We start from the raw sequence: 72,089 nt of genomic DNA, 5'->3' as shown, positions 1-72,089 counted from the left end.
GTAATCGGCCTTCAAATGCGGCCTCCGGAGGATGCAGCCGACGTTTTGGGACACAGCTATTGAGCTGTTAGCCGTTAGCATGCGTCCGTACTACCTGCCCCGGGAATTCTCGCATGTTATCGCGATAACAGCGTATGTCCCCCCCTCGGCCAACGTGGATGCAGCCTGTGACACTCTCCACTCAGTGGTCAGCAGACTGCAAACACAATCTCCGAGAGCCCTTCTCATAATATCAGGGGACTTCAATCATGCCTCACTGGACTCCACACTGCCCACCTTCACCCAGTATGTGACCTGCCCAACCAGAGACAATAAAACACTGGACTTACTGTATGCCAATGCTGAAGAGGCATACAGTTCATCACCTCTCCCTCCCTGGGCAGATCTGATCACAACCTGGTGCACCTTGTCCCTGTGTATGAGCCCTTAGTGCGCAGGGAGCCACCAGCCACCCGCACAGTGCAGAGATGGTGGGAGGAGGCGAGGAGGCTCTTAAGGATTGTTTGAGTCCACTGTGTGGGAGGTGATCTGTGACGACCACGGAGAGGACATCGACAGCCTTACTACATGCATTACTGACTATATTAATTTCTGTGTGGATAACACCGTACCTACCAGGACTGTGCGGTGTTTCTCCAACAACAAACCTTGGATTACCCCAGAAATTAAAGCTGTCCTCAAGCAGAAGAGGAGGGCCTTCAAATCCAAAGACAAGGAGGAGTTGAAAAGGGTGCAGAGAGAGCTGAGGGGACTGATAAGGAATGGGAAGGACAGCTACAGGCAGAAGATGGAGAACCAGCTTCAGCAAAACAACGTTGGTGAAGTCTGGAGAGGCCTCAGAACCATCTCAGGCCACAATCATCAGAACTCTCTGCCTGGGAGGGATGTGAGGTGGGCAAATGAACTGAATCTTTTCTTCAACAGATTTGATTCAGCCATGAGGCAGTCTCCAACATCGGCTGCAAACTCACCCACCCCCACTGCTGCTGTTCCACCTCTGACACCTCAGACACTTCACACCTCCTCTATTCACCCTGCTCTCTCCCCCACCCCAACAACAGCATCCAATACACATTCAACACAAGGCTCCAGCCTGTCTCTCTCAACCACCCAGGTTAGGAGGGAACTGAGGAGGATTAAAGCCAAGAAGGCAGCGGGCCCAGATGGCATCAGCTCGAGGGTCGTCAGGTCCTGCGCGGACCAACTGTGTGGTGTGATGGAGCACCTCTTCAACCTGAGCCTGAGGCTGGGAAGAGTCCCACAGCTCTGGAAAACCTCCTGTGTTGTACCAGTGCCAAAGACTTCACACCCCAAGGACCTCAACAGCTACAGGCCGGTGGCTCTGACATCCCACCTGATGAAGACCCTGGGCGGTTGGTCCTGGCTCAGCTTCGGCGCCTTGTGAGCTCATCACTGGACCCACTTCAGTTTGCCTACCAGCCTGGCATTGGAGCGGATGATGCCGTCATTCACCTCCTACATCGCTCCCTCGCTCACCTGGAGACCGCTGGGAGCACTGTGAGAATCATGTTCTTTGATTTCTCCAGTGCCTTCAACACTATTCTTCCCTCGGTTCTGAAGGACAAGCTGGAGAACTCTGGGTGGACCATCACCTCACAGCATGGATACTGGATTACCTCACCGACCGACCACAGTATGTGAGGACTCAGGGCTGTGTGTCGGACAGGGTCGTCTGCAGCATGGGGGGCCCTACAGGGAACGCTTCTGGCTCCGTTCCTCTTCACCATCTACACTGCAGACTTCTCCCACGACTCCACCCAGTGCTTCCTGCAGAAGTTCTCTGATGACTCTGCTATAGTCGGCCTCATCACTGATGGGGACGACAAGGAATACAGAGGACTGACTCAGGACTTTGTGGACTGGTGCCAGCTGAACTACCTCCAGATCAATGCCAGTAAAACCAGGGAGCTGGTGGTAGACTTCGCAGGCACAAGCATCCTCCACTGCAACCACTGAACATCCAAGGTATGGACATTGAGGCTGTGGACAGCTACAGGTACCTTGGTGTTCATCTGAACAGCAAACTGGACTGGACTCATAATTCAGACGCCCTCTACAGGAAAGGGCAGAGCAGACTGTACCTGCTGCGGAGACTCAGGTCGTTTGGAGTGGAGGCCCACTCCTGAAGACCTTCTATGACTCTGTGGTGGCCTCAGCCATCTTTTATGGTGTGGTCTGCTGGGGCGGCAACATCTCTGCTGGGGACAGGAAGAGACTGAACAGGCTGATCCGAAGGGCCAGCTCTCTTCTAGGATGCCCTCTGGACCCAGTGGAGGTGGTGAGTGACAGGAGAATGGTGGCTAAGCTGTCATCCCTGTTGGACAACATCTCCCACCCCATGCAAGAGACTGTGACAGCACTGAGCAGCTCCTTCAGTGGGAGACTGCGGCACCCACGGTGTGGGATGGAGAGATTTCGCAGGTCTTTCCTCCCCACTGCTGTCAGACTCCACAACAAAGACTTTAACTGATCAAACACACACATCCACACATGTTCAATAATACTAATGTGCAATAATCTTTCTGGCATCGTTGTATTTTTACTCAGTTGTATATAGCATTTGTATTCTATTTTTATCTTATTGTATATTTTATTCTATTTTATTCTACTGTATATAGTATTTTATTTTATTCCATTCTGTACAGTTGTATACTGTATTTATTCTTATTTTATCTTATTCTAATTTTTCCTTCATAACTTTTGCACTGTCCACTTCCTGCTGTGACAAAACAAATTTCCCACGTGTGGGACTAATAAAGGTTATCTTATCTTCTCCAATCTAATCCTTCTCTGCCTTCTCTAATCCTTCTCTTCTCTGAGGAATGTGTGAGGGGGATGGTCTAACTCTGCTAGAGAAAAACAGGGCTATAAATTCTGGTGTTAGTGAATGCTCTCTTTCCCCCAACTCTACTTCTGCAGACCAGTCACCAACCTAGAGATGGCTGCCATGGTGAAGTGGTGAAGACAGAGAGATGTCCAGAAGGTGCTGAAGTTCCCATAAATCTGTGGCACTTGTAGGCTGCTTTTGTCACGGCTGGTGCAGCAGTTGTGAGGTGTTGAGAACCCAAAATGCAGGCACTTGCTGTGATCCACGGGAGCTTTATTGCAGAAGGCGAAAATAACAAAAGCAAGGGCAGAACTAAACATAAACCTAAACTGGAGAAACTAATAACAAATAAAACCCGAAACCATAACTCACAGAATCACATGCAGGTGAAAACATATGGAGGTTACACAGGGGATGAAGAGCAGGGAATGATGAGCAGGGAATGATGAGCAGGGAATGATGAGCAGAATGAAGAGCAGAGAGACGCGAAAACTACCAAATAACACAGACAGAGCGATGATGAGCAGAGGCAAACACACACTATAAATATACACCAGGTAATGAGGAAATGACACGCAGGGGTGGACACAGCTGAAACTAATGGGCATAATGAGACACAGACCTTCAAAGTAAAACAGGAACTTCACAGACTGTTACAAACACAAACTCAGAGACATGAACAGAATGCTGGGAGAGGACACAGGTAAGGATAACAGAACACTAAACACAAGAACCAAAACCCGAGGAACTAAGAAAACAAGAATTAACCCAAAACACAAGACAATACTAATACGAAACACAAAACACTGGGTCTAACGACCCAGGACCATGACAGCTTTGCTTTCCAGTTCATCCCAAACCAGCTCAATGGGGTTTAAATCTGGAGACTGTGTTGGCCACTCCATGTTTTCAACCTTACCATCTTGTTCTTCCTTTCTGAGGAAGTTCTAGCATAGCTTGGACATGTGCTTTGGGTCATTATCTTGCTGCTTGCAACTCATCCTCTAAAATATGCAGCTTAAAGTCTTCTTTTCACATTTGAAACTGTGACTTGTGTTTGTTAGGTATTATATAGAATAACAGCTTAAGAATTTAGATGTGTAGACAGTGTTTAGTTAGAAATTGCAACAGTGTAGAAGCTTAAAGGTGAAGGGACATTAAATCTTATGATATGGTGAGTACAGGGAAAAAATACTTGTACATACATGTGTAGTAGAGTAGGAGCCTTCCCTTCTACAAGCTGTTTCCCATTAGTTCTAACCATCAGATAGATGCATATTCTCACATAAAAGTTTGTATACTTTTAAGTTGAGGTACTCTATTGGGAAGATTGATTGCAGTTAACTATTTTAAAAGCCTGTGGTTTTATGAACAGAAGAGATCCATGTACATGATACTTTTTAACGATTCAATTCTTTAATAAATAATAATCACAATAAAGTATTTCAACTAGTGATTTCTCAAGGTGGATAAACAAACACATTATCATGTTCCAACACTACTTTTATACAGACAGGGGGAAGTAATCCAGAAAAGGTGGAACACCTATAGGAATTAGTAGCACCAGGTTTCATGGATTGATCAACCTCCACTGCTGCAGAACAGCTTTAAATTAACCCATAACTACAGCTTCAGTCCCATCCTTAAAACCTTCTGTCATAAAACGGCTGTGTGCTGGCATGAGAGGACCCACACGCAAACTCTCTGAAAACGGGACTTAACTGAAAATACAGCTTTATTGCTGAAAGGGGAAAGAAGGCGATACAAGACAATGCAAAACTAAATTGGCAAATTCTAATACTGAGTTACTCAGGGAAACATGGGGAGAGACACGCAGCCGAGAGGGAGGATGCAACACGGGATTGAGGGAGACGCTGACATAGGGAACACAGCTGATACGAATTAACAAGACGCCACAGGGGAACTACACTGAACACAGAAACACAAAGCCTTCACAATAAAACAGGAACTGGCATATTACACAGGAGTTGGGGAAAGGCAGCCAAGAAGGAGCAAGGGAACACGAGGGAGAGGGCAGACATGACGGGCTGGGGAAACATGATGGAATAAAACAAGGAGGGGAAAATCAGGCACAAGAACTCACAACTAAACACAGATACACAGAGGGAGACACAGGAGCAGAGACAATGGGAAATCTAACAACCAAAAGCTAAACACAACAACCTTGAGACTAAGGACTAAACTTTCAACCAACAAGGTGGACTCAAACCATAATACAAAATGACAATACACAAGAAACTGAAACCGCTGGGTCATAAGACCAAGGATCGTGACACCTTCTCCCTCACAGAGAGCGAATTATGACCTTGTTTTCTGCTTAGCTGTCCCCCATAGATTTATACCCCTGATAAGCAGGAGTTTCACTTTCTGTTTGACGTCTCCAACGAACTTACAATGAACCCACTGTGTCAGTGTGTAGGTGTGATAGAGAATAAGACACATTTGTGAAGCTAACCTAAGATACAAAGTGATTCTACCATTACTAAAGTGATATGGTTAAAATATGTGATTAATACCTCAGAAATCTGCCACCACACAAGCTATTCATTGGACTTGAACAGCTTGAATTGCAATAAATAATTAGAAAAATTGGGGTGTGCTAAAACTTTTGACCGGTAGTATATAACATATGAATATGCTATATATTTCATATATAGCATATTTTTATATGCATGAATAAGATATTATGTAAGATTTAAGCGTGTCTTTGCTGCAATGTAGACAATGTTTTACAATTTAAAAAATCCCATTAATGTGGCCTGTTTTTGTTTGCTAATGTCATGTGCATCACATTAACCTCTGAAAAAAAACTGCTATAAATTCTACATTTGCCTTTTTAGCCATTTTTAGATTTTTGTAAAACAGTGAACTCATTGCAAAGTTGTGTGTGGTTTATAAATTAAACCATTACAACTGTAAGCATCTATTTTAGATATTTAAAAAAATAAATGCCAGAAGAGACACTCCCAAGATAAGAGACTTTTGCATGCATCAGTAAAATTAACTGAAATGACTGCAGTAAACACTTGTATTTATTTTTAGGTTACTGTGAAAAAAGAACTTTAAACTTTGTAATAAAGATATGAAAACTACAACTTATTCTTTTTAACTCATTTTGGTAACTCCGAACTTTAATCTATATGTAGATTGTCAATATACATGTTCTTATGCTGTTTTAACTACTGATGTATTTTGAATCGATTTCACCAAATTTGAAAGTGAAAACAGATGTTCGAAGACCAAGACAACCTCCAAAACACTGTTTTTGCTGACGTTTCCACAGACATATTTTCTAGACAGTTCCTACAGCCTATCCGGTCCTTAAGTGAACCCTGCTTTCGGATTCCATTTGAATAATCTGAATAAGCCCCTAAGTCAGTGATCACTGTTGGCCTCTCTTTTTAGTGGTTTTTATTACCACTATTAATTTTAAAGCTCAGTTTTTAAAACTTTATGATATAACTACAGCCCAGCCCATGTAGTAGTATATTAATGATTAACTTCATATTGTGGAAGGTAAGGGTTGGGTGACTGGACGAATATATCGACGATAGGCTGAGCCTTTCACTGATTGTTTTTACAAGAGCCATGTTATTTATTTGCCCATGAGTAAGTTTGCTAATAATGCTGATTGAAGCTAAGAGAAGCAGTCAACAGGAAAAAAAAAATAGCGCCGTTTTAACGACACCCTCTTCCAGCTGCTAACGCATGCACGCTCCTCAGAGTGTGCCCAAATGCAGCAATTCATTTACTCAAAGTCATAACAGAAATAAAGAAAGACCTATGTTCAGAAAAAAACCAAAACACTTTATTTAAATGAAAAGAAAACCAAACACAATGGTGGGTAGGGAAACAATGACAAACTGGCTTCCTTTTTTCCATTATAACCGTGTTTACAGGCCATTCCAGTGTTTATCTATCTTATGCACTTGACCAACAAAAAGTAGGTTAAACAATCTCTGACGTAATGTTACGTCTTTTGTGCGATTTGGCAAATCCCAAATATGTAAGTAAATAAATCCAAATAATCCAAAAAGTAGCTATATTAAGACTGAAACAAACAAGAAAAGAAGATAAAATTTTCCCTCAAAACAAAATGTATAAATTCTAAATGTGCAAATCAGTCCATGCATGATTAAACTGCTCCGCCCATCAAAAAGTCACCTGCACGAACATGTATAAGGGCCTGATTATCTAAGACTTTGTATGTGAGGAGCAGGATTTTGAATTCTGGATTTAACAGGGAGCCAGTGAAGGGAAGCCAATACAGGAGAAATCTGCTCTCTCTTTCTAGTCCCTGTCAGGACTCTTGCTGCAGCATTTTGGATTAGCTGAAGGCTTTTCAAGGAGTTTTTAGGACATCCTGATAATAATGAATTACAGTAGTCCAGCCTGGAAGTAATAAATGCATGAACTAGTTTTTCAGCGTCACTCTGAGACAGGATTTTTCTAATTTTAGAAATGTTGCGCAAATGGAAGAAAGCAGTCTTACATATTGTTTAATATGTGCGTTGAAGGACATGTCTTGATCAAAAATGACTCCAAGGTTTCTCACAGCATTACTGGAGGCCAAGGTAATGCCATCCAGAGTAAGAATCTGGTTAGATACCATGTTTCTAAGATTTTCAGGGCTGAGTAAAATAACCTCAGTTTTATCTGAATTAAGAAGCAGAAAGTTAGCGGCCATCCAGGTCTTTATGTCTTTAAGACATTCCTGCAGTTTAACTAATTGGTGTGTGTTACCTGGCTTCATGGACAGATAGAGCTGGGTGTCATCTGCATAGCAGTGAAAATGTATACTGTCTTCTAATGATACTGCCTAGGGGAAGCATGTATAATGTAAACAGAATTGGTCCTAGCACTGAACCCTGTGGAACACCATAATTGACCTTAGTGTGTGAAGAGGACTCTCCATTTACATGCACAAATTGGAGTCTATTATGCTGGGCTTACACTGTGCGATTCTTGGCCTATTTTGAGCCGATTTTTCAGTCGTGCGACCGTTTTGGTGATCGACCCGAGTTTCGCCTTCATCGTGTGTCGTGCATCGTGTAGTATACGTGGGGTAACAAGAAGCGATTAACACCTCATGACCAGCTCCCGATCATCAATCGCTTGGTTGAAATCCTCACGACCGTCGTGAGGGTGTCACCGCAGCTTCTCACACTGCACACGCGCAAACCATAAATGTCGGTGAAAAAGACGGAATACCACGGTAGCATGAAGCACCTTGAGGCGACTTTTGTTGTGATTTGGCGCTATATAAATAAAATTGAATTGAATTTAATTAGTGCAGCGTGTGATCTGGACACAAGAGATGGAGGCACAACTTGTAGAACTTTGGCAAGCTCATCCGAGCCTTTTCAATTCAATTCAATTCATTTCAATTCAGTTCAATTCAATTCAATTCAGTTCAATTCAATTTTATTTATATAGCGCCAAATCACAACAAAAGTCGCCTCAAGGCGCTTTATATTGTACAGTAGATACAGAGAACAACTCAACAATCATATGACCCCCTATGAGCAAGCACTTTGGCGACAGTGGGAAGGAAAAACTCCCTTTTAACAGGAAGAAACCTCTGGCAGAACCAGGTTCAGGGAGGGGCGGGGCCATCTGCTATGACCGGTTGGGGTGAGAGAAAGAGATGTGGCCTGACAAAATTATCACGACCACAACAACCGTGAAAATAGTTGGATTTACATTGCTGCTCAATCACAGCTGCCCGATCAATGTTTTTCATTAGCAATTTAGCAAATTTGATGGTTGTGGTGTGCGTGTCTGTGTGAGTGAAAGACAGAGAGGGAGAGCGAGCGACAGAATTTCTGTTATAACCTTCATTTTATGGATGCACAGTGTGAGCACTCAGGTCGCATCAGAGCATCGGGCCGTATAGTGTGAGACCCTGCATCGTGACCTACGAACTTATAACCCCTGCGAGTCAATCATGCAGTTTGAGCAGAAGCTGAATAACACGACTGAAAGAATCGCACAGTGTATGCCCAGCTTTAGATAGATATGATACAAACCACTGCAGCGCAGTACCTGGTGTCCTGATGTCTCTGGTGTCCTGGATTGTTGATTACCTGACAGGAAGACCACAATATGTATGTCTCCCACAGTGTGTGTCTGACAAGGTAATCAGCAACACAGGGGCACCACAAGGGACTGTCCTCTCTCCCTTCCTCTTCACCCTCTACACCAGCGGTCCCCATCCCCCGGGCCTCGGACCGGTACCGGTCCGTGAGTCGTTTGGTACTGGGCCGCGAGAGTTGAGGCTCAGGTGTGAAATGTATGGCTTTCAGGGTTTTTATCGGTTTTTAGCATTATTTTGTTATCGTTTTTATCGTTAACTCGGTTTTCCTGGGTCTTTTCACGTGTGTTATGAATAAATCTTCTTTTTTTCGGTACTGGTACTAGTTTAATTTTGTTGTATTTATCCGCGACACCTTAAAGGCCGGTCCGTGAAAATATTGTCGGGCATAAACCGGTCCGTGGCGCAAAAAAGGTTGGGGACCGCTGCTCTACACAACAGACTTCAGCCACTGCACAGAGACCTGCCATCTTCAGAAGTTTTCTGATGACTCTGCAGTGGTTGGATGCATCAGCAGGGATGATGAGACAGAGTACCGGGCCGTGGTCGACTACTTTGTCACGTGGTGTGAGCAGAATCATCTGCAGCTCAACGTGGCAAAGACCAAGGAATTGATAGTGGACTTCAGGAAGACCAGGAAACACTTGACCCCTGTTTCAATCCATGGGGTCAGTGTTGACATTGTAGAGGACTATAAATACCTTGGAGTACACATTGACAATAAACTGGACTGGGCTAAAAACACCACAGCACTTTACAGGAAGGGCCAGAGTCGTCTCTATTTTTTGAGGCGACTGAGGTCCTTCAACATCTGCCAGAAAATGCTCAGGATTTTCTACGAGTCTGTTGTGGCCAGTGCGATCCTCTATGCTGTTGCATGCTGGGGGAGCAGGCTGAGGGTCGCAGATGCCAACAGACTTGATAAACTGATTCGTAAGGCCAGTAATGTTGTGGGGATGGAGCTGGACTCCCTCAAGGTGGTGTCGGAGAGGCGGATGTTGTCCAAGATAAAGACAATGTTGGATAACACCTCTCACCCACTCCATGACATGCTGGTCAGTCACAGGAGCACGTTCAGTGAAAGACTGAGATTACTGAAAAGCACCACTGAACGACACAGGAAATCATTCCTGCCTGTGGCCATCTCCCTGTACAACTCATCCACTTAACACACTGTTTACTGCAACAGCTACACCCTTCTTGCACATGTTCTTCCTTTTTCAGCTATTTATTAATAAGTGACTTTTATGTATATATATGCCTGTATATATTGTGCTATTCTTAGTAAGTGTATTGTCTGGCTTTGTTAATGGTTGTTTATAATGGCGCACTGTAACGAAAAAGAATTTCCCCTAGGGATCAATAAAGTATTCTGATTCTGATACCTGTAATACCTACAGCATGTTCTAATCGCTCTAATAGGATATTATGGTCAACAATATCGAACGCTGCACTGAGGTCTAGCAGGACAAGCACAGAGATGAATCCACTGTCAGAGGCCATAAGAAGATCATTTGTAACCTTCACTAAAGCTGTTTCTGTGCTGTGCTGAGCTCTGAAACCTGACTGAAACTCTTCAAATAAGCCATTCCTCTGCAGATGATCTGTTAGCTATTTGACAACTACTCTTTCAAGGATTTTTGATATGAAAGGAAGGTTGGAGATTGGCCTATAATTAGCTAAGACAGCTGGGTCTAGAGATGGCTTTTTAAGTAAAGGTTTAACTACAGCCAGACTGAAGGCCTGTGGTACATAGCCGATTATTAGAGATAGGTTGATCATATTTAAGATTGAAGCATTAATTAATGGCAGGACTTCTTTGAGCAGTTTTGTAAGAATGTTGATGGTTTGGAGGAAGTAATTATTGAAGTTAACACAGAAAGATCAATTGGAGAAAAAGAGTCTAAATGAATATCAATGGTACTCCTTGAATGGTTGGCTCAACAGAGCTCTGTCTTTTTGTCAGCCTGGCTACACTGCTGAAGAGAAACCTAGAATTGTTCTTATTTTCTCCAATCATTGTTGTCATTGTCTAACTTTGCGGAGGGCTTTCTTATAAAGCAACAAACTATTTCTCCAGGCTAAATGATGGTCTTCTAAATTTGAGACATGCAATTTCGTCTCCACTTTGAAGTTATCTGTGTTTGAGAATTATACCACAGAGTCAAGTACTTCTGATTTAAGGCCTTATTTTTTACCGGAGCTACAGTATCTAGAGTCGTACGTAGTGAGGAGATAAAAATAATGATCGACCTCTGTTGGAGTAGTGTTCAGGTAGCTGCTCTGCTCTGTGTTGGTACAGGGCATTGAAGATGATAACAGTGGGTGGATTATATTCTTAAACTTAGTTACAGCGATTCCAGAAAGACATCTACTGTGATGAAGTCTGTTCAGTTTCTATGCCATATGTTAAAACAAGATCAAGAGTGTGATTAAAGTGGTGGGTGGGTTCTTTTGAGATTTTGAGAGAAGCCAATTGAGGCTAATAACTGATTAAATGCTGTGTTGAGGCTGTCATTTTTAGCATCTATGTGGATGTTAAAATCACACACAATAATTATTTTATCTGAGCTGAACACTAAATCAGATAGAAAGTCTGAGAAATCAGACAGAAAATCTGTGTAAGGCCCAGGTGGACGATAGATGATAACAAGTTTTACAGCTGGGGTGGACAAGGCTAAGCATCAGGCTTTCAAATGAATTAAAAGTCTGTCTTGGTCTTTGGTTGACTGATAGGCTGGTGTGAAAAATTTCATTGTTTTTTAGACACCACTCAGACAGCCAGCAATTTAAGGAGAACATGCGGCTAAACATCCTGGTCTGATTGGGGAGGGGATCAGAGAAAACTACAGAGTCCGACATTCTTTTGGCAAAGTTAAACACCAATTCAATATTGATTTTAGTGACCTTCGATTGGCGTAACCGGGTGTCATTACTGCCGACATGAATTATGATCTTACTGTATTTACATTTACCCTTAGCCAGCAGTTTTAAATTTCCCTCAATGTCGCCTGCTCTGGCCCCTGGAAGACAATTGACTATGGTTGCCGGTGTCTCTAGCTTAGCTTCACATGTCTGAGAACAGAATCACCAATTACCAGAGTTTGACCCCCAGCGGGTGTGTCGCGGAGTGGGGAAAAATGGTTAGACACATGAACAGGTTGGTGGTGTACCTGGGGCTTCTGTTTAAGACTATGCTTCCTCCTCACTGTCACCCAGCCGCCCTCTTTCCCCAGCTGCTCGCCGTCTGCCGGGGAACAGCTAGCGGGGCCTGCGCTATCTTCGGCTGCACAGCTACAGGGGCCTGGCTAGCTACGGGTGTCTCAAGGGTGCGAAGCCGAGTCTCCAATTCAGTAATCCTGGCCCCAGAGCTGCAAATATGCTACATTTATTACAAGTATCATTACGGCTAAAGGAGGGTGAGGAGTAATTAAACATCTGACACAATGAGCAGGAAAGCGCAGGAGGGACAGGTGAAGACAAACGGTTTTTATTGTTAATACAGCCCTGATCAAAAGTTTAAGACCACTTAGAAAATGGCAAAAAAATCATATTTTGCATGGCTGAATCTTAACAAGAATCCAAGTAGAGCTTCAACATGCAACAAGAAGAAATGGGAGTGAGACAAAACATTTTTTTAACATGCAATTTATTGAAAACAACTCAGCACCATTACAAGAGCACCATTACACCTCCTCCCCTATGCTTCATGGTGGGAACCTTGCACGTAGAGACCATCTGTTCACTTTTTCTGCGGTGCACAAAGACACTGCAGGTGGAACCAAAGATCTGAAATTTGCACTCATCAGACCAAAGCATAGATTTCCTTGTGTTTCTTGGCCCAAACAAATCTCTTCTGCTTGTTGCTTTTCCTTAGTCGTGGTTTCTTAGCATCTATTTCACCATAAAGATCTGATTTGCAAAGGCTCCTCTGAAAAGTTGAGCAGTAGAAATGTGTCTGCTACTGGAACTCTGTGCAGCATTTGTCTGGGCTCTAATCTGATGTGCTGTTAACTTGCGATTTCTGAGGCTGGTGACTGAGATGAATTTATCCTCAGCAGCAAAGGTGAATCTTGTCAAATAGGGATGTCAGCTATGCACCAACCTGACTTCTGATAACAGCTGACACAGCTGATGGTCCCAACCACATTAGGAAGGCAGGAAATTCCACAAATGAACCCTGACAAGAAAATAAGTGTCAGAGAGAAGGTGGCCAATGATAAAGATATATAATCTTCTGTGATACACTACTACAATTCAGACTGGTATATCCTGCCTGTCATTCTGTGACAGCTGGGATGGACTCCAGCTCATCAGTCACACTAGATAAGTGAAGGAAAACAGATGGATGGATGAAATATATCTTATATGTAATAAAATATATTTTGTATTTATGTTGTTAAAAATTACAAGTAATGGAATTTAGCTCAGTTGACTCAAATGCTTCAGTATACCTCTACTACACTATCTTACAGACAAATACTGATGTACTGCAACCACTACATTTTTCTAAAATCTTTATTTACTTAAATGTAAATACAAAATCCCATCCTGTTACAAAAGAAAAAACAAACAAACAATCGAACTAAAATTATCATTTTGTATGATTCTGATAAAATGAAGGATACACTGTAGAATTAAACATCCCTTTATGGGATGAGAAAGTCTTCCCATTAAATAAGGATCTTAAGTTAGATGTATAAGGACTCAGAATAGGAAACAGACAGATTTTTTTAGAAATGGTTCTGACAGGAAACAGATGGCACAAACAATTAAGACCCTTATAAAATATAGAATGCTACAGATTAAGCTACTGAAAAATGTAAAAATCACATAATCATTTGCAGAAGTAAAATCCAACAACACATAAAAGTAAACACCATATATCTCACATAGGTGAAAAACAAAACAAAACAGTGACACTGGTTATTTAGCGAGACATTTGAATTATAAAAAGTACAACTTTTTAGTGCCCTTGATACTTTTATTTTACAGTTTGTACAGTTACAGTGCAGGGAGATTCTCAAGGAGTGACTCAGCCAAGCACGGAGATTTGATAGGAGGAGTCTGTGTTTACCAATGTCCAGGAGCACCACGGATTCCTCAGTTAGATAAATAAACCTTTATTTTTTTTTAATTTAAAAAACGCTCTTTCCATTTCTGTATTTTCTAAATAATCCTCAATGTAATTCCCAGTTTCACTGGTATATGTTGTGTTGTAAATACACAAAACAAAACAAATATTTGCAGGAATATTATCAGTTCTTGAATTAACTTAAACTTGGCAAAGGAATTCAACCACAACAGTTAAAAAAAAACACAAACTTTGAAAGGTATCAAAAGTTTGTTAACTTGTAGGATGAAAAGACTTGTGAACACACATACAGACTTTGTATTTTTTTAATCAAACAGAAAAAATAAGAAAAGAAAAAGCAGGGCGGACAGATGCAGATCCTGCAAAAAAAGTAAGTAAAAGTTAATCAAAGTCCACAACACAACCCTCCTAAGCAGGATACAAATCATAGTCTTCTAGTTGATAAGCATCTAACCCTTTCCACCTCCACCTGCACAACCTCAAAATGTGGACTTTTATCTCTCAGTCTGCAAAATTCTCTTGGCTATTGGATGAAGGATGATACAACTAAGGAACCTTTGGCTCTTATTTGACATCGGTGTGGCACTGGTGGCTAGTACAACTTCATTTTTTTCACTCTTGTGAAATATGAGAAAGCCACATCAAGACATCTGTGTGCATAAGATTTTTGAATAATCGAATACAATCGTGACATAATTTTAATGAATATATCCCGGCAAGGAACTGGGGCCCTGCGGGGAAAAAAAAAATTAATTTGGGCACCACCACCTTTATACTGCAAACACTGCCAGCCCTAAAAATATACTGATAATAAGTACTGGCACATATACTTCTTTGAATGTCAATTTTTAAACAAGGTATAGCCAACAAAAATATGTCACTGTAATAAGACTGAGTGGAATTCAGGTTTCAATATGATTTAGTTTACTGAAGTGTGCAAACGATTGTCCAAAAATGCTCTGCTCATGTGGGTTATAATTATAATGTATTATTATGTATTAAAAAATAAATAGTCTGTAGAATAAAAATAAAGTTTCCAAGGGGCTTTCTGCCAATTAGACACATTGTTTGACATAAAAGAACTCACCTTTGCTTGTTCACATAGGTGTGGCATTGGTGTCAGGAGTGTTGGTATGGACAGGTTTGAGTGGGACAGCTGAGCCTGAGCCAAAGGGTTGATCTGTTTGGCCTGGCAGCAGGCCAACAGATGCAGGAAAAAGTATTTAAGTAGACATATGTACAGAAGTTCTGTCTGCACTGACTACATGTTGGCTAAAATAGGACAAAACATTACTTTCTGTTAGAAATGAAGTAAGCTAACAAACACTAGTTTATCTTTCATGGGGACTTTCTTAGTTTTAATTCCATGTCTCATTTTTCCTCTTTGAAAACCAGACCATACTTTTAACGGAGCCATTCTACTGTATCTTTCTCCTGCAGAGGTACAGTTCTAGAGCTCAGCATCAGGGAGGAGTGCTTACACCTGGGGGGAGGGGCAGGGTCGGAGGCTGACTAGATTTTATTCTTTGTTGACAGAAAGCAAAACTAATGCAAGGAAACAAATATGTTCATAAGTACCTTGAGAAGCAAACATTACTTTACGGTGATAATGAATAAATTTTCATATTAATAATAATAATAATGACAATGACTGAAGTTTAGTCATGGCCCAGAATCATCATTACCTTTCTTCCCTTCACCTCTGCCAGCACAGTTGCGCATAACAAGGCATAAAGCACAATCACTTAATTCTCATTATCACTTGTAGTAATATACACTCAGAATACAGGCAACAAGGTCAGGTTAACATGCATTGTAATTACATGTTTCTTTTCATGCTAGATTTATACAACTAATACTGTGTCTTAATATTCCAATAATACTTTTGTGTAAAAAATATTTGACATGTGAAGAGTTAATGGAAAGACAAAAACAAGTTGTAGATTGTAATTTATTAATCATTGTTATAATTTGTACTCCATGCAGGTTAAAGTGAACAGATACCTGGGGGAACTTGGAGACTCTCACTTTGTGCAGGAGGACTGGATTGCCCTTTCAGGATGTATTTTATGATCAGTAAGATCAAGACCACGATAAAGGCAATTCCAGCCCACTAAAACGAAGAACAGAGAAAGGAAATGGAAAACAAAACATTAAAATCAAACATAGCATAAATGCTGTTCATAAACCACATTTCATAGGAAGCAAATGACCTCATCTCACCTATAATTTCTCACTATAACATTTTAAAAAACAGAATTTTACATACCTGAGAGTAAACGTACCAGTCCTGAGATTTCTTCAATCTCTCCTGGTATGAGGTACCGTTTTCTGGTTCACACCATTTCAGTGGGGCAACTTTGTCAACAGCTACATACGTGCCTGACCAATCAGTCATTGCACAAGTAATGTAGCTGCCATTAAAGAGCAGCAGGATTGCCCACAAAAATGCAGGGATAGATCGGCGCAAGATTGTCCCTTTATTTTCAATGTCACATGAGAACTTCATTCCTTGCAATGAAGCCATCAGCACATAGGCCAAAATTCCAGGAATGATGAAGAATGTAGCAACAAAACCACCATTCAAGTATATCCCTTCACAGGGGCACTCAAATTCCAGCTCCACTAACTTTTCGATGGCCATCATAATTAATGCAAACAAAACATTTGCTGCAATTGGGCCATTTTGAAATACTGTTTTCAATATTTCCAGGGACTGTGGGTTTCCATCTGTACTCGCTTCTGAAGTCATAGACAAAACCAAAGATTAAAGTCAGAGAGATAATACGTTTATAATTCCAAAGATACTTTTTGTGATATATTAATACTAATCATAAACAATAACCCCTGCTTATTTGACTGTAATGCTCATTAGACATGGATTACAAATTGCTTTCAATGTCAACCTGATAATGGAAAAAAATGTGCACACCACATAAACTACAAAAAACACTACAGGAAACGTGTGAAATCCATTTAAATTATTATTTTTTAAACCTAGTCAGAGTTTACTGTGGAAGAAAATTCAGGGTGCTTGTGAATAGAAATGATAAACACCGAGGAGGATGTTAAATAAATGACACTGTACTTAGATATTTCTCTAGATATTTCACCACTAATGCTTATGAAAATGCTTTTCATAAATAGACATGAACAAAGAGTACAAAGACCAGATATTTAGAGTTTCACTGGCAGTGACCATGGTGGACAAGATTAGACATGAAACAAACTAAAATAGTGAAATGTTTGGTTCAAACAGCCTCTGTTGCCACTAATCACTTCAGTTCTCGTGTAATTTATCACAATATGCACTTTATCAATTTCAGAGTAAATTATGGAGCCTTTTCCATCTATTTCCTTTTCCTAAGAATGGCTTCTTTGTGGCCAACCTTCTCCGGAGACCATTTCTGATTAGGCTTCAGCAAACATGGATTAAGTGAGGCCTACCACTTTTTTGGGGGGTCATCCATGTGCCTGTATGTCTGTGAAGGTTCTCATTCATCCAGGTCATGGTAGTCTAAAGAGCTTGGAAAGAAAAGCGTCTGGACTTCTTTAAGTTTCTTGAAGACGTTTCATAGATGGCTTCTTTCACTCCTCTTTCAAACCATCTCTCTTCTCTGTCCAAAATGTGAACACTGGCATCCTCAAAAAAGCTTCCTTCTTTCTTTCCAAGCTCTTCAATCCACATGTTTAGTTTTCACAAATTTACTCAGAAATCCTGGAGAATTGCTCAAGACCACTTTGAAATAATTAGAGGAAAGTCTGGCTCCTTGGAATCAAAATATACTGAAAAAACATATTTCGCAGCTCTTTAAATGATTTGTACTCTACCTGTAACGTAGAAATTACATTTCAGCTTTATTTGTAGCAAACCTCCCACAATCACACATAGAAATGCTGCTCACCAGAGGTGGCAAAAGTGCAGACATTCTGTGCTTAGGTATAAGTTACAGTTACTAGAGTTGAAAAATTCTCAAGTAAAAGTTGAAGTACTGATTCAACTTCGTTACTCAAGTAAAGTGAAAGGTTCAAAGTAAGGAAGTAAAAAAGTAAAAGTAACACTTTGGAAGATGTTTCTACCAGCTATTTTTGTGCAAAGCTAACTGAACCTTGTGCTATATTTATCTTTTAATAAAATAATATTAGTAGATGGGAATAAAAACTTTACTTCATACTAAATTTTATTTCTAATAAAGGTACTCAGCTGTACAGAGAAAAAGAAGGGAAAAACACCATTGCTTCCTTGCCCTTTTTCTTATCATTCCTTGTGTTACCACATTTAGTCTGTCTTAGTTTGTTTTGCAGCCTTTTTCATAATGTGAAAAAACAATATCACATGCACAGACCCAATATCCACTTCAAAAACCTGAGGACTTGCATATAAGCTTTATATTTCCAATCTCCTTCCTCACCTGTCCTGTCTTTCTTATCTTTCTCCATCTCTGAGTAAAGTTGGCTCTCATTTTTTTTCTCTCCCTTTGAAATACCACAGCTGGACCTAGCAACACCCTGTGATTCTGCCTCAATTTTGACCAACTAGACACAGAGGAATAAATACACAAAAGCCTTCAGCCATTTTTGCACGTGAACTTACCTCAGACTGAGAGAGAGAAGCTTTTTTGATGGTCACCCATATATATATATACATATGTGTGTGTGTGTGTGTGTGTGTGTGTGTGTGTGTGTGTGTGTGTGTGTGTGTGTGTGTGTGTGTGTGTGTGTGTGTGTGTTATTGTCTGTTTCCACCTCCCATTGTATACTCATTCTACTGCATTAACTCAAACATTTTCTGTGTTGACAATACTAATTAAAGATGCCCTTCTTATAGTTGAGAGCAAGGGGTCAACAGTAAGGAGTACAGAGTAGATTTGTAAAGTAGGGAGGGAGGAAAAGGAAAAAGCTGTCAGAAAAATAAATAATCAAGTGAAGTTCTGAAAATTCTGCTTAAGTACAGTAACAAAGTATTTGTACTTTGTTACTTCCTACTTTTGTACTTTCAGTCCATCAGCAGCAAACAGACATAGGGCTTTGTAAAAAATCTCAGATGAGATAAATATATTACAAATGCTTCTTTTTCACCAATTTTGAATACTACTAATTCTGATTTAAATATTAATTTCTGAATAAAATTATATGCCTTACAGTTTTCTGATGCTTTTTTAATTCTTGACGTTACAACCAGCATTATTTATAAATTCTTAAATATTTATAAAGATTAAGTTGCACCAACCTTTTAACGTTTGATCCATCTCAGATATATTCTACTACTTGTTAGATGCTCTATCCAGTGAACACTGACACAGTATAAAAAACTGAAACTGAGTTTCAGTTTTTCATCTCAATCATAATAAGACACGCCTCTCTTCTTCTGTTTGTAGTTTCTTTTTCTTTTTAGTTTACTGTTATGTAACACAGTAAGGGGAAGTGTTGAAAAGATTATATCAATGGGCCAATAGGTTCGACTATAGGAGCACAGGGGTGTGTTTAAATGAGACACAGAGACAGGAATGTAACTCAAAAGAACCAGCCGGCTTTAGTGAAATAACCCATAGGTTTGAAAAGCAGAGGTTAAAGGTACTTTACAATTGTGGAAAAGAAAATTTACGAAAGATGAAAGAAAAGTAAGACACATAAAACTACTACTTTTGCGGCCTCACTGTTTTTTTTGGTGCAATTTTGAGTGCTTTTTTTTTTTTTTTTTTTTTTACAGCGCATTGTGTTCTGCATCATGATTGGCTGTAGAGCATTGTCAATCAATCTCGTGCTGTGTTTCCTGTCCAGTACAGAATGTATTCAGCTTGTCACATTTACATAAATCTTTGATTGCTAGCAGTGTGACTCTGAAATGCTGTACTGTATTTTTGTTTCTCCCCAACAAACACAACAATTTTGATGAAACATTTTGCACCGTCAAAGGCAACCGCTGCAGTGGTTTGTATCATATCTATCTAACAGACTTCAATTTGTTCATGTAAATGGAGAGTCCTCTTCACACACTATGGTGTTCCACAGGGTTCAGTGCTAGGACCAATTCTGTTTACATTATACATGCTTCCCTTACGCAGTATCATTAGAAGACATAGCATAGACATTTTCACTGCTATGCAGATGACACCCAGCTCTATCTATCCATGAAGCCAGATAACACACACCGATTAGTTAAACTGCAGGAATGTCTTAATGACATAAAGACCTGGATGGCCGCTAACTTTCTGCTTCTTAATTCAGATAAAACTGAAGTTATTGTACTCAGCCCTGAAAATCTTAGAAATATGGTATCTAACCAGATTCTTACTCTGGATGGCATTACCTTGGCCTCCAGTAACACTGTGAGGTACCTTGGAGTCATTTTTGACCGAAACGCCGTGCATTTATCGAGACTTTCAACCCCAGGTAGGCCAATTATGGATCTTCGGATCCACATTATGTCAGCAGCTGTTCTCCACCGTGAACTATGTTAAAAACAAACACCGCTCACGCCTCACAGATGACAGCTTACAGTCCTGCGTAAAGATGAAAGTGACTTCGTACAGCCCCGATTTGCAGACGCTGTGCGCAGAGGTTCAGGAGCAGAAGTCCCATTGTAAACACATCACGGCAATCCCGACGATGTTTCCATGAACATGCTTTTCAGCATCTCTTTATTGACCACTTTTCACACACGGTTGCTGTACGCATACAGCCGGCTGTAGCTTTTCAGCTCACAGCCCGACACACACCAACACAACAGCATAGATAGCACAGACTTTAAGGCGGCGAGGCGTGATTGCGGGTGCCGCTCAGGTGCGTCCGACTACCATGCAGCGGCACTGCAGACCACGCCCCGCCACACACATTAACCAGGTAAAAAACACATATTTAGGCAGAATTTTGCAAATATCTATTTTTCTTTTTTTTAGCAGCGTAGAGCTTTTTTTCCAATTATTTTTTAAAAGTCAGGTCAAGGCTCCAAAAGCCCAAAGGCGATATAAGGGTGGCGGCTCACAACAGTTTTTGTTTGCTACATGGATCATTTTAGTTCAGCTGGGTGTCTTTCCTTTTGTTATATTTCTTTAAGAGTTCAAAATGTGTTCATTACATAAATAAAATGTAATTTTCTCTGTAGCACTTCATGGATTTCATAAGCAACACACCTTAGTGGTTCACACAAAGCATAAAAGTAAAAAAAAACAATATATACAGTGTTATCTTCATTTTAGATGTCAACAAGTATTCGCGGCACCCAGTGTTTTCTTTTGCGTGGAAACTGGGTCCAAGTGACTCTTTGGGTGTAAAAGGTTGCAGACCCCTGACCTACACCTTAGTTCACAGATTCACTTTGTCTAAGGTGTATTTCTGGGATTTCGCACAACCCAGGATTCAAATCATGAATACATAATGGGCTTGGATTGACAACATTATGAATGGAATGTGCTCTATTTGGAAGCAGCCGGCCCCCTCCCCTTTCGACAGGTTGTGTGTGACACTTTAAATCATCAAACTATAAATTATAAATTGTTATTGATCCCTTTACCCCTAATCCTAAAGTGTATATTTATTTTCTTACTCTTCTTATATATATTGTTTACTTGCACTGCTGTAACTGGAGCCTCGTCGTCTCATCTCTCTATATACTGGACTGTATGTCAATCAATCAATCAAAATTTATTTATATAGCTGTTAAGGGAAAATCCCAAACAGAAGTCTGCCAAGGCAAACAGAAACACAGTGAGACAAAATACTTAATCACATGTACATGGGTGAACGTCTCAAGTGAGAGTCACACAGTGTACCTCTTTATTCGTGCATTTATAGTCACTGGTGCCCACACAACAGGGGGCGGCGATTTTCGCTCTTCTCAGAAAAATGACTATACAACAGTATGTGGCTATCTTACTGGAACATTCCGTTCCGGAATGTTAGTGCATAGGGAGTGAAGATAAGAGTGGTTCAGGTGTATGTGTGTGTGTGTTGTGGGATACAGAAAGACGCGGCCTCTCTTCTTGTTAGGGAGCGTCAGATAAAAGTGTCCAGCTCTCCTCTTCCTGCTTGTTCAGCTATTATCGCTGTGAGAAAGAATTTATAAAACAGTCTTGTAGTGGACAACAGTCTAAGTCATCAAAAGGTCAACATACAGTATTCTATCATATGCAAACTTATATCATTAAAAGCTTATACTGACTACTAAGTACAATTTTCCATTGACATTCCCTCCTGTTGTCAGTATAACTTTCAAGTGAGATATCAGTATGTAACATCTTGTTGTACAGTTTCTATCACACCATCATTTATCACACAAAGTCTTCATGTTCCAACAGGTCGGGGTCATCATCATCATTTGTCACGGCTATGTATGCAGCAACAGTGGAAACAATTATACAGTTAATCATGAGTTTTAGACATGGCAGGATACATGTTACAAAAACACAAAATAAAAGTGAAAATACAAAAGGGATAAATAGAATAAATAAGAATAAGAATACAAAGGAATTGCAAGTATTTCAAGTATTTCAAATATTGAAGTCTATTGCACCGTTGGTTTTTAACAAAAAGTATTGCACAGTGAAAAGGGAGTAGTAGTCTTTTTAGCAGTCACTTGTATTATTTACATAATCCTGATTTTGGGCCTGCTGGATCTGTCTCAAGGCGTTCAGGGCATCAGTCATGTTTGATGAGTGTACATTGTCTGATGTGTGTCATTTCTCACTCAATCAACAAGTGCACGTCTGTTCAGGTGTGTGTTTCTCTTCATTTTGAGTCAGTGTGTGTAGATGTGTATGTTTGTGTATGTTGGCGTGTTTATCACTTTCCTGTTCTGGTGTTTTGGGTAAACCATGGCCTGAAGCGTGCCCTGGGGTCCTGCCCTCCTCCTTTTCAGTCCGGTTGCGACCATTGCTGCTGCTGCTCAAAGTTCAGTCTGTCCTGGTCCTGGCCCCAATTGGGGCAGTCCTTTCTCCAGTGTCCATGCTCACCGCAGGTAAAACCTGCATCTTTTTCTGTGTTTTGTCCATTCTGAGGTGCCTTTTGACCTCAGTTGCTCCTCCTGTCTCTGGCACGCCCTTTCTTCTGCTGCCCGATCATCCGTGTTGGTCCATCACTGTCCTGCACAGTATTAATGCAGAGTTATCAAGGTCAGCATTCTTTTGCTCGGCCTTACTTTTCATTCAGGCTTAATGGGCGTCTCGTCACAGCTCTGTCAGCTGAAGCTGTCTGGAAATCTCCCCCGTGTAGTGAAACGGGCCTTGGATTTAACGCTCTCCGTCTCTGCTGCATGAGATCGCTTTCCTGTAGCACTGTTGACATTTTTAGGTTGTTGTTATGGGTCCAGCTGCTGCAGCATTTGGTCAGGATCAAGGTCAGAGATGGGAGAGGGGAGAGCAGGAGTCCAGGTCAGCTTCGGCTTTCAGGACCGGCAAAGCAGCCTGTAATTAAACATAAAGAGAAAAAACAAAAACAGACGAACAGGAAAATGATGTTGTTTTGGCTGTGTTATTCAGAGAGGGGAGAAACACCAGGCCAGGCCCTGTGTCAGCCTTCTCTCCCCCTTTTTTTTTGTTTTTCCTCACAATATAATCAACTCATAACCCACCAAGTTGACAGGACAACACAGGTAGATATTAAAATTCGTAAGATCATGTTTAAAAGCACAAAAAGGAATTTTCCTTCCTTCAGTAATCACTTGTATGATTCAATCAGCAGAAAACATCTCACAATTTGACTCTTAACCACTAAATTTGTTGTTTCATCACTGGTTGGTCATACCAGTCTCGTTCTTTTTGAAGTTGTTGTCCTGCAACCCAGAGAGTTTATTTGTTAGTAGTGGATAAACTTCAGCATTTGATAACAAAACTATTAAGTTTTCCCTGTTTTAACACTAATGAGAGATGTAGGCGCATGTATAGTGTGTGCTATAGTGTAAGCTGTTCTTCATTGCATGTATGTGTGTTAGTAGCTTGCATGCAGGGCCTCTGGGCCTCTCTCACCCAAAAGGGCATTTTCTTAACAGTTGCCTTTCACTCGCGTGTATTAAGAAAGGCAAATGTGCTTGTAGCAGTTGTGAGATTATATTACATTATACCTGTAATCAAAATGAGTGAATCATGATACTGCAATATTGTATTCAGAGAGTAGGGGCCTCTCTCTCTCTTTTTCTTTTTGTAATAGTAAAGAGAACAGAGCACATGCCACGGGAGCGCCACCCCCACCCTTGGTGGAAGCAGAAAAACAGGGAGCCAAGGTCATAACTCAGGCTCACAAAGAGTCAAAAAGAATGTAAATACTTAGTTTTTTGGCTGTGGCGCATTTTGTATGGCTTCTTTTCTTTGTTTAGTAGCTTTCTGCCTTCACCTGAGGGTGTGCCCTAAGCATGTGACTTCAGGTCTCCATAATTGGAGTTTATTTAAAGATAAATAAGATGATTTCATATATTGCTCGCAGATCATGCACTAGACGGTATGTTGCAGTATTAGCCTGCTTCAACACTTAAACAAAACATCACTCTTTGTTTTATTATTATTATTATTATCATTATTATTATTATTATTATTATTATTATCCTGTCTCAAAACAGAAAATGAAATTGTAGTTGTTCTTGGCTGAGAAACACAAAACCTCTCTCTTTTTTTTTTTCAAAACAAGAAACTAAGTTTTAATTTTTCAGCCTTGTCACATAAAACAAAACAGACAACCCAGCTCTCAGCTGGCTCTGAACTTATCATCATCAAGGACACATGGTGAGAGCTACTTCAGAAGTTACAGTGCTCATCACTCAAGCAACATTTCAAAAAACAAAAGAAACAAAAAACAAAACTCAGCATACTGCACAGAGAACAACAACAAGACATAACTGAAGATGTTGTTCTTGTTTGTTCTCCTTGAATTTTAGAATAAAGTTATTACATCTGCATTAGTAAATCATATGCCTAATCATTATGTGCCACTGTGATCCACAAGTATGATCACAAATTTATTTTCCAAACTTACTAAGCAAACAAACAAAATAATAAAAGAAATTGCCTATGGCATCATCAAGGCTTTATGCTCATATTAATTGAGTGTAAGCTGCTTTCTTCATTGCAAGTATTTATTACAATACGGTTTAATTCATGCATCTTATCACAGAGTTCTAAATTCAACCTATCTCCTCACACACACACGGTTTCCTGTCACCGACAGGCACACATTCCTGTTTCTGCAGACTCTGTCTTTCATTGTATTTATAGTCTAAAACCCTCTTTAATTCTACTAAAAACAATCTAAATCCCTTGATCTAAAAACGATACACCTTTATTTCACACACACTTTCAAATTGAGCTCTTTCAGACATCAGGAATCATCACACACACTGCCTTTTCTCTCAAACTTCCACTTGTTCACTCACTCTACTATGAACCTTTGTAGTGTTATTATTACTTATGTTTTATTATTTTTGTACAAATCACACCCAATCACTCAAAACCTACTACTCACAGCATTCACACAGTTAAAATCACTCAAAATATGCTTTCATACGAGTATTTCAGACATGCTTTTCAAGATATATAGAGGTCACTCACTGTACATCCACAGTAATGAATTCAAACTCTATTTATACAATTGTAGTGAGCAAAACTAGCATCTCCATGCGCGTCACCGCTCCTCATTAGCTTGGTAGTGTCCACATATTTATTTAATTCAGCTTCTCAATCTTGTAGCTTTAGCTGTTGTATACAGGGTTTGGCTCATTAGTTGTTAGTATAGGTTTGCTCTTCATCTTAACAAAGTCTCATCTAAGATGACAGGTTTACAAGCAGGTCAAGTGTCTCTATGCACCTGATTAGTGTAGTTATTTCCTTATTTTCTTCATCTCCTATATCATTGTACTGAGTTTGAGCAAACCTTAAGCTTGATTTAGACTACTTTTAACAATCTTCCACCTCACATCATAACTGACTGAGGTGCCTCTTCCTATTAATAGTATGTCATTATTAATGTTATCATTGTATTGTTTTTCCTTTTTTATAACAGCAACAGTATATTACAATACACTACTTTACTACTAATATACAATAGTATATTAGTTTGTATTTTATTATGTATCCATCACGGGTCTGTGTGAACCTGCAGCTTCACACCTTCCCAAGCTGGAGACATTTTCCTTGGCTGAACAATGACACAGCCTTAATATGCCTTATGCATCTCTCTTTTTTATTTGATATATTTTGTGTGAATTATCTGGTTCCACGCATTCTATTCATTCAGCTTGGTTGTCTTCCCAATTTTTGTTTCATTGCTTTAATTAGTGTGAATGCTTGTAAAAGCATTCACAGTATTGTTCTTCTAATCTTTATTATTCTATTTTATTATTATCTATTCCCATGACGTTTTTTGTACTCCTACTCCTTCAAAACCGTTCAACTTAGAAAACCATTCAAACACCGTTAGATTCCTCTTCTTTTGGACATGACTGCTTCTATTTTTCTCATTTTTAACATTTATATTTTTAATTTTATTCAACTTTTTCAACAAAATTTCCCATGTATTTCAATGGGGAGACCCTTCAAATCCTCATTCAACTTACTCATTTTTAAACTCCTACTACTTCAACATACGTTGACATAGATCCACCATTCAAACTTTAAAACGAAGACAAGACATTCAACTATTCAACTTGTATTTATCTTTTCAATATCTGTTATACTTTTTCTTCAGTTCCAGTTTAAGTTTCATGATGTTTTTTCACCCGTTTCAGAGTTTATAATGGGTGTGTATGGGACAGAATGTTGGGGCTAGAGTGAGACAGCTCAACTGCTAGAGTGAGAGGAGCAAAAAAATCAATCTTAAAATCTTTTTTAAAACTGCTGCTGTGTCCGCAGCGTTTGCTCTACAGGTCTGATTTTACCCTCAAAACGTAGCCATCGCTGTCCTCTTTCATCCAATGTGTTTACTATTGTCCTAGGTGTTATGGTTCTTTCATAAATGTCACCAAAGCACAGCCTCCTCCCTCCAACTCCTCCATAGACTCTAATGTTAAAATGGGTCAGAAGGTTCGTTTGAAAATCAGAAGAGCATGGTGTATTTACACTATCACCACGTCTACGTAATAAACTCCACAGGCATGAAAACTGAGAATTAGGTAGACTGGACATTGCTGTCGCTCACGGTGAAAGAATTTCGTCAATAGGACCTGTACTTTTCATTTGGGAGCGATTTGTTTCGGCCTGACTTTTCTGTTCATTTTAACCAGCAAAAGTGAGGTGCATGTCTGTGAGCGTGTGTACTGAGCCATTGGGTGCAGTCACTATAGCAACCAGGCTCACACCTGCCTGCTTAACGAGCTCTCTCTCACTCTGCCAAGGTTAAACCTAAAATGTCTGCTGCATCTAAGCAGTTGTAGGAAGATTAACTTTTCAATAGGTACAATAAGACAGATTTGACAGGGGTCAGTAGTTAGTATATGCCAACTAAGTAGAGTATTGTGACTGGCACACAGGTTTTTCAGATCTGGGCAGTTGGAGTCAGTTGATGACTTTAAAATCATCCTTTCTGACTGGATAATTAAAGCTTACAGCATCTACCTGTCTGTAGTTGATTTTCCCACATTTTAGCTGTTTAACTAATCTAATCTCATTTAATGTCTCTGTTTATAGTTTGTATAGTTTATCTCCCCACTAACAAACTTAAAGTAGTCTTAAAATAAAACCCACAAAACAGTTCAAGATGAAATACTTTTTATTTGCTCATGTAATGCCAGTTGCCATATTTTTCTGTATGTCACTCATTCGCTTATACAAAAAGTACCAATTTGTACACTAGTCTAGTGTATTTTTTCCCTCTATCTCTCTATGTCTCTCACATACAGAGACTAACACACAGACATGTATATACTCATTATTGCTGTACAAACTGATGGTCAAATTTCCAAGCACCACCTGAACGCCTCATCTGTTTTCATCCCATCACTGGACCAACTGTCGTCATTCCGCTTTGCTCTCTGCTGTGGTAAGTACAGTACACGCAGTACTGCACTGTTTTATTTTTATGATGGTAATACATGTTTGACATTTAAACTCACATATCAAGTCCAACAGAGTTTAAAAGAGTTCAAAGAATAAAGAAAGAAAAAAAAGAATAACCTTCGCTATCGTTTATATTTGTTTATGATGTTTTGCTATTAGCAGCAGTGCTAACGTTAGCTTCAATGCTAATGCTAGCAACGATGCTAATGCTAGCAACAATGCTAACGCTAGCTATAGTGCTAACGCTAGCTATAGTGCTAACACTAGCGTTAGCAGTTGTTAACTGACAAAAGAATATTCCTGTGATATTCCTGTGATATTTCTTGGTGGTCAGTGAGACAAAAGTAACAAATGAGCTTTATTATTGCCATTGTGGCTTAGTTTTAACAGTAAGAGTGCTTTATGACTTTTACTGTTAGCAGCCATGCTAACGCTAGCTTTAATGCTAATGCTAGCAACAATGCTAACGCTAGCTATAGTGCTAACACTAGCCTTAGCAGTTGTTAACTGACAAAAAGAATATTACTGTGATATTCCTGTGATATTTCTTGGCGGTCAGTGAGACAAAAGTAACAAATGAGCTTTATTATTGCCATTGTGGCTCAGTTTTAACAGTAAGAGTGTTAGGGCTAGCAGCAATGCTAACACTAACTGAAGTGCTAACATTAGCAGGAATGCTAGCGCTAGCAGCAATGCTAAGACTGGTAAAAGTCTAACAGGAGCCTTACATAAGTGGAAATACTTCAGTTAAATAGTTTGAATTATAAAATGGCTGCTGTATCAGCTGGTGTGCTATATTACTCTATAATTACCCTGCTGACTATAAGTTCAGTGTATCATGTCGTGTGGGTTTTGTATTTCTGTTACTCTGATAACACTGTACAGACAACTAACATATTGTTTCTCGTCTTACACTTTCAGGAACTTGACTCACATCTGTGCTTTGCCTGGTAGGTGTGCACATACTGTAAGAGAAGTAGACCAAAATAAAAAAAAATAATCTGATTAATATAAGCTGTAAAGTGATGGGTTCAAACTTTGTGCTAGCCCTTTTAAACACAATTTTATAATAAATACACAACTGCAGCTTAACAATTGGGCTAAAATATTTTTTTCGTACATTTTTGTAGTCACATTACATGTGATTAGTTAACGATTCACTCAATTATATTTGTGTTTAAAAATATTATTGCTGAATTTAATTAAATATTTATTCTTTTAAAAAGTGCCCAATTATGCAACTTTTTGCACATGTCAGCCAACAACAGTTTAGATTGAATATTTGTTTTGTCCTTTTTCAGTAGTCACAATTAGTTCATACAATTACCATTTGATATCATTTTAATAAAATTATTATTTTTTTCTTCTTTTTTGTTCACAGTGTGCAGAAGAAGAACAAGGACCAGATCTCCAGTCTTCTCTCTCACATCCCAACCCCCCAATCCCTCTATCCTCTGTCCTGCTCCACCTGTTGTCTCTGCCTTCTTTCCATCTGTATTTCACCCTGTGGTTTGTGAGAAATTTTGCCAAACCAAGAATCTTATTGCGGTTTGATTTCAAAGCCGTGTCTTTCCTGCTCTGTCTGTTCTCTCTGCTAAATTTTCTCTCTACCTGTTTTTCACTCTTTGGCTTGCTGCTGAAAAATGCACAAGCCAATAAAGCAATAAAGAGTGCATATTTTGCCTCAACCTATGAACAAACTGAACAAACAAAGAAAACTCTAATTCACGGTTTGATTGTGATTTGCCAGCCGTGTCTTTCCTGCTCTGTCTGTTCTTTCTGCTAAATTTTCTCTCTACCTGTTTTTCACTCTTGGCTTGCTGCTGAAAAATGCCAAGCCATTAAAGCAATAAAGAGTGCATATATTGCCTCTACCTGAGAACAAACTGAACAAACAAAGAAAACTCTAATTCACGGTTTGATTGTGATTTCCCAGCCGTGTCTCTCCTGCTCTGCCTGTTCTCTCTTCTAGATTTTCTCTCTACCTGTTTTTCATTCTGGGCTTGCTGCTAAGTTGTGCCAAGCCAATAAAGAGAGTGCATAATATTCTCTCGACTGAAGAACAAACTGTCAAACAAACACAACTGTTTCAGACAAATAAAAACTGAAATATAAAAACAAAGAAAACATCTCCTGGTGTGTGCCACTCTTATCTTGTGAACATATTTTCTGAAGACTAAGAAACACTTGCAGGTGTGTGAAAATGCCAAGGAAGCAGAAAAAGTCAAAAGCTGCAAAACAACGGTGGAAGAAGTTCCATGAGATTCACAGTGTACCAATATGTGAACAGGCTGAGTTTGATTTTCCTCATAGCTCTGCAGAAGACAGTGTGTCTACAAAGACCAATTCTGAGAGTGTCAAACAGGCAGGTCAACATGTTCCTGCACATGTACAACAGGTATCTTATGCTGTTGCTGTAAAGAGTGGACTGCAGCATGAATTTAATGAACAACATGAGGTGTCAAGTGCCCCACAGGTGGGTTATGCTGATTTTTGAAAAGAGGCCATCACAGTGATGTGGGAGGACCATCTCATGCAGAAAGAGTGAACCTTGAAAACCAGCCCTCTGTAACACATGTCTGTGCATCTCACAGCCAGGCACATCCTAAATATGGAGACTCCAGAAACAAGCAGTGCACATGTAACTCACTCACATTTCTTGCATTCCTTCATGAGAATGAAAACATGTCTACAGCTGACCTTAATCTGGTCTTGGATAAAGGTGATGTGATGTACAAAGAGGCAAAGAAAAGATTCCCCAAGAGTATTCATTTGGCAACCGATGAGCTGCCAGACAAAGTTTATGCTCGCAGGTCTATGTATCATGTTGACATGACACAGCCTTCCCGGTATGGGACATTTGAAGAACCTCCAGAGGAAGCAGTAGATACCTTTCTCAGCTTAGAAGCAGGACTGAGCTGCCTGTTGTCAGATGTGCAGTATGCCTTATTGATTATGAGTGGATTGTGTATCGCAGTGTTCAGATCCACATCAGGCAAATATGGTTTCTTTGATCCACACTCCAGAACAGCCAGTGGTCTTTCTCTACTACTACAGTCACGTAATCGTGGTACAGCTGTGATGCTGAACTTCACACTCCTCAGTGACATGATTAAGAGGCTACAAGATTCTTATGAAATGATGGAGATATCACCCTCTTGTAACTATGAGCTGAAGCCTGTGCAGTTTTACAGTATGAGCACAGTCAACCTGAGTGATACTATCACAGACACAGTCTGCAGACCAACAGCTGCCACTGCTGTGGCACCTACTCACGCTGATACAACTGTTGATGAAGCAAACTCCTCTACTCCAAGGAGAAACACAACCACTGGTCTGACTGAGAACATCTTTTGTCAAATGTCCATTTGTGCACCACTGGTGAAACAAAAAGAAGGCCACATGACTCAGTTCACATCATATGAAGATCAGAATGAACCTCCTAATATACCAACTGAAGAACTATGCAGTGAATTAAATTTCGTTCCATCGAATGATGCTTTTTCATGTCAATCAAATGCTGCAATAACAAACGTTGCTGCCTGTGATCTTTCTGATATAGTTTTACAAAACTGAAAAAGTTAATAAACAACAAAGGCACAAAATCAAAAGAAGATTAATGGCATCAGAGAAACCCAGAAATCAGAGAAAAGAAAACCAAAAAAGGAAAGAACGACAAAAATATGCTTCAAATAAGGATTACAAAGAAAAGAAAAAATCTTGCACAAGCGAGGCATATAAAAACAATCCTGAAGTCAGACAGAAACAACAACAGTATGTTAAAAGACGTTATTGTGAGAATGATGAATTCAGACAGAAACAACAGCAATATATTAGAAGACGCTACTGTGAGAGCGATGAATTTAGAAAGAAACAACAACAATATATTAAAAGACGCTACTGTGACAATGCTGAATTTAGAAAGAAACAACAACAATATATTAAAAGACGCTACTGTGAGAACGATGAATTTAGAAAGAAACAACAACAATATATTAAAAGACGCTACTGTGACAATGCTGAATTTAGACAAAAACAAAAAAGCTATATCACTAAAAGGTATCAAGAGAGCCCAGAATTCAGAGAGAGACAGAGATCTCGAGTGACTCAACGTTATGCACGTGACAATGCATTCAGAGTAAGACACAGACAACTAATGAAACTACTAATGCGGGACAGGTATCAAAGTAATCTTGCATTCAGGATTATGCACAACATGAGATGTGCAATGAAAATAAAAAGGAAATACAGATGGGTGAACAGACAAACCCAAGAGAGTGACAACAGTGTGATCAACGAGGCCATATCTGTGTTCAAATCACAAATCAAAGTTGGACCATCATACCCATGTACTGTCTGTTTCAAGGCTTCATTTCCAAACCAAGTACGACCCTGCAGAAGGTCAAATTATGTCAAAAACCCACATGTGGTTGCAACATGTTTGACAGGAAAGTTTGTTCATGTTTGTGATGAAAACTGCAGAAATGAGCAGTGCAATGTGCCTGATGAGAGAAAGAGAGAGTGGATTTGTCACACCTGCCACAATCATCTCAAAAATGGATCCATGCCAGCACTTGCTGTTGCCAATAAACTGGAGCTTGCTGATATTCCACCTGAACTGTCTGATCTCAACATACTGAGAGACATCTCATAGCCAAGTGCATACCATTTGCCAAGATTATTCCTCTTCCCAAAGGCAGGCAGAGAGCAATTAGAGGAAATGTGGTCTGTGTCCCATCAGAGGTACAGGAAACTGTTGAAGCACTACCTCGATTGAGAATTAATTCTCAGGTGATGAGAGTAAAACTGAAGAGACGCTTGTCTTACAAAGGTCATCAGCTGTTTCAGACTGTAAGCTGGTCTAAACTTGTGCAAGCACTGCATAAACTCAAGCAGATTCATCCACAGTATAAGGATGTGAGCATCAGAGATGATGCTGAGCTGTGTGATCCAACTCTTCCTGATGAAGATGATGAGGATGATGATGATGAAAACATGAATGAGGACGATTATGATGAGGCTGATTTAATGGAAATTGACAGCTGTGAGAAAAATGCACTGAGTGAAGCACAAAATAAAAATGAACAGGATATTGACATGTTACCCTGTGATGGTGAACAACCATGTGAACAGATCAGAGATGATTCAGACCAAGCAGATGGACTGACTAATGGTGGTTTTGCACTCGAGTCCTGTTTGCAGCCCCCTGATGTGGCTGAGGAGATATTATGTTTCAGTGAAGGAATCTACTCTGTTGCTCCTGCAGAGAGAAACAATCCAATAAGTTTTTTCAAAACACCTAAACTGGAGGCCATGGCCTTCCCTGTGCAATTTCCTACAGGTCAAAACACATTGGATGAAAGAAGGCTGATCAAAGTATCCCCCAGTGGGTATTTCAAATCAAGACTTTTCTGCATTGATGATCGTTTTGCCAGAGACACAAACTATTTGTTCTTTGCACAGTTTGTGACTGAAATACACTTGGCTACTTCCAGCATGACAATACAATTAAGGAAGGCAAAGCCTCTGACCAGAGATGGGAGAAAAATAACCTCAGGCATGTTACAAGATAAACATGAGGTGGAGAAACTGGTGAGAAATAAAGACGCAGTGAGATTCATGCAGCCTCTGAGAGGAACCCCAGCCTATTGGGAGAAAACAACAAGAGATCTTTTTGCCATGATCAGACAGTTGGGAACTCCCACGTTCTTTTGCACATTCTCAGCTGCTGAAATGCGCTGGCCTGAAGTGATTGAGGCAATAACAAGGCAACAAGGTGAACAAGTGAATTTTGAAGGACTCGACTGGTCAGCAAAGTGTGACATCCTGAGAAGCAATCCTGTCACAACAATGCGCATGTTTGACAAGAGAGTTGAAACATTATTCAGAGATTTACTCTTATCTCCCGCAGAGCCACTTGGCAAAGTCATTGACTACTTTTACAGAGTCGAGTTTCAGCACAGAGGAAGCCCACACATACACTGTCTCCTGTGGGTAGAAGGTGCTCCTGTGTTTGAGGAGGATGATGATCAAACTGTTGTTGATTTTATAAACAAATACATCACAGCTCAGCTGCCTGATCCACATAAACAACCTGAACTTTACAAGAAAGTTACAGAAGTGCAAAAACACAGTAAGAACCACACAAAGACGTGCTTTAGGAGTTTAAGCTCCGGGTGCCGTTTTGGTTTTCCTAAACCACCCTGCAATGAGACGATGATCACAAGACCCAGTGAGGATGATGAACTGGAAGTAGAAACAGCAAAGAACAAGCTCAGACCACTGAACCACTGCAGCTCTTGGCAAGATGCAAGTTGACACATGCAGAATATGAGCGATACCTGAATAAAATGAACACAAGGAGTACGATCATACTAAAGCGTGATCCAAAAGACTCTTGGATAAATGGCTATAATCCACATCTGCTTGAAGCCTGGAACAGTAATATCGACATAAGCTTTGTTTTAGATGCTTTCGGCGCAGCAAATTATTTAATGAAATATATATCAAAAGAGGGCGGGCTATCTGAGTACCTGAAAACTGTCATTGAGAACTCCCATAAGGACAGTGTAAATGAGTGCGATGAAATGAGAGCCGTCATGCAGGCATATTCAAAGAAGCGAGAGATCAGTGCACAGGAGTGTGTTGCTCGTGCATGTGGTCTTCACATGAAGCAATGTTCACGTGCTGTAATATTCATTCCAACTGATGATAATCCTGTGAAAATGAGTCGTCCCCTGTCAGTTCTGGACAACACAACACCTGAGTCTTCCAATGTTTGGATGACATCTTTGAATGACAAATACAAAGCCAGACCTGAAACACCAGAGTATGAGGAGATGTGCATGGCAGACTTTGCTGCTACTTGCAGGATTGTCTATGGCCAACAGACAAAAGGTAAAGATGTTTTGCCCCTTCTCAATGAGATGGGATTTGTGCAAAGGCGAAAAAACAATACGCCTGCTATCATCAGATTTCACCGCTGCTCACAAGAAAAACATCCAGAGCAATATTACGGAAGACTGCTTAAACTGTACCTTCCTCATCGTTCAGACCATGAACTGAAAACACCATCGTTGCCAACCTATCAGGCTTTCTATGGTGCTGGCTGTGTACAGCTACCAGGTACTGACCGTCTTGAGTACGTGCAACACATTGTCAAAAGAAACAGAGAAAAATATGAGAAAAACAGTGAGGAGATCGAGAGCGCTGTTGAGGAATATGAGCAGAACAGAGGTGTGACTGACGAATGGTGTAATCTGGCACCTGAATCAGATCTCGTAAGGTTGCCACTTGTTGAACAAGAAAGAGAGCGAGACAATGAAAATGAACAGGAAGATGTGCCCGACTACAGCCGTCAGGCTGATGCTTCAACAGAAGTCAGAGCCATCAGGGAACCCCTGCTATTGATCCCACATTGTTACGTCAGATGTTTCAGAATCTGAATAAGAAGCAAGCCTGCATATTTTATGCAGTTAGAGACTGGTGCATTAAAAGAGTCTGTGCTCTAAACCGGAGCAGTTTTTCTTTTATATTAATGGTGGTGCTGGAACAGGAAAATCACATCTTATCAAATGCATCTACTCAGAAGCATCTAAGATACTGAGCAAAGTGCCCAGATATGCAGACGACGTTGATATATCAAAACCCACTGTCCTGTTAACTGCTTTCACTGGGACTGCAGCTTTTAACATTTCTGGAACAACACTGCATTCTCTTCTCAAGCTCCCTAGAAGCTTAAAACCTCCCATTCAGGGACTTGGCAATCAGCTGGATGAAGTCAGATCAGAACTTTTGAATGCTGAAATAATCATCATTGACGAAGTGTCTATGGTGTCAAGACATCTCTTTGCATATGTAGATGCAAGACTCAAACAGATCAAAGGGACTCGGAGACCCTTTGGAGGCATGTCAGTCATTGCTGTTGGAGACTTCTATCAGCTACCCCAGTGCGACAGTCTAAACCTCTCTGTGTGCACGACCCGTCTGAGATCGACCTGTGGCGGGAGCATTTTCAGATGATCACTCTGACTGAGATTATGCGTCAGAAAGATGATGTTGTCTTTGCTGAGATGCTGAACAGAATCCGTGTGAAAGGAAAGTTGGATGAGCTTTTGCGAAGCAGATAGAAATTTGTTGTCACAGGCCATAACTGAACCAGCCCTTTGTCCGACTGATGCGTTGCACATTTTTGCAACTAATAAAGAAGTGGATGCACACAACTCTGCAACACTGGGTCTGCTCCATACTCATATCATTGACATCCATGCAGATGATTATAGAAAGGATCCTAGAACTGGCAGAATGGCACTTCAAGACAGACCATTGAAAGGAGGTAAAACGAGTTACCAGACACACTGAAAGTTGCAGAAGGAGCTCGTGTCATGCTCACCAGAAACATTGACATACAAAATGGTTTGGTTAATGGAGCTTTTGGAAAACTACTTAGAGCAGTTTACTCTGAAAACGACCAACACATCATCAAGCTTGGACTTAAAATGGATAATGAGACATCTGGAAAGAATAACCGAACACCAGCAGACGACATGGTGTACATTGAGAGAGCAGAGGAGAATCTGAAGCAGAAAGGAGTGGTACGAAGACAGTTCCCAGTGAAGCTGGCCTTTGCATGTACAATACATAAGGTACAGGGTATGACAACCACATCAGCTGTTGTCTCTCTTAAGAGCATTTTTGAGCCCGGCATGGCCTACGTAGCTGTCAGTAGAGTGACGTCTCTCAGTGGACTGTATCTTCTTGATATGGAGGAGAAAAAATATTCACCAATCCAGAAATCACTGCAGCGCTTGAGAACATGAGACAAGCCAGCCTTGATGACATGATGCCTCTTCTACATGTGAGACAAACACTGAGCAGGTCAGAGGTTTTCACCATTGTTCATCATAATACAGAGGGACTGCCAGCTCACATTAATGACATCAAGAGTCACCATGAATTGTGTCTAGCAGATGTTTTGTGCCTAACAGAAACACACCTGCGGGGCTCTTTTTTGTCGCAGAGAGTCTCCACTTGGAAAATTACAATTTGTTCAAACGCAACAGACACCTGTCCTACACAAACTTTCCCCAGATGGCAAACAGAAGTGGTGGTGGAGTTGCTGTTTATGTGAAGAGTGACATTCAAGTGCATGAAAACAGTACATCCATAATGTAACTGACCTTGAATTTCTGGCTTTAAAGGTTGAAGCACCAGTCAGTGCTCTGATTGCAGTTGTGTACAGACCTCCAGACTACACTCTGAGGCCATTCCTGAAAAACCTGGTAAGCCTATTAGACTCATTAGAGATCATGGACTGTCATCCCATCATAGTGTGTGGTGATTTTAATGAGAATGTTTTATCCAGTGCAAACAAACCAATCCTGGAGCTGTTTGAGTCTAGGGGATATGCACAGGTCATCACTGCCCCTACCACAGAGAAGAACACACTGCTTGACCTCATTTTCATTTCTCAGCCAGAGCGATGTCTCCATTCTGGAGTCATGAAGACCTACTATAGTTACCATGACCCTGTATACTGTGTATTGTCCTGTGATGATTCATGATCTAGATCTTTGACTGCAGTAAGTAATTTCTATATTTTTGAATGACTTAAGAAAGTAGAGCGATATTTAAAAGTTGACTTAAGAAAAAGCGCCCTGCATTGCAATATAATGTTTGAATTGTCTACATAAAATACAATTAAATGAATTAAGTAATGATATCAGTAAAAGATGACAATTTTATGTATTACAGAAAATCTAAAAATCAGAAATCTATGAATGTCAGAAAAATCAAATATAGCAGTTTAAAACAAACAGTGTAGGCATATCCTCTCTGCAGCCAGGCTTCAAAATCCTGCCAGGCTGCCCCAGTCTCACTGTGGCTGGGAGGGAGGGAGGGTGGACCAGAGGATTGCCCACACAGCAAATAAATATTCAACAGCTTCTTCATTGTTTCTGAGAGAACAACACAGACTAAAGGTTGCTTTACAAAAAATAAAAATAAATAAAAATAAATAAAAATAGAAATCTAATTACAGCAATAATGACAGTTAAGCCAGTTTATCTGTGCCTCTATTTTGAAATAATATTTACAAAAATGTTATTGATTTCAGTTTGTTATAATCTTTAAACTTTTTCAAAAGTATATCATTATATTTTTGGACAAATCTTTCAATGAAACATACATTTTTATGAGCTTTTATCATGTTTCAGCCAGTGCATTTATCAGGGTGGGTCTGGGTCTGGGATGATAAATGCACATTTCTGGCCAGAAATGTTTCAGCAGTGTTACATATGCACTACATATGTTAAACTTGCTTTTTGTTACCAGTTGATACCCTACATTTGTATAGACATTGGGTGGTGTGAGGCTGGGGAGTTGAGTGGAGTGGGTAGGTGGGAGTTGAAATGGGGGTACGGTGGGAGGTTGTTAGGTTTTTTTTTTTTTTTTTTTTTGTTAAGAGAGACACAGTCCTCCTGTGTCTTCTCCAAGCTTCACATGTAAAATCCAACAGTGTGAAGCACATAGCAGCCAGAAACTGTAATGCCACAGATCAGAGAGGCTTCATCATCACCATCTTCGCCGTACGATCAGAGCATGAGACTTCACATCTGGAGCACAGGAGAGATTCTGTGATAAGTCCTCCTTCTAGCTTGTCCCACAAGCAGTCGGTGAGATTTACTCACAACAAAAAGGGTTAATGACATTATTTTCATGAAAACATGTATTAATTCTTTGTAAAGTGTTTAAATTGTGTTTTCACTTGACCTTAGGAGTGTTATTTTGAGTGTATTTTAATATCTGTACTCAGGGGTTTCCCTCTGTGATCCATCCCCTTCAGAGCTGAGACACTCAGGACTGAACAGACTGCACAGTTTCTGTGACCGAGCCTCCAAAACATCTTCTTTGAAACCACACATGATAGAAGGGCTTTATATTTGCAGCAGCACTACTACAGGTATTCAGTTTATTACAGGATGTGTTTGTTTCTTAGGACCAGCTCTAAGTGCACACTACCTAACATATACACCTTTCTGTTCATTACAAACCAACTACTCTGGATCATATGGCCAGTCGGCAGGAATGTTGCTGCAGGAAAACATCCCTGCAGATCACCATCATTGTCAGACTGACTATGCCTCCTCTGTGCAGTGTCAAGATCCTCCCTAAATGAGTGTGTAAGTTCATTATTTTATTCCCTTTGACAAGACAAGTATCACTGATATTTACATTTACAACTACATATGTTCCTGTTTTCTGCTCTTCTTTTAAAGTCCTCAGCTATCCTGCTTCTGTGCTGCTTGCCACACATCAAACACTGGCCGGATGACAGGGAGGATCCACTCTGAAGTCACTGGACATGATGAGGATCATATGGGACTTTATAGTTTCACAGAAATGTTGTGCTCTTTGATTACAGGTTTTAAATGGACATAATGACTGCCTCTCTCTGATCTGACAGGCTAAAGGATTGTTTTCATTGTTAGTGCTCTGTACAGTGTATGCTTATTTAATATTTCATCACAGAGCAAACCTTTATTTATTTAACATATTTTTATTTTGTTTTAATGTTGAATTAACTGTGGGGATTTTTTTAAGTGGGCACTCAGGATGTCATATGACCAGAAATGTGGTAACTGTAATTCAACAGTATGTAAAGAAAGAATCTGCTAAGAACAAAACACAGACAAAAAAACCCCAAGAGAACTCAAATTCGTTCCATGTAATCCAATCTAAAACATTTTAAACTGCTGAACAGCAACACAAACAGTGTTAAAGAAACAGTGTTAACAGAATAATTATGATGAGTTTGTACCAAAGTTTCAGGTCACATGGCACACCTAGTGTGTAGTGTGGGGTATCAGCTGGTAAGTATAGGTTTTTTTCATATTTGTGTCCTTAGAGTTCAGATAGATAAAGCCTTGTGTATAATAATTAGTCATAACCACAACTCAAAGTCAGGGACTAACTAAATTTGGGACTTCGTGTCTGAGCCCAGGTTAAAACACAGTGTTAAAAAGCATTTAGTGGCATGGCTGAACAATGCTGTAAACTAATGATACTTATTTATCCATGTTCACAAAAAGGACTAATGTGTTCATTTGATTATTTGTATGTGTTGAACTGTGTCACCACCTTAGGCTTTCGTTTGAGTTCACTCAAAAATCTCTATACAGTTCTCTTTTACCACTGTGTGGACACTGTTTACATTAAAACATAAAAAAGAATGAGTAATAAAAAGATGTGTAGACAGATCAGTAGATTCAGTAGACCAATATTAACAGCTGTTCAGCCATGTTCTACGAAACAAACACTATTTAAAGGTTCAGGATTGTGGTTTTAAAAGTTGAATTTTCATGTATTTCATATGTTGCTTATTATTTTTATTTGGTTATTTAATTTAGTTATTTTTATTTATTCTCCTGTGAAGTGTTTAACAAAAAAAGCTACTTTAATTTCAATTTTATTTGTTTATTATTTGGTAATTTGTTCTTTAAGAATCGAGTCTGTGCCAAAAACTAAAGTTGAACAGACACATGACAGGATCAGATTATTAACACCTTAAAACATTGCAAACGCGTCTCTTTTTAAAATGATTTTATTCTATTTCGAAAAAAAAAAACATTTGTTGAATTAATTTAAGTCCTTTTCAGAAAAAAGCTGTACAATATGCCTTAAGATTTTTATGTTATTTTCTATGATATACAAAACAAATTGTAATACCATTAAACATGATATTCACGTGTATATGTCTGAAAAACATTATGCTGTATATTAAAGTTTGTATTTTCTCCAGCATGTTTGTTCATCTTTTCAGTTCAATTCAACAAATTTGTTTTTACATTTATTTTTATAATTTTTTTATGAATTAGAGATTTATAATACATAATTCCACTCTTTAAGTAATTAGAAGAATATGAACTTTTGTTATTCATTCAGAGGTTTTCTGACTAAATTTTCTTTTGTCATTACTCATCTTTTTCTAATTTATATTTTAAACATGTTCAGCTATTTTCCAACTTCTTCTGTGTGAAAATCAGCTTTCAAAAGTTCTGCACTTTTGTTTTCAGGTTAAAAATTCGGTATTTTCCAGCTAATTCAGCATTTTTAGCTTAATATTCAGTATTTATTTCATTCAGCAATTAATTCATTTCAGTGCATACATTCAGATTCAAGCATTCACACTGCAGTTTCTTCAGAAAATGCACTTTCTAGTTTAAGTTAACCTTAATTTAACCTTTTGTTTATTCCACTTCATTCCTCTTTCCATGCTTTAAAATATTACAACTCTTGTGTATGCTTTGTTTTCTTTTTAGCTTCCTTTTCAGTATTTATTTCTGCTTGGAGGGTTTCTTATAATTAGTGTGAATGCTTGTAAAAGCATTCACAGTATTGTTCTTCAAATCTTTATTATTATTTTTCACACTTATTATCTATTCCGTACGTTTTTTGGACTCTAACTCCTTCAAAACCGTTCAACTTAGAAAAACCATTCAAACACCATTAGATTCCTCTTCTTTTGGAATGGTGTGCTTCTATTTTTCTCATTTTTAACATTTATATTTTTAATTTTATTCAACTTTTTTCAACAAAATTTTCCTATGTATTTCAATGGGGAGACCCTTCAAATTCTCCTTCAACTTACTCCTCTTTAAACTGTATCTACTTTCACATACTTTGACATAGAGCCACCATTCAAACTTTAAAACGAAGACAAGACATTCAACTATTCAACTTGTATTTATCTTTTCAATATCTGTTATACTTTTCTTCAGTTCCAGTTTAAGTTTCATGATGTTTTTTTCAGCCGTTTCAGCGTTTATAATGGGTGTGTATGGGACGGAATGTTGGGGCTAGAGTGAGACAGCTCAACTGCTAGAGTGAGAGAAGCAAAAAATTAATCTTAAAATCTTTTTAAAACTGCTGCTGTGTCATGTGTGTTTGCTCTACAGGTATGATTTTACCCTCAAAACGTAGCCATCGCTGTCCTCTTTCATCCAATGTGTTTACTATTGTACTAGGTGTTATGGTTCTTTCATAAATGTCACCAATGCACAGCCTCCTCCCTCCAACTCCTCCATAGACTCCAATGTTAAAATGGCTCAGAAGGTTCGTTTGAAAATCAGAAGAGCAGGCTGTCTTTACACTGTCACCACGTCCATATAATAAACTCCACAGGCATGAAAACTGAGAATTCAGTAGACTAGACATTGCTGCCGCTCACGGTCAAAGAATTTCGTCAATACGACCTATACTTTTCATTTGGGAGCGATTTGTTTGGGGCTGACTTTTCTGTTCATTTTAAGCAGCAAAAGTGAGGTGCATGTCTGTGTGCGTGTGTATGGAGCCATTGGGTGCAGTCACTATAGCAACCAGGCTCACACCTGCCTGCCTAACGAGCTCTCTCTCACTGTGCCAAGATTCATCTTAAACACTTCTCTTTCAACTGCTGCTGTGTCCACAGTGTTTGCTCTACAGCCATCATTTTACCATCAAAACATCGCCATCGTTCTTCTCTTTCCAACAGCGTGTCTTTCAAAGCTCAGAGATGTAAACCTTTAAAACTGTGTGGATCCAAGTGGAGGGATCACATTTTAGTCATTCAGTGATTCAAAGAATATGAACTTTTAATATTCATTCAGATGTTTTCTGACTCTAAATTTTCTTTTCTCATTTCTTAGGTTTTTCTAATTTTAATCTAAAAACTTTTCAGCTATTTTCCAACTTCTTCTGTGTGAACATCAGCTTTCAAAAGTTCTGCACTTTTGTTTTCAGGTTAAAAACTCTGTATTTTCCAGCTCATTCAACATTTTTGACTTATAATTCAGCAATTAATTCATTTCAGTGCATACATTCAGATTCAAGCATTCACACTGCAGTTTCTTCAGAAAATGCACTTTCTAGTTTAGTTATACATTTTCCCTCCCACGTGGGACATTTAGTTTTCTTTGGATTTCTCCATCTATATGCACTAATTTGTCCGGCGCCTGGACATTTCTTTTCTAGCCACTGCTCGTCAGCAGTGAGTTTTGTTGTTTTATTACCCATTATTAGTTTATGCTTCTTTTAGCGCTTAGTAATACACACACACCTGCGGCGCCTTCACTGGCACGAGAACAGAGAGAGGTAGCTGACACGCCCTTCTACTTTCAAGCTATTCTTGAAAGTGGTGTCACCTTTACGTGATGAAACACGACCTTCCTCTCAGTTCACCAGTACTTCAGCGACCAACAGTAAACAAATTAGTGGAATAGTTCAGCCTTCTTATTGTGCTGTAAAAATCAACTTATTCCACCAACAAAATGAACAATAAAGACAGACAATTACGCTGCTGCCCCGGAGGCTACCAATCTGTTAAGACGAGCCTACTTTTACCCTTTCGGGGAGCTCTCAATCCCTCTGGACAAGCTCAATATTTATTTTACCTTAACCCTTTCGGGGAGCTCTCAATCCCTCTGGACAAGCTACTTTAATAACCCTTAAGGGGAGCTCTCAATCCTTCTGGACAAGCTACTTTAATAACCCTTAAGGGGAGCTCTCAATCCTTCTGGACAAGCTACTTTAATAACCCTTAAGGGGCGCTCTCAATCCCTCTGGACAAGCTACTTTAACTTTTAGGTTTCGTTTTTGATTTCACGCAAACCTCTTTGTCTCAAAGTTATCTGTCTTACCTTAATGCTGGTTTCTTCAGATGCACCCGATCAGCCCCCGACGGTGCGGACCACTTATAAGACGTTGGCCAAGACCCGAATTCACGTCCTTGGGCTTTATCACGCACCTAGTGCGTGAGCTGTCGACAGACTTCAACGTGGGCTTCTCGCACCGATGGGATCTGGTGAGGTGCCTCTTGTGGGAGCTGCTTTAAATAGGCCGTCCCATCCGGCTCGAAGGACCAAGAAATGTTAAGGGAAAATCCCAAACAGAAGTCTGCCAAGGCAAACAGAAACACAGTGAGACAAAATACTTAATCACATGTACATGGGTGAACGTCTCAAGTGAGAGTCACACAGTGTACCTCTTTATTCGTGCATTTATAGTCACTGGTGCCCACACAACAGGGCGGCGTATTTTCGCTCTTCTCAGAAAAATGACTATACAACAGTATGTGGCTATCTTACTGGAACATTCCGTTCCGGAATGTTAGTGCATAGGGAGTGAAGATAAGAGTGGTTCAGGTGTATGTGTGTGTGTGTTGTGGGATACAGAAAGACGCGGCCTCTCTTCTTGTTAGGGAGCGTCAGATAAAAGTGTCCAGCTCTCCTCTTCCTGCTTGTTCAGCTATTATCGCTGTGAGAAAGAATTTATAAAACAGTCTTGTAGTGGACAACAGTCTAAGTCATCAAAAGGTCAACATACAGTATTCTATCATATGCAAACTTATATCATTAAAAGCTTATACTGACTACTAAGTACAATTTTCCATTGACAATAGCACATTTAAAAACAACAGTTTTGATCAAAGTGCTTCACAAATTATGAAAATAAATAAATAAAATAAGACAAATACAACGCAAGACAAGACAAACATAGAAACCAACCAAATGATAATCAAACTATCTTACATCAAAGCCAGAGTAAAAAGATGGGTCTTTAAATGAGATTTAAAAGACTGAACAGTCTCAGAAGAGCAAATGGCAAGAGGGAGGTTGTTCCACAGTCTAGGAGCTACAATAGCAAAGGCACGGTCGCCTCTGGTTTTCAACCTAGACTTAGGTTGCATTAAAAGCATCTGGTTAGAAGATCTTAGTGCTTTTATAGGATTATACAAATGAAGAAGTTCTGTTAAATAGCTAGGGGCAGTGTTATTTAAGATTTTATAAGTGAATAAAAGAATTTTAAAATCAATGCGAAATTTCACAGGAAGCCAGTGTAACTTGGCTAAAACTGGAGTCATATGATCATGCATTCTGGCACCTGATAAAAGGCGTGCAGCAGCGTTCTGTACTAATTGCAACCGGTGAAGAGAGGAGTGAGGGAGGCCTAAATAGAGGGAGTTACAATAGTCCAGTCTAGAGGTAATGAATGCATGAATAAGCTTTTCAAGGTCCTTGGGGGACAGGAAAGGCTTAGCTTTAGAAATTTGACGTAGCTGATAGAAGCTAGATTTAACCACAGTAGATACTTGTTTCTCTAATTTGAAGGAGCTATCCAGGAGTACCCCAAGGTCTCTTACAACGTTGGAGAGGTAGCTAGCAAGTGGGCCAAGGGTAACAGTTAGTTGGTTCAATGGAATATGGCTGTCAAAGACAATAACTTCAGTTTTTCTGTCATTCAAGGTTAGAGAGTTTTGAGATAGCCAGGTTCTCACATCATGAAGACAGTTAAACAATGTATGCAATGGATCTCTGATATTCAAAACCAAAGGGAAATAAATTTGAATGTCATCGGCATAACAATGGAAAGAAATATTATATCTTTGGAAAATAGATCCCAAGGGCAACATGTACAGAGAGAATAGCATAGGGCCCAAAACAGACCCCTGGGGCACACCACAGAGAAAAGGAGCAGAGGAGGAGGAGTATTGCCTCATTGTGATAGAGAATGACCTCTCTGATAGATAAGATTTAAACCATGATAAGGCTGTGCCCTTAAGGCCAACTATTTGCTCTAACCTTGATAATAAAATGTTATGATCTACTGTGTCAAACGCAGACGTCAAATCCAGTAAGACTAGAACCATAGAGCAACCTGAGTCTGTGGTTAAAAGGAGATCATTAAAACTCTTAGCAAAGCTGTCTCAGTACTATGTCGAGGCTTGAAGCCCGACTGGAATTTTTCAGAAATACCATTGGAGTCTAAGAAGGTCTGAAGTTGTTTATAGACCACTTTTTCCAGAATCTTTGACATAAAGGGAAGCTTAGAAATCGGTCTATAATTTGAAAGAACACTAGGGTCAAGATTAGTCTTCTTAATAACGGGTTGCACAACAGCATGCTTGAAGGCAGACGGCACGCAGCCCAAGACAATGATGCATTCAAAATTAATAAAATAAAAGGCCCAATAGTATTCAACGCTTCCTTAAAAAATACGGGCAGGGAGAATATCATGTGGGAATTGGAGATTGTTAAGTGGTCAATTATTTCCTTTACATCAGAAAGAGTCACAGGCTCAAACTGCTGAAAGACAGCAGAGCATTTAGAAGCTGGAACTTGATGTGGAACTACCAATAAAAACGGGCTCTTAAAGTAGTAATTTTTCAATAAAATACCTTAAAAACTTTCACAAAGAGCCGGAGAAGCCTCCTTGTGTGCGGTAGCACGAGGATTAATCACAGAGTTAAAAATCTTAAAAAGCGCTTGGGGCTTGTGACAATTGGTCAAAATAAGACCTGATAAGTAGGCAGATTTAGCAGCTTTGACAGTCTTCTGATATTTTGACAAACAATTATGAAGGATTTCCGCTGACACTACGAGCTTATCCTTTTTACACTTCCTCTCAGCACGACGGCATTCGCACCTGAGAGCACGGGTAGTTTCATTCAGCCAGGGTTGGCATGACGACTTACTACGTTTAGTCTTATGTGGAGCCACGGTGTCCAGAATAGAGGAACATGTGGAATTAAAAAGGTTGGTAAGCTCGTCAGCCGATAAATCCACAAGACAGACGGAGTCGGGGAGCGCAGAGTTGGCGAAAAGAGTAGAGAAGTTAGTAATGGTTTCAGAATTAATCGAGCGCATTTGGCGTAAGGGACCCTCGCAGTTAAGCTCCATATGTCGTAATATAACATTAAACAAAACCACAGAATGATCAGAGATCCCTGAGTCCTTGATATCCGTTATACAAATATCCAGACCGTAGGACAAAACTAGGTCAAGCGAATGACCTTTTAAATGCGTCGGTTCACTTACACATTGCGTAAGATTAAAAGTGTCAATAAGGGCAAGGAAATCCTTTGTTAGTGTGCTTGCCTCACAACAGACATGTATATTAAAATCACCAACAATTAAAACACGGTCGTAGCGTAAAAACAGGCTCCCTAGTAGTTCAGCAAACTGAAAAATAAAATCCTTAACAGATTTCGGAGGTCGATACACCACAGCACAAAGAATTGGGGGAGCACGGTTCAGTTCCAGTAGCTGCACCTCGAAGCTGGTGAAAGAGACGGGTGGTAGTTCCCGGCATCGAAATTTGTGTTTAAAAATCGAAGCCAATCCTCCACCTCTGCCAGAGATCCTAGGAGAGCTAGCAAAGGCACAATCTGGGGGAAGAAGTTCTGAAAAAGCAGAAGATTCCTCAGGACGAAGCCAGGTTTCCGTCAGATAAAGAAAATCCAGCCCAGCTGAGACGAAAAAGTCGTTTAAAATAAAAGTCTTGTTTGCCAGCGATCTAACATTTAGCAAAGCCATCCGAAGTGTAGTCGGGTTGTTGCTAGTTGGAACAGATCTCAGCAGGCGAAGATTGCTATAGTTCACACCACCTCTGGAAAGCCGCACCCAGCTCCGAACAGGTGAGCACTCTGCCGGGGAGTCTGGGTGAGCATAGCGTCCAACAGGACTTATCCAGCGATGGCAGGGCAATCTATAGCAGAAGCGGCCCCCGAGAGCATGAGAAGAAGATAGAGTATTTACAAATACGTGGTAGCTGGTCGCATCAAGTGAGTTTAAGTAAGCCTTGAGGCGAACACGAATATCGCTCCGTTTACCCCGTCTCCTATGACGTTTCCTAGGTGGAAGGGTAGCTGGAAAGCGGCATAAATGATCAGAGATATCCGTCGGAGTTGAGAAAAAGTTCCCTGATTGCCACTTGAAACCAGGCATTTGGTGAGTCAATGGCTGGAGATTCAGAAGAGTTTGACGATCATAGGTAAGAAGCGCAAAGGCGTCAGGATAACACAGAGAAAATAGGATAGCAGACAGTAGACAAAGCTCGAGGAGATGGCACGCCGCAAACACTGGCGCCATCTTGAAAGTTTAAAGTGACCCATTAACTGTTCGCTATTCTGTGGGGACTGAGTCAGGACAATAAAGTTCACTTTGACTTCAGCAGCAAGCAGGCGCACTGAGGGCTCTCGCGCTCACTTTACGCGTATAGAATTTCGGAAAAACATCGGTGCAAATTATAAGTCTGTATCATAATGTCTGGTGTTTTCGTGTTTGTTGGTTTGTTATTTGTTTTATTTTACGAGTTGGTTATTAGATGCTGCTCCAGCCAGCCAGAGAATCCCCTGCCGTCCCCGCCCTCTCCTCCCTGTGCGGAGGGCGCCCTTACTCCCAGCAAATGGGCGATAGAAAACCGATCGGTGCCTATGCCATTCCCAATATGCGCTAGCATGGCGTCGGGGCAGCATGAGAACGAGCAATTTATTTATTTTTTGCCGATGCCCGTGATGCCGCCTCCCACCACGATGCTGCCCCAGGGAACCGCCCGTGTCGCCCGTATCAAAAACCGCTACTGCTTGTTGTTCCTAGAGTATTTAAAAGTAGAATGGGAGGGAGAGCCTTCAGTTTTCAGGCCCCTCTTCTGTGCCCCTCTTCCTGTTAAAAGGGAGTTTTTCCTCCCCACTGTCGCCAAAGTGCTTGCTCATAGGGGATCATATGATTGTTGGGTTTTTCTCTGTATCTATTATTGTAGAATCAATATAAAGCGTCTTGAGGCGACTGTTGTTGTGATTAGGCGTTATATAAATAAAATTGAATTGAATTGTATTGAATTACAACAGTAAACTACACAAAACACATAAAATGCACATTCAAAAACTATGGCAAAGCCACATCGATCCCAACACTCAGAAGACGCAGGTCGGCGCTCATCCAATGGCGAGCCCAAGAGCCCAAACAGAGAATGACACCACAGTCTAAAAGCAGCGCTGGAGCGGCTCCACTCGCTGCCATGGGAAAACACCGCCGCGACCCTTTGATCTTCCCAATGTCTGCTTCCAGGCCAGCCTAGTCCATTCCCACGAAACATGGCGGACATCCACTTTGCCGTGACATACGTTTTTAACGTATTAATCATCAGGGCCCTGTTTCAGAAAGCCGGTTTAGAAAACTCAGAGTTAAAAATGATACTCAGGGTTGAGTAACCCCGAACTGTCCAACTCGGAATATTCGGTTTCAGAAAGGCTGATAACAATTAGTTCAATCAACGCGGAGTTGCTTTAACCCCAAGTTAAGCGTTGCGCACGAGGATACATAAAGCCCTGATTAGTGGAGCACAGATTAAGCGAGTCACCATGGAGACGGAGGGAAAGAAGGCGCGGTCAATGTATTTTACAGCGCTTGAGGCCGAAATTCTGATGGCAGCATATGCCGATAACATGCAAATTTTGCGGAAAAAAAGTAACACAGCCTCAGCTGCAAAAGAAAGGGAGCATGCATGGCAAAACATAGCCGACAGAGTCAATGCGTGAGTGTTAATTTAAACATTGATCTAGGGATTTCCACCCATTTAACACGTTATTTTATTATATTTCATTTTATTTTTTAGTTTATACATTTTATTTTGTGATGTGATGTGAGCGCAGGTGCAACCCAACAGGCCCCAAACGTTCCTAGCAGCAAGTAAAAATGAAATATAAAAATATAGTCCAAACAGGTAAGGTGTAATTGTATTATGAGCCATAGTGCTTGGTCTGTTTGTCCTATGTAAATCAATTGCAGTTAGAGGCTACATTAATTTTCTTTCTGTAAGCGCTTATTGAAATTATCTGAGCACATTACAAGTACATATTTGCTTACTCTGTATGCTCAAATGTGACCCGTTATAGCCAACAGAAAAAAAAGCGGAGGCCGAAAAACAGGTGGGGTCCTCCACCACCACCACTCACAGAGGCTGAGCAGTTGGCCCTCAGCCAAAACAGTGGGCGCCCTGTGGCTGAAGGCATCTCTGCGGGGACATCCTCTGAGTCAATAACCCCGCAAGACACAAGTGCCTACCATCCATCCATCCATCCATCCATCCATCCATCCTCATCCGCTTTATCCGAAGTCGGGTCGCGGGGGCAGCAGCCTAAGCAGAGAAGCCCAGACCTCCCTCTCCCCAGCCACCTCCTCCAGCTCATCCGGGGAACACCAAGGCGTTCCCAGGCCAGCCGAGAGATATAATCTCTCCAGCGCGCCCTGGGTCTGCCCTGGGCCTCCTCCGTGGGACATGCCCGAACACCTCACCCAGGAGGCGCCCAGGGGCATCCTTGTCAGATGCCCGAACCACCTCAACTGGCTCCTTTCGATGTGGAGGAGCAGCGGCTCTACTCTGAGCCCCTCCCGGATGGCCGAACTTCTCACCCTATCTCTAAGGGAGAGGCCAGCCACCCTTCGGAGGAAGCTCATTTCTGCCGCTTGTACCCGCGATCTCGTTCTTTCGGTCACTACCCACAGCTCGTGGCCATAGGTGAGGGTCGGGACGTAGATCGATCGGTAAATTGAGAGCTTCGCTTTTACACTCAGCTCCCTCTTCACCACGACGGACCGGTGCAGCGTCCGCATCACTGCAGCCGCAGCACCAATCCGCCTGTCGATCTCCGGCCCTTCTCCCATCACTCGCGAACAAGACCCCGAGATACTTGAACTCCTCCACTTGGGGCAGGAACTCATCCCGACCGGAGTGGGCACTCCACCCTTTTCCGGCTGAGAACCATGGCCTCAGATTTGGAGGTGCTGATCCTCATTCCCGCTGCTTCACACTCGGCTGCGAACCGTTCCAGTGCGAGCTGGAGGCCCCCACCGATGAAGCCATCAGAACCACATCATCCGCAAAAAGCAGAGATGAGATTCTGAGGCCACCAAGTGAAAGCCCTCCGCCACTTGGCTGCGCCTAGAAATCCTGTCCATAAAATTATGAACAGAATCGGTGACAAAGAGCAGCCCTGGCGGAGCCCATCACCCACCGGAAACAAGTCCGACTTATTGCCGGCAATGCGAACCAAACTCTTGCAACGGTTGTATAGGGATCGAATGGCCCGTAACAGTGGGCCAGACACCCCATACTCCCGCAACACCTCCCACAGGACACCCCGAGGGACACGGTCGAATGCCTTCTCCAAGTCCACAAAACACATGTAGACTGGTTGGGCAAACTCCCATGCACCCTCAAGTATCCTCGAGAGGATAAAGAGCTGGTCCAGTGTTCCGCGACCAGGACGAAAAACCGCATTGTTCCTCCTGTATCCGAGGTTCGACTAACGGACGAACTCTCCTTTCCAGCACCCTGGCATAGACTTTCCCAGGAGGCTGAGGAGTGTGATCCCCTGTAGTTGGAACACACCCTCCGGTCTCCCCTCTTAAAGATGGGGACCACCACCCCGGTCTGCCAGTCCAGGGTACTGCCCCTGATCTCCACGCAACATTGTAGAGGCGTGTCAACCAGGACAGCCCTACAACGTCCAGAGCCTTCAGGAACTCGGGCGGACCTCATCAACACCAGGGGCTCTGCCACCGAGGAGTTGTTTAACTGCCTCAGTGACCTCGACCCCAGAAATTGGCGGGTCATTCCCCTCATCCCCAGACTCTGCTTCCTCCTCGGAAGACGTGTCAGTGGGATTAAGGAGGTCCTCGAAGTATTCCTTCCAAGTGCCTACATAAGAGGTAAATTCAAAATAATACATGATGTGCATACATCCTTTCTTCACAGTCACCTTTGCAGTGCTACTCATTCATGTGATAAACTCTTTACCATAATGAATTATTTTGTAGTGAAGTTATTTTCCTACTGATTTTGCCTTCCCTCAGTCTTGGTTGTCTTTGAGAGCATAATGACAATGAAGTGTAAGGTGATTGGTATATGTTTGTTAATTGCCATTTGGTCCCTTGTAAGTTATAAGTGACCTGTATAAACCTCATATTCTATCAGTTGATGGTGATGGTGTACTGCATCTGGTGCAGCCTCCTGTTGAGCCAGACCAACATGCAGTTGTGAGTACTCTTAATGCTCCACAGATCATAAGAGTTTACAGTAGAACAGCAATGTTGTTAATTTCTTTACTACAGGAAAATAATGAAGAAACATTGACAGCTGTTACAGAGGAGGAAGCAACAGAGACACTTTATGAGGTTTACATCTTACAATGGAAAATATAACAATTGAATAAAATGTGGTACTATAATAAAACCATGGACTTTCTATGTCTCTAACAGAGTGATGATGGAAATGCAGAGGAAGAGGGTCCAGCCACTTCTCCAACAAACCTTTCCTCAGTAAGATGTTCAGCACTGATTTACAACCAACCTAAGTAGGCATGTACTATGAATGTCAATGCTATTTTCTGTGTTTCAATAGCTCCCTGTAAAGCAGCTGTACAAGACCTATTTGATCAAGAAAATAAAAAATGCGACTTGGAAATGGAACACTTCGAGCAGCAGATCCAAAAGACCAAGATTGAGATTTTACTGCTGGAACCTCAGTTAAGGGTGGGTGAAGTGGTCAGAGATGGACGAATTATTTCAGTGTTTGAACAACATAATAATATACTTATTAATACTTTGTGTACAGGAAATACAGGCGACCAATAAAGCCAGTTGAACAAAAGATCTGTTTATTCTTCATTCAACATGTTGAGGTGATGGGTCAAAGGAAATGACTGCTCTTCCATCTTGTATGTCCGTGGCAGGGTCAGGATGTTCATGGTTTGGATCACTGCTGATGTTTGGTTCAAAAGGACAGTGTTCTCCTCTAATTGTGGCAATGTTGTGAAGAATCACACATGCCACAATAATGTCACATGCCCTTTCTGGGGTGACCCTGAGTCTTTGAAGGCACTGGAACCGGGCGTTAAGCATTCCGATAGTCATTTCAACTCTGGCTCTTGTCCTGCAATGAGCCAGATTATATCGCTGCTGTGGGCCCGGTTCAGGGTCAGGGTAAGGGTAAGCAAATAGGGTAAACATGGATACCCCTTATCACCAAGCAAGTAGCCAGTGAACTCTCCTAAGACAGAAGGATACACTTCAGTTCAAATGTCCCTGTAGCAATTGGTCTTTATATATTTTAAAGTATTTTCAACTCACCATGTCCAAATTTTGTGCTCAGTGTACATTCACGAAAAATTCGTGAGTCATGAACAGAGCCTGGCCACTTGGCTTCCACATTTGTGATAATGTTGGCAGCATCACATATGATCTTCACAGTGCAGAGAACACAAATTAGCATCCATTACCATAATGAAATAATGTGTTAGTTTGAAATGCTACAGGGAACTATGTACCTGTACATTAATGCTGTGGAAAGACTTCCTGTTCACATAGTCTCCTTCATTTACTGAAGGGGCAATGATTGGAATGTGAGTGCCATCTATACAGCCAATCACGCCTGGGAACCCTGAAAATAAATGTAAAATTTAAGTAGTAGTTCAAGTATCACCACATCATGAATTAAGTTTTGTTCATCCTGATACCTGCAATTTTGTGGAATCCTCTTTGATAAATTTTGTGGGTCTATGACCGGGAACACCACAAGCGAGTACAGGAGACGTTTCAGTGCAACTGTAACATTCCAGACTGCCCGACAGACGGTAGCCTTGGAAACGTGCTCAGCGTCACCAATATTATACAGAAAGCTCCGTTTGCAAAACGAAGTGCAATACAAATAATATGTACAGAACTGAGAGAATGTCCGCGATGTGTCACATGAGCAATATAAGGCCGAGGATGTTATTCAAATAAATTATAGATTGTGCTGAAAAACGGTAACGTTCACACAGAAAATCATCAGGAAATGATAAAATGTCCAAACGCGCTCTAATCACTCTCTCCCGGCGGAGAGCTCTGCGGAGAATTTGGGCTTCAACATCTACTGGCTCTTCAAGGAAGGGCCACGCCATGTCTGACACTTCCTACAGTCAGGTTTCAGACAAAGAGGCGGAGAAAGTCAGGGTTAGTTGAAGTAAACCTGCTAGGGGGCAGGTTAGCTTCACGGAGTGTGTCGTCATAGTAACTCACTCAGAATTAATCTAAACTCGCTTTGTGAAACCGAAAACCCAGAGTTTTCGTTAACTCAGGGTATACTTACTCAGAGTTTGCACTAAACCGGCTTTCTGAAACAGGGCCCAGGTGCTAGAAGATACTGCACACTGAGGTCCAAGAGAAGATGTTTGGGCACCATTTTGTAACATGGGTTGTACTCCGTGGTTCAGAGGAGCAGTAGAAACACTTCACAGGACAGTCAGAAAAACCCACAACCACACTGGTACTGGGAACATCAACCTTACAAGGCCCGGTTGAACGGCGGCTGCTTATCATACATGAAGCAGTCTTCCTGCAAGTCGTAATGTTCCAAATTGTTAGAGAGGTAAACAATATAAGGTCCGTCTCTATCCATACACTCACGTACAAGCATGTTGCTCTCATACGCCACAGAGGGCAGTGGCACATACTTGTGACATCACTAACTATTACCTTAACGGTGTGTTCACACCGAACGCGATAGGCGCGAGCGAAAACGCCCCAAACGCCCCTAATTTGCACCTCAACGCGTGTCCAAGAAAAATCCGACGCGCGAGAACCGGAAATGTGGGAGGGATGTGGGAGGAAGTTGTGCCAGACAGTATCTTTGCTAGATGGCAGCTGTCGAGCTAGCGTTTGAAGAGAGAGTCTCCCTCCTCTATTTACTGTGGAGAGCAGAGCAGCGGCGTTAGGGCGTCCTCGCCGCACCTGGGTCCATCAGGTCCTCCAGAGGCGTGAGCAGTTTGGTGAGTTTCACCACTTGCTCGAGGAGCTGCGCCTGGATGACGGCCGATTTCAGCGATATCACCGTCTTTCACTCGCCCAGTTTGAGGACCTGCTGTCCCGCGTCGGTCCCAGAATCGCCCGCCTAGACACCAACTACAGGCGCTCAATCCCACCTGCAGAGTGCCTGTCCATCTGCCTGAGGTTAGTAAAAATGTTTAATACGGTAGTCCTTTATTGATACCTGTGCTAATATATGCTAAACTATCGTTTATACACTGCTAACATGGCTGTGGTATGCTAACAGTGAATGCCGTCGGTGTTTACTGATAGCAAACTGTGGTATGGAGATGACTGTTTATAATATTTCTAGTGATACTCGACAGTTCTCATCAAGTCCCGATTTAATTCAATTTATGCTGTTCTTATGCTGAAATTCCTCATATCACCTGAGCTGGCTGTGGAGTACAACATGCTTGGCCGACATGGGAAAAAAAAGTTCAGAGATTTACGTCTTTTTAATGTTGTGTATGGTAAGTTAGTTTCACTTGAGACATTTGAACTTTAGAAAACTAAACTTTTTAATAAAGTGTTTGAAAGTGTAACTGAGATTGTTTATCATGCAATTTTATATATATTTTTGAGGCAATAAAGTGAAATAAACATTGTTCTTTGCAAATCATCACCAAATTAAGTAAGCTAAGATTAACTTTACTTTGGCTTGCCCATTTTTCTTCTTCATTTGCAGAGGCACTGAAGAAGAATTATTTAACATCAAAAGTCAACTTGCAAGAAGCAGAGAAGGCTCTCTCCAAGTGGTTCACTGGAGCTAAAGACAGAGGAGGACTGAGGGCTGCAAGGGTACAAAATAGACTTACGGCTCTGTAAAAAAACAAAAAAAGAAACCCAGCTGATTCAAGATAAGCTTTTGAGTTTTCCATCTGACTTTTTCTCACTGTTGCAACAGTTCCGAATATATAAGGAATTTTGATGTAGTTTGACATTTCTATTTTTTAAAAGTTTACGCACTTTGAAATACAGTTACGTAAAATCACAGTTGTTGGACAAAATAAATGTGAAAAATGTTGTTTTGTGTACCCTCGTGATTTTTGAAATGGTTTTATTTACAAACTAGTTTTTGTTTGTGGTCAGCTTTAATATATTTGGTGTCTTTGTGTCACAGAACCCGTATTAGCTGTCTGAAAAATTGATTTTGTGACTGTTTTACTGAGTGGGGCCCACTCAGTGCCAATTCAAATTAGAAGTAAGATGCAACTACAGAACCCACTGATAATGCCATTCCAACTTTTTAGCTCGTGTTTTCCTCATGTTGCACCCACTAAGAACTTGAAAGATGGGGCCCAGGTGGGTTTCTGTGTACTCTGCCTAGTTGGGGCCCATTTAGTTCCCAGATTTTACCAATATAACACCGAGATGGGCTTTTAAAATGGGGCCATTATGGAACCCGCGGACAATCCCACTTAAAACCCACTTTTTAGCCTTTGTGGTGCCCACATGGTACCCACAAAAAACTTGAAAGATGGGGCCCAGGTGGGTTTCTGTGTAATTTGCCCAGTTGGGGCCCATTTAGTTCCCAGATTTTACCAATATAACACCTATATGGGCTTATAAAATGGGGCCATTATGGAACCCGCGGACAATCCCACTTAAAACCCACTTTTTAGCCTTTGTGGTGCCCACATGGTACCCACAAAAAACTTGAAAGATGGGGCCCAGGTGGGTTTCTGTGTAATTTGCCCAGTTGGGGCCCATTTAGTTCCCAGATTTTACCAATATAACACCTATATGGGCATTTAATATGGGGCCATTACGGAACCCGCGGACAATCCTATATGGGGCCCATTTTTCAGCCCATTTCCAAACCATATGGGCCCCACATATAAATGTTGGCTGGGTATCAGTGTTAGCAATGATAGCATGGCTGTGGTGTCATATCAATGTATGCTCTCAGTGTTTGCTGATATCAAACTGTGGTATGAGGACCACTGTGGGTTAATCTTTGTAGTGATACTCACTCCTTTTTTTTTATTTAGACCTGGTTTAATTCTGGTATAGTTGAATATTTGTATATAATCCTTGCAGCTGTCAGACTCTGTAACAGGGGTCACCAGCCTTTCTTAAAACTGAGAGCTAGATAAAATTGTGAACAGTCTGGTTCATCTTTAGTTATATGGTTCTATCTAGCATATTCTATCTTGATAAGCTATGTCTTATCACAGGTTAATTTTTCAAAAATATTAATAACAATAATAATAATAATAATGCATTGGATTTGTATAGCGCTTTTCAAGGCACCCAAAGCGCTTTACAATGACATTATTCTTTCACGCTCACATTCACACACTGGTGGAGGCAAGCTACGGTTGTAGCCACAGCTGCCCTGGGGTAGACTATTAATTTAAAACAAGGGAGGGCATGGTGCTGCTGCCAGAGAGCAGCAGGTGTTAGCACGGCCCCTCCCGAGAACCCTCAATGTCTACATGGATTTAAAATTGAGAGGTGGGCACCGGCGCCAGAGGTAGGGTTGAATACACAGACCGTCCTCTAATTTCAAGATTTTCAGTTTTTCACAACGTAAAGCTTTTTCAAGCAAAACTCACAGTAAATATATTCGCATTTACAGCAGCCTCAGAGAAAACATTAGAACGAGGCAACTTCAACATAACAGACTACAGCTGATGCGCCAGAATGTCATACTAGGGCTGGTTCTTTTAAATACAAGGAGGGATTAAATAAATCAGAAACAAATGACACAGAGATGCAACAGGTAAAATCAGGAAAAGTTTATTCCCAAGGCGGACAGCAGGAATAAAAAAACAACAACACATCTGTGCTAAAATTCCACAGGAATAGGCATTCTAACAAAACTTATTTTGTATACTAAAATACCGTGAAGTATAGACAGTGGATTAACACAATGTAATATGTAAAAATGTAAAAACTACACTCACAAATAAACACTGAAATCAGAGTAAAACTAATTATAAAAGACAAATACAAATTTCCACTATGTGGATGTACATATGTGTATGGCTCACTTTACCATAAATTGTTTCTTCAGTCAGTGAAATGGTGCTTCAGCTTGAGATGGAGGCTCTCAAGGTTCTTGCTGTGAAGCTGCGACCGTTTAGCAGTGAACAGGAGTCCTGCGTGACTAAAAAGTCTCTCACAGGCTGCAGATGCAGGAAGAGTTGTATTGACTTTGATCGACAGCTTCTTGATCTGAGGAAAGCCATGCAATACATCCACACCTCCAGTGATTGGACATTGGACAGTGAAAGGTACCTCTCCAGCTCCTCTGCTTCTGGCTTTCCCGACCCCATGGATCCTTCATCTTCGTTGGTTAACCTGCTTTTTGTGCTGGCCTCATCCAGCTCTGTGTCTAGGTGATGTCTGATGAAGTGGAGACCTGTGGAAAGATGTAAGGTTTTCAAAAGAATTAGGTCTGGTCATTATAGTGCTGTATACACTGCCAAGCTGCAGATGTTTGTTTGGAGGAAGCCTCCAAAAGCTGGCCATACACGGTGCGATTTGGCCCATTTTGAGAGGATATTTCAGTCGCGCAACCGTTTTGGGGATCGGCCGTGTTTTGCCCTAATCGTGTGTGCATCGTGTAGTATACATGGGGTAACGAAAAGCAGTTAACACCTCACGACCAGCTCCCAATCATCAATCGTATGGTCGCATGATAATCAAACCAGTTTGAAATCCTGTCGCCTCTCACACTGCGCAGCACAAACACAGAAATGAAAGAAAAGGTGGAGCAGCACGGCAGTGCAGCGTGTGATCTAGACACAAGAGATGGAGGCACAACTTGTAGGATGAGGCAAGCTCATCCGAGTACGCAAGCGTAGAGCTGCCACCCAGGCAAAAGAAAAATAGAGCTATATCACGTTATAACGTAAACAGTTTATTGTTCTAACAATATACCTTTCACGTTTGAACAATATAATATTTACATTGTACGAACGTGATAATTATGTATATTGCAATAACGTGATATTATATTGTACAAACATTAAAAGTATATTGTTAGAACAATAAACCTTTCATGTTATAACGTGACATAGCTCTATTTTTCTTTTGTCCCGGTGGCAGCTCTACGCTTCCGTATCCGAGGCTTTTCAGTGTGGCCTCACAAGATTATCACGACTACAACAACCATGAAGAGAGCTGGATGGACATTGCTGTTCAATCACAGCAGCCTGGTCAATGTTTTTCATTAGTAATTTAGCAAAGTTGATGGTGTGTGAGTGAAAGACAGAGAGGGAGAGCGAGGGACAGATTTTGTATGATAAGCTTCATGTTATGGACGCACAGTTTGAGCACTCAGGTCGCATCAGAGCATCAGGCCGGCTAGTGTGAGACCCTGCATCGTGACCTATGAACTTCTAACCTCCGCGATTTAATTGTACAGTTTGAGCAGGAGCGGAATAACGTGACTGAAAAAAACTCGCAGTGTTTGCCCAGCTTAATGCAGACTGTTTAAACAAGCTGCTGTTTCACATAATAAACCCTGTCACCCGCAGTATTGCTTTCTGTTTTAACAGTTAAAGCAGTAGAGACGAGCTGTTTGCATGTTCGTGGAACTCTAGCGTCATTAACCAGGCTAGCTGTTAGCTTATAGCTCACGCTAGCTAACCAGCGAGCAGTTAAAAAGACAGCTGAAGCCGCACAAAACACCCACAAACATATCTCATTACAACGTATCGCCGAAAAAATGACTCGCAGCTCGAGCTCGACACAGCTGCTGTAACAAAAGACTGACATCCAGCTAACCACAGCTAAAAAGATATTTAGAGAAAACTTACCGTTTCATCAGGTTACGAGCTGATTTGTTTCACACTGAAAAGTTGGTTTGTTTTGGCTCTCCCTGAAGACACCGACACTGCAGACATAGCTGTTCTTTTGTGCTGCTTTTAAGCGAAACATTCTTTGTATGTGAGGCCAAAGGTGTTCATCCTCACCAGCTCTAGCGTAGACTCTGCCATCACCTGAGTGAAGTTGGCCCCCCCACCTTCTTCAAATCCAACAAAAGTGGTATCAAACATTTGTGCTACGTTTGTGCTACGTTTGTGCTGCAAAAATTTTCGTTTGTGCCGCTATCATTTTAAAGATATTAATAAAAATTTCCAGAGGTCATCAGAGGTCAACCAGCCCCCCCACATTAATGGAATCAAACAAAACTGGTGTCAATCAACTGTGCTACGTTTGTGCTGGTTTGTGCTGCTAAAATTATCGTTTGTGCTGCTGTCATTTTAAAGATATTACCAAAAGTTTCTAAAGCTCAACCAGCCCCTTTCTTTAATGTATCATTTTAAAGATATTAATAAAATTCCATCCATCCATCTATTTGCTTCCACTTATCCTTTTAAGGGTCGCATGGGGGCGCTGGAACCTATCCGAGCTGTCATAGGGCAAGAGGCAGGGTACATCCTGGACAGGTTGCCAGTCTGTCACAGGGCCAACACAAGGGACAGACATCCATTCACACTCACAGCTATGGGCAATTTGGATTAACCAATTAACCTATCCCCACAAGCTGCATGTCTTTGGAGAGAACCCATGCAAACACGGGGAGAACATGCAAACTCCACACAGAAAGACCCTGGCGTGATGGTGGAATTGAACTCAGGACCTTCTTGCTGTGCGGCAACAGTGCTAACCACCATGCTGCCGTAATAATAACATTAAATAACATTCATAAAGAAATTTAAAGGGGCATGCCAGTAGGTGTGTATCAGTTTATAATTAGATAAGGTATTTTGAGCCAATAAGCTGGTTGTGGATCACTGACTACCATGTTTCTTAACATTACCTTACTCCATCTAGTGTGCTACCAGCAGGGTATATGGTAAAATGCTAATGGTTGTTAAAACATTAACCTAATAATATATGAACTGTAGCTTTTAAGTCAAATGCTATTATTAACAAAAGTGCTGTCATTTGCATGTGGGCTGTCATGAACAAGTAGTATAAAATTAACATACACAGGAGTGCACTTCAGTGATTCAGCAAATCTGAACTCAAAGGCTCCAAACAGCCTGCAGAACTGTGAATCTTATGTAACTGTCAGTGTTACCTGAAAGGGCCAAACTATATTTTTTTGCAAGAGTCAAACTTCTGTAGCCATGGTCACAAAGGGCTATTAAATGAGTGGGCTATTAAACACGTGTGGGATTGACACAGACACAGATTTATCTCAACAGAGCCTGGATTTATCTACAAGTATTTTGATGATGAGCTATGAACATTGACTAAATTCATTTTTATACCGATCAAATGAATTTTGAACTAGATCCTGTTAAGGATAAACTGGTACAACTCTGCCAAAAAAAACAAACATAGCGACCTGTGTTTGGTTTGTGATCACAAGGGGGTGCTATCATACACATTCTACTTCTGAGAGAAAAAAACAAGAGTTGAAGAAAACATGTGCTAGCTATCTTATCTGCATTTTTAAGCTAGATTCCATGAGCAACAGCAATCATCAACACTTCAATTCACTACGTCAGAACAGTGTATCAAAGTAAGTAATTTTATGTCCACTTAAAGATGTAGAATTAAAGTTATAACCAAATCATAGCAGTATTATATCACATTTTTAATTTTTGCTTGACAGATGCCAAAGAAATCAGTCGTGGATAAAATTGCAGTATTTGAAGTCCTTTGTGCTTCTAAAGAAGAAGTCATAAAAAATGGAAAAATTTCAACTCCAAGTGATGACATATGGCAAAATCTATGCAAACAACTTGGTGAAAAGATGACACCAAAAGCTCTTTACACTTTTGTTAAATTAAACAGACACAATGTATGGGCTGCTCTGGATTACAGTGATGAAGAGAGACTGACTGACACAGACAGCAGTGACAATGATAATGATTTTGAACAAAGCAGCTCTCCTTTTCAAAACAAAGACTGCAAGAGTTTCAATGTTTCAATCCCATTTGAACAGTGGATACATATGATCACACACAAAGTCACATACAAAAAGACTACTTTCAAGAAAAGGGAATACACCATTTTGAAGCCAGGTACATGGACTCATGTTGTAAACCAGGGAATCTGGAAAGAGGTTAAAAGTACATGCACCATTACTTTTAAACGAGCCAAGGTGTACCCCAGAACTGTATCTTGTTTTATTAAAATCAGAGGCTTTTGCAAAGAGTGTAGTGGCCAGCTGTACATTACATGTGAAAAGGAACCTGAAAAACACTGCCTAATGGTGCTGAAGTGTGTAATGGCAAACACGGATGAATCTATGCACACTGGCTTTTCTAAGAGAGCCATGTCCGGAAGTCTGAGGGCACAAGTAACAAAAGAACTTTGTGAAGGCAGACTGCAGCCCCATGTGTGGAGAGCATCAGAGGCAGCAAAGCTGATGGATTTTGGTGATCCAGAGCCAAGCCATCTACCAAATTTGACAACTCTGCGCAAAAAGCCAAACACGAACAAAATCAACTAGAAGTTGCTCATAAAACCCAATACTGTCTCTCCACTCATTAAAATACAGTTCCCCTCACAGTGGAAGCATTTGGGACATTGGATTAGACAAGTTCTTCTGTCACTACTGAGTCAAACTCAAATGCTGATGTACAAGACTGCAAAGCACCCCATAGTCGCCTTTGATGCGACTGGCTCAGTTGTAAAAAGCTTCTCAGGCCTAATGGTTTGTCTGGAAATATCTTCCTGTATCAAGGTGTGTTAACAGGAAGCGACAACTCTCATGTCCCAGTGGTGCAAATGTTGTCAGAGAGACATGATGTCCAGGCAATCACAAGATGGTTATCAGAATGGATTCGTGCTGGAGCACCAATCCCAAAGGAGGCCATCTGTGATTTCTCCTTAGCTTTACTTGGTGCTTTAGTTAAGGCTTTAACACATCATTCAGATTTGAAGAGCTACATTAATGAATGCTTTGGTGTTTTGCTTCGGAAAAAAATACTACAAACTACCACCATGTTTCATCAGAGTGGATGTGGCACACTTTATCAAAATGATTTGCCAGTGGGACTGTTTGAGAAAAAAGCCTCATCGGGTGAGGGATTTCTACGTGCGATCAATGGCACAACTTGTCAAGTCCCAATCCTTGGAAGAAGCAAAGGTCCTAATACGCAGCATTGCTATTGTGGCATTAAGTGAGACAGAAGGCTGTGACAGTTTTGGAAACCCCATTATGTCAGAAGTGTCCAAATCAAATCTGAAAAGAAAAATTGCAGATGAGACTATGTCTGTTTCTGAGGACAAGGAAGAAGAAGACATTAGATTGGATCCATGCACAGAAATAAACACTGACTTAAGGCAGTGGGTGGTGGATATTTGTGAGGGGAGCAGGTGCCATGCTGAAGTTCATGGTGATCGAGACAATATGCACTATCTACCTGAGCTCGTCCCACACCTAATTAGATTGGGAGGATACCTACCACTCTGGACTGGAGTAATGGTTCCCCTATTTCAGAGCGAAAAGCTCACTGCAACTTCAGCTAATGTTGAAGCAGAGTTCAAGAACATTAAACATGGTCTGTTCAAGCATGAAAATCTCCCTATAAGGATAGATAAATTCATTGCACGTCATCTTGGTTTCATTGAAGGGAACATGCGGATCTGTTCTGCAAAACAAATACGGAAAGAAGCAGAGGTTGCCAGACAGGATGGTACAGTAAAGCGTCAGGATCCACACAAAGCCTTTGTGGAGCAGGAAGTGGATGATATCCCCTCTCAGGAGCCCAAAATTGACACAGACATGGACATTGAAGAAACAGCAGCTTTGGAAAACTGGAGAGGCCTTGCAGTTCCGCCAAAGAAGAGGAAATTGACCTCATACCTCTCCCCTTGTCCTGAATGGCTCCACTCAGATCCAGCTGTGAAAAAGAAAAAAGTAAAGCTAGGGCTATTAAAAAATGGAAATAATCAACAACCAGTAAAACTTGGCAAAGGACAATACTGTGTCATGAACACTTGTGCCTTTGATGCCTTCTGTCAAAGTCTGTGCTGCGCTTTCTGTGACAGTCTTACTGCTCAAAACATGTTGAATAGTTCAGAGGAGAATAAAGTATTCCAGCTTGTGAAATCTCTTGCTTCAAAGGGTGTCACTCAACATGCCTATTCATTGAGGGCAGAGGTACTGAGCTCAATATTCTGCCCTGTTCAGTTGAAGACTGGTGTTCATCGTGTTGATGCCCAGTGCCATGTGTCCACAGTAATTCAAAAAACAATGACAGAAAATCCAAGTGTTCACTTCACAAGACAGTGTTCCTCCCAGTACTGCCAACTTTACACACCAAACACAAGGCAAATACCTTTTGTTTCCATTGATCTGTCAGTCCTCTCAGCTTCTGGCATAGCTCACCTTCAGTCTGCTGTTGAACAAGGGCTCAACCTTCCAGCATCACCATGCCTAAGACCAATCAAAAGTCCTGATCCATCTCCAACAGCATTTAAAACAGATTCATCAGGAAAGCAACTTTGCACAGGGACTGTTTGTCACAGTTACAGCCTGAGAGAGCTTGTATGGATTGACACAGACCTTGGAAAATGCTCTACAGAAACTCTGGGGCACAGTTTTCACAGTCCAAAAACATTTTTGCTTACTGAATTCCCATCCACTCTGCTACTTCAAGGAGAGAAATTCACACTGAAAGCAGTCATTACATTTCAGGAGGGTCCAACACCAGAAACACTCGGGCATTATATGACATTCTGTAACAGGACCCCGTACATCTGGGAGATGTATGATGACCTAAGAAAGGATGTAACCATAGCATCTGAAAACACCAGCGTATGTCCGCACGCTGTGCTCTACACAAAGGAATGATGGCAAGATTTCATGAAAGAAAGTCCTTTTCTAGTTTGTGAGTTAGATGATGGAAATAGCTGTTATTTTTCAGTTATTGTATTAGACTTGTGAGGCTCACACAGTTCCATGTATTTACCTTTTCTAACAGGAAACATATATACTACATTGTTCTCGTAGTTTTGTATTTTGTTACCAGCAAATAAAGTTTTTTCTCCAACAGAATGCATAAATTATTTTAAATGCTATATTTAACCTAGTTTTTAAATAAGTTATAGCAGTTTGATTACTAGGTTTAAGAGTGTGATCATGAGAAAAAATATCTCTCATTTTTTTTACATTAAAGAAAGGGGCTGGTTGAGCTTTAGAAACTTTTGGTAATATCTTTAAAATGACAGCAGCACAAACAAAAATTTTTGCAGCACAAACCAGCACAAACGTAGCACAAACATTTAACATCAATTTTGTTTGATTTGGGTAATGTGGGGGGGCTGGTTGACCTTTTGACCTTTACCTTTTCAGTAATATCTTTAAAACAGAAGCAGCACAAATGACAATTTTAGCAGCACAAACCAGCACAAACATAGCACAACTGATTGACAACAGTTTTGTTTGATTCCATTAATGTGGGGGGGCTGGTTGACCTCTGATGACCTCTAGAAATTTTCTTGAATATCTTTAAAATGATAGCAGCACAAACGAAGATTTTTGCAGCACAAACCAGCACAAACGTAGCACAAACGTTTGATACCACTTTTGTTGGATTTGAAGAAGGTGGGGGGGCCAACTTCACTCAGGTTCTGCCATCATATTTCTTCTTTCCGTGTGTCCGCTACTTTGAAACGCTTCGGCCGCTCCGCCCGCCACGGTTTCAAACTGGTCATGTGACTGTATGGCCACGTCTCATTGGTATAAAAGTTACCGGAAACTCCACTGACGGCATGTTATCTAATGTGTTAAACTAATTATTTTTTTAAAAAGTAACGAGTCGAATTTTGCAAATGTAGCGGAGTAAAAGTACCGTTTCTTCTTCATAAATGTACTCAAGTAAAAGTAAAAAGTATCGTGCAAAAAAGGTACTTAAAAAGTACATTTTTTTCAAAAACTTACTCAAGTAAATGTAACGGAGTAAATGTAGCTCGTTACTACCCACCTCTGTGTATTAGTATATTCTGTCATTAGTATAATATGAAATAAATTCTACATGTGTCAAGTCGTGTGCCAACATTTGCTGTGTAGTAGAACTGAGACATTAGTCATTATAAAAATTTATTTGAAATAATATTAAAATTCTCAAACAGAAAAACATTAAACATAAATATATAGAATATAAGTATTAACAGAGAGACAGGAAAAAAGGACCCAGCTGCTCTCCAGAGCAGGAACAAGGCTGAGGAGGAAATGCTCCATTGGAGACTGGCGTGGCCTCTTCAGGGACACCAGGATGGCCAGCTCCACCGCCGATGGACCGTCCTGGGACCAGTCCCTCATCTGCCTCGGAGCTGTCCTCCTCTCTGGGCCTGTAAAACAGCACAAAACACAAAGAAATGAGAAGGCTGCTACTAGATTTTAATTTCAACATTGAAAAAAAACAAAAAAAAAACAAAAACAGGATATAATCAGATTAGTTGTAGATATTTAGTAAAGGTGATCACAAGGGAATCCCACCGAGTAAAAAGCTATCAGTGCTGCTGTACATCTGATGCTACAATTGCATACCTGTGGGTGCAGGAGCTCAGGGACTGGGGAGCAAGGAGAAGCAACAGGGGATGCTCTGCTGCAGAATCAGTTGGTTCTGTCAAGACAATATTAAATGTTAACAGGTTGAATACAATAATCATAGTGAAAGTATATACAGTGGTCCCTCATTTATTGCAGCAGGGGTTGTCAGAATAACTAGCCCCTCGCCACGCACTTTATACACTTTTTCCCCCCCACACACATGAACATTAGTCACAGTTCTCACAATGTGATTGTCAAAGTGCAAACCTTTGTAGATTGCAAAACGTAAAAGTATTATGCCGTGTTTTGTCTTCATCTGCCTGCCACTTTCGTGCGCCTTTTTCCCTCGCGGTGCAGGTGTCTATTTCGAATGAGGGTCATAGTTATGGGTGTTTTGTGCTGTTTTATCTATTGGACGTGATGGTTATCAAAACAAACATGATAAATTTGACAAGCGCAGGAGACACAGCACGGAGGAGATTTGTCAATCAGGCTGCAGAATGCAATGCTGTACTGTGCAAAAAAAAAAAAAAATAAGCGAAAAAGCGAGGCAGTGACGGATGAGCGGGACCACTGTGTGCTGTTTATTAATAAACAAAATATATTCCTATATGGCAACATGCATAAAAGCAGAACGGTATTTGTACATAAGTGGGAAAATAGCGGTGGCTTGCTAGCTTTTGTGCGGCTTCCCCGGGTCAGTGAAAAATGTAAAAAGAGAAATGAATGAACTTACCAGGTTGCCCGATCTCTTCACATTTCTTCCTCCAAGCTCGGTCCTTTATATTCCTGTCTCGGTACAGAAAGCAGCTGGTGTCGTACAGCTCCGGGTTGTTTGCTATGGCGTTGATTAGCCTTCCCTCCATTGAAGAATGAAGGGCTTTGGTTTGATCTGCCCCTTTGACCTGGTTACAGCCACGTCACCAGGCTCCTGATTGGTTGACGCGGCGCGATTTGACGCTGGAGTTCAAATTTTTCCAACTCGAGCGGTAGAGGCGAAACAGGCGTATGCACAAAATGCAACACAAAAACTGACGCGCGTGATTTTTTTTCGCGAGTCAAACACGCCAGACGCGCTACACTGACGCGCGTTTCACGAGTTTTGGCGTTTTCGCGACGCAAATCTGCTTCCGAATTTTCGCCGGACGCGCAATCGCGTGTCATCGCACTTTTCCATTGACTTTACATGTAAACCTGACGCTCTGGCCGCCTCTATCGCGTTCGGTGTGAACACTAGTGATGGTCAGATGAAGCTTCATGAAGCACTGAAGCTTTTCATCCAATTGGTTCACCCCAGCGCAAAGCTTCGTGAAGCTTCATTTGCTCTAGTAGGACATCTAGTGGACGTGAAAATATTAGTTGGCATGAATTTGAAGAGTGTGGCATTTTGCACACAGCCTGTAAATGTCAACAACAAAAGGAGTGTGTAAAACATGTATATTGTAGTGATGGCAGTATACTGTGTATATTTATACTGGCAGTTTGGAAAATGATTATTTGGAAATGCTTAAAATGGAAATGATCATTTACTGTGAGGTGAGGTGTGGACAGTGGTTGTGCTTTTGTAACGTTGAGGTATGGACAGCTACACACTGAGGCTTTGAGCCTCAGTCCTGCCTCTTCACATTTTATTCTGTAAAAACTACATTGTCACTGCTTTTATGACCTTTTTAGTGGGGAGAACATAGCCAGGATTTAACGATTTAACATATCTTTTAAATCCTTTGTCCTCCACAACGCTAAATGGCTGGGAGTCCTCAATCACCATGCTAACCAGGTCTTCATGTATTTGAGATTGTTCTCCTGAGGAAAGACAATAAAAACAAAGCACAAATATAAATATTACCCACGTAACTTATTACAGTTGTATAATATTGTTCTATCATTTAGTAAGATTACTGCATGCTATATTATCATGGCATTTGATGGCTCACCTGGTCTTGCTCCACAATCGGTGTTCCCCTTATTCTCATGCAAAGCTCTGTAGTGCCTGAGCATGGATGAGGTGTTGTTGTTATATCCCAGCTCCCTGGCACATAGCAAACACTTCACCTCGTACAAAAGTAAAGACAGCTTAACATAAATTGTATTGCACCATCAGTATTATGAAAATACATCTACTGTAAAATCTACATACCTTGTTGGGGGAATAAAATCAAAATGTTCCCACACAGGGGAGGACATCCTCCTCTTCTTAGCTGGCTCCATTCTCTCCTGACATTCTCTCCTCACTCTCATAAACCTCCAAACTTTCTTCAAACTGTCTCCAAACTCTCACTAACCATAACTTTCCATCAAACACCCACATTTTGAATGCAGTCTAAGGGGTTTATATCGCTGTCATAGCTCGCGGCAAAGTTCGAACCGCTTCATGAACCAGTCACGTGGTTTAGCCAGGCAGCGAGGCTTCGGACGTCATCATTTTCAACTCTTCCCATAAATGAAGCAAGCCTCGATACGCGCTTCGTGGAAACGCCCCCTCTATTACTCAACACAAGCTTCGAAGCCTCGATACAGAACGTCCCATCACTAGTGAACACACCGTAAGTTGTCTTAAAGAGATACCACACCATTGTGACTGTTACACGACTTTCACTCTTTCTCTTAAGCAGTAAGTGGCTCTTTGTTGTTTTGCTAGCTGCAAAGGCCTGCAAAAAAACTAAAGGAAAAAAATCATGAAAGATGGAATTGCTTCTGGAGAAACAAAAATGTGATAGAACAGAAACAGAAGTGAAATAGTAAAAAGCTAAAATGTATGTTGTTCTGTTTTGAATATGTTCATATGCTAATGAGACAAATAAGTGGAAACTGTATTTCTATTGTTATACATCAGGAAATTGTGAAGCTTTTATTTTGACATCTGGATGGATAGACAGGAAGTAGGAAGTGCAGAGAATAGTGGGAAAAGCATGGCTACACCTTTGAAATCATCTGAGTTGAATCCAAAATAATCCTTCAGAGTCCTTCAGAAAGCAATGGTCGTAAGTTCTGTCAGTTCTTTGTATATTATGCAATTAATAAAATGGTGTTTTGAGACATTATTTTGTACCTTCTTTGAACTGCAGTATTAATAGGTCGTAGCTTCTGAGCTAGTCTACGCTCACCCACTACCTGCTTATTTTTCTCTGTATTAATATCAGATTGTATATCTACAGGATACTTATTTTGTATTCTCCTATGTTAGTGCCTAAATATACTTACCTGCTGATTATATGACAATCCACTAAGAGTTTTGTTTTATGTGTTTTTCTAGTTTCACTCCAGTTCAATGATGTCAGTTCAACATGATTGCTATGTTCAAAGTCATTAAAGGAGCAAGTACGCTCACCTTCCTGGCTCTTGAAAAGGAGTTTGGCTGGCTGTTTATCTCTGTTCACGCTCAGCTAGTTCAACACATAGAGAGAACAGTACACATGTATACATGCAAACATGTATGAACAGTATTATATGAATGTGATTAAAACACACTTTGCCTTAGCGCCCGTCATTCTCAACCACCCTGGGTGGGTGTGTCCCATTTTGACCTCGGGACTTCCAGTTCATACTCGACACAGATGTTTCTGTATACTATGCCAGCCACTTGGTTAAGCCGTTGCATGTATGCCCTACCTGCTAGCATCTTGCACCCTGCTGCAGGTATTTGGTGATTACAGCTTTCCTAGTAGCCTCTTTGTAGTTCCCATTTGCCTATGAGATTCCCAGGTACATGTAGCTGTCCTCAATGTCTGCAATGTTGCCTTCTGGTCGTCCGATCCCCTTAGTTTTGACGATCTTCCCTCTCTTTGTTACCATCCAACTACACTTCTCCAATCCAAAAACATTCTGTCAGTGAATGAATTTCTCGTTCACTCTTGTCCTCCAGCTTGAGTCAGCTGCAGACACTTTTTTATATGGCACTTTTTCTGTCATACGCCACTGTGTTGCATTTAGAGTGCATGTCTTTTAACTTATTGTATTTTTGCTTGTGTGACAAGATAAATCTAATATAAATTTTCCCACACTTGCCACCTGAATTATATTGCATAATTTCACCATTAGTATACCACGACTATGACCTGAATGATAAACATGCCTTGTTCAACAAAACATTTACATTTGATGTATAATTAGCCAAAAAATGGCTTACATAAATATTCTCTGAAACTTTATATTGTAAAACCGCAGCTCAGTCCACGGTCTTGCTGCAAAGAATCTGTCATGCAGCTCAACGGATTCAGGCGCAGAACAGAATTCCGTCACAGGGAAAAACAGTTAGTTTATTTACAGTGCAAGCCCAAGTGCACATATGTACAGTGCCGAGTGAGGTCAAGAGGTCCGTGGGGAAAAGGGAAGGTCCAAGCACACATGATTCTCTCTCCAAACTCCAGCTCCTTTCTCCTCACGCCTCCGCTGTCATGGTCCTGAGTCTGTCAACTCAGTGTTTTGTGTTTCTTTATATTATTTCCTGTGCTTGTTTATTCTGTTATATCTTTGGTTGAGGTTTGCCGTTTGTTAAGGTTTTGTTCTGTGCCTGCCCGCTCCCACTTCTGTGTTCCCTCCGTCTGTCTATGGTGTCACTGTGTCTGCTCGTGAGTCTGCCTGTCAAGTTCAGTGTTCTGTCTGGTTCTCTGTGTCTGTTAGTTTCCTGTTTTATTCTGAAAGTTCATGTCTCATGTCAGTGTGTTCAGTTTTACCTCTCCCCTGTCTCGTTAGCCTAATTTCTCCCAGCTGTGTTTCCCTCCTGTTGCTCATCCCTTAATTGCTGCTATGTGTATTTAAACCCTGTGTGTTCTCCTGCCTCTTGCCGGTTCGTCTGTGTTCCACGGTGTCCTGTTCCTCGTCTGTGTCTCTCTGCCTCTCACCCCGTTTGGTATCATCTCAGGTTGGTTATTTAGTTTTTCCCAGTTTAGGTTTCTTTGGTTTTGTCATCCCTCTTTGCCTGTTTTGCCACTGTGTAAATAAACATCACTAGCATTATCATCTACTGCCTGCGTTTTGGGTCCTTTCTCCCTCCAACACCACACAGCTCGCCTCGGCAGCTGTGACATCCGCACTGACTTCTCTCTTGACTCTCAACACGCTCAGGCACACAGGGACAGGTCCAGGGCAGCTCTATATACATCAGAGTTCCGTTAGTAACATACACAAACAAAGGCTAGGATTCAAATGTCTTGAGACAGGTTCACTGATGCAGACTACTCAACGATCCAGCAACGAGTAGCACAGAACTGCCCTAATAAATAAGTCCCCGGGTTGCTGGAGATCAGCAGCAGGTGCGGCGATTAGAACAGGTGCGTGGGGCAAACAAAATGTATTGCCTAGCACGGGGCAGGCCAGCGAGGCACGGGGACCATAACAGAATCTTTTCATATGCTCCACTATGTTAACATACAGGCTAAATTATAGACTGTATATTAAAGATTCCTTTAGACTACAATGGGGACCAGAATTTACTAAATGAACAGAATGTTTAAACAAGATGAGAAGTGGCAACTGAACAGACTAATACATAGCCAAGTAAATAAGGGTTGGGTAGACTTCACCACAAGAGGACAATCGTGGGATGCCTGGACCAAAAACATTGGTGTCACAGTCCAGCCCTGCACAACACAACTTATGATTTGGTCATCCCAGCAACACAAAACATAGTCTTTGGCTGCTCAGGAAAACAAAACACAGGCTTTAAATTTGCCAGCTCATAAACAAAAAAAATCCAGCCTCTAAATTGGCTGGCTTAGAAACAGAAAATGCATTTCCAGTCTGAGTCCACTTGGTCAGCTTGAGGTTAAATAGTTCTCGGCTCACACACACATGCACACACATGGTCTTAAGTAAAACCAGTTCGTGCTGACGAGGAACATAAGGAATTAGCTTTCTTGGAAAGGCCAGCGTCACCAGAACAAGGCCCAAGGCAGACGCTGGCTGGGGACTGGCATCGGC

General features: G+C 40.9%; 1 protein-coding gene and 3 long non-coding RNA genes across 4 annotated transcripts; 2 read left to right on the top strand and 2 right to left on the bottom strand.

Moving 5' to 3' along the window:
- Nucleotides 1-12,664: 12,664 nt before the first annotated feature.
- Nucleotides 12,665-19,351, bottom strand: LOC120443269. Its single transcript, XM_039621543.1, has 5 exons — nucleotides 19,289-19,351; nucleotides 16,328-16,800; nucleotides 16,063-16,171; nucleotides 15,146-15,247; nucleotides 12,665-14,417 (listed from the first exon to the last, which is right to left on the bottom strand). The coding sequence occupies exons 1-4, from the start codon at nucleotides 19,305-19,307 to the stop codon at nucleotides 15,156-15,158; spliced, it is 693 nt and encodes a 230-aa protein (XP_039477477.1). The 5' UTR covers nucleotides 19,308-19,351; the 3' UTR covers nucleotides 12,665-14,417; nucleotides 15,146-15,155.
- Nucleotides 19,352-27,730: 8,379 nt separating this feature from the next.
- On the top strand, nucleotides 27,731-30,156 carry LOC120443404. The gene is made up of 3 exons (XR_005615419.1): nucleotides 27,731-28,017; nucleotides 28,956-28,984; nucleotides 29,416-30,156. It is a non-coding gene; the product is annotated as an uncharacterized LOC120443404 (long non-coding RNA).
- Nucleotides 30,157-52,874: 22,718 nt separating this feature from the next.
- Nucleotides 52,875-54,024, bottom strand: LOC120443388. The gene is made up of 3 exons (XR_005615405.1): nucleotides 53,979-54,024; nucleotides 53,176-53,288; nucleotides 52,875-53,090 (listed from the first exon to the last, which is right to left on the bottom strand). It is a non-coding gene; the product is annotated as an uncharacterized LOC120443388 (long non-coding RNA).
- A 1,047-nt stretch (nucleotides 54,025-55,071) lies between these two features.
- LOC120443451 lies at nucleotides 55,072-55,722 on the top strand. The gene is made up of 2 exons (XR_005615436.1): nucleotides 55,072-55,167; nucleotides 55,383-55,722. It is a non-coding gene; the product is annotated as an uncharacterized LOC120443451 (long non-coding RNA).
- Nucleotides 55,723-72,089: the final 16,367 nt, after the last annotated feature.

The sequence above is a fragment of the Oreochromis aureus genome, linkage group 13 (assembly GCF_013358895.1).
Source record: "Oreochromis aureus strain Israel breed Guangdong linkage group 13, ZZ_aureus, whole genome shotgun sequence".
NCBI classification, from domain to species: Eukaryota; Metazoa; Chordata; class Actinopteri; order Cichliformes; family Cichlidae; genus Oreochromis; species Oreochromis aureus.
This window is presented reverse-complemented; position numbering and strand designations above follow the sequence as displayed.

What these genes read in the sequence shown, in the direction of transcription:
- LOC120443269 (XM_039621543.1), bottom strand. An exon ending in ACTGGTACGTTTACTCTCAG is followed by an intron (nt 16,172 to 16,327) that starts GTATGTAAAATT and finishes TCTTCGTTTTAG; the next exon opens with TGGGCTGGAATTGCCTTTAT. An exon ending in GAGTCTCCAAGTTCCCCCAG is followed by an intron (nt 15,248 to 16,062) that starts GTATCTGTTCAC and finishes GCCTGCTGCCAG; the next exon opens with GCCAAACAGATCAACCCTTT.